Source organism: Dromiciops gliroides, chromosome 2 (genome assembly GCF_019393635.1).
Source record: "Dromiciops gliroides isolate mDroGli1 chromosome 2, mDroGli1.pri, whole genome shotgun sequence".
NCBI classification, from domain to species: Eukaryota; Metazoa; Chordata; class Mammalia; order Microbiotheria; family Microbiotheriidae; genus Dromiciops; species Dromiciops gliroides.
The window spans coordinates 665,511,452-665,582,969 of record NC_057862.1 but is presented as its reverse complement, the minus strand read 5'-3'; the positions used below and the strand labels follow the sequence as shown (position 1 = coordinate 665,582,969).

Sequence of the window (71,518 nt, the reverse complement as noted above, 5' to 3'; positions counted from 1 at the left end):
AGCAAGCTACCCTCGGGGAGCTTATATTTACCATGTTCATGATTCAGTAATTTGTAATTTGCTCATGTTCAGTAATTCTTCAGTTGTGCTGGACTCGTTGTGACCCCATTTGGGTTTGTTTTTTTTTTTAGTGAGGCAATTGGGGTTAAGTGACTTGCCCAGGGTCACACAGCTAGTAAGTGTCAAGTGTCTGAGGCCAGATTTGTTGTTTTGTTTTTTGGGTTTTTTTGCAGGGCAATGGGGGTTAAGTGACTTGCCCAGGATCACACAGCTAGTGTCAAGTGTCTGAGGCCAGATTTGAACTCAGGTACTCCTGAATCCAGGGCCAGTGCTCTATCCACTATGCCACCTAGCTGTCCCTGAGGTTTTCTTGACAAAGATACCAGTGCGGTTTGCCATTTCCTTCTCCAGCTCATTTTACAGATGAAGAAATCAAGACAAACAGGGTTAAGTGACTTGCCCAGAATCACACAGCTAGTAGGTGTCTAAGGACAGATTTGAACTCAGGAAGGTGAATCTTCCTGACTCCAGGCTGGGCACTCTATCCACTGAGCCGCCAGCTGCCCTCCATTTGAATAGGGGAAGACCATACATAACAGGGTGCTGTTAAGCAGAAGTGGGGGACACCCACCCAGGGACACCATGAGAAGAATGGTAGGGAAGTCTGGTTCTGGGTAAAATAAAGCAAAAGATTCAATTGAGGGGTGAATCCCTCTCATGACTGAACTCCTCAAAAGGTTTAGAGGTTTGCTTTTTCAGGGGAAGGGGTCTATTTCCTGCCTGGGGAGTCAGGCTGCTGTTCTTGAAGGTAGTATGGGTGGAGAGCCCTTGGAGATTTCAGGAACGGGGACCAAAGCATTGCCCTATTAGATACCCAAAGGATTTTTCCACATTCGGTCAGTTCCGTCAAATAGCCAGGCAAAGTTTGAGGAATATACTCCATTCAAAGTGCTTTTGGATTGGCTCGATAGAGTAGGTTAGTCCACATAGTTCTGGTGGCTCTGGCAGAGGTCTAGAAACATCCATTACTTAGAATCACAGTTTGGTGATTTGTATATGAGGAAAGAAATACAAAACAGAAGCAGTAACCATCAGGGACTTAAGGTCCAGTCTCAGGCTCACTTACCTACACACATATTCTTGCTACCATGTGTGCAATCATCATTGCTGCTGCGGTAGGGAGAGGAGGGGAGTGAACTGCCCCCTACCTCCACCCCTAGCTTTGTTGGGAGTCCAAAGGCAAACAGTTACAGGCAGCTCTTCCTGGCTCAGACATCAATGATCCTTAGTACAGTCTCTCCTCGTGGGGACACCTTAGGATCAGCTAGAAGCTGCTGGTTGCACATGACATCCCCCCAGAGCTACAGTACACATGCTTTGGTCCATGGGTGGTGAAGCCCCAAACAGGAGATCAGAAGGTTCCTCTAATCTCCCTCGATACCAGAATTTCTTCCTACAAAGGTTGCTCTCCTCTACCAATTTCTTGCCTTCGTAAGGGGTACTACAGAACTATACCACGATAAGAATCAGGAAACTTGTGTTCTGTTAAAACAAACAACTTTCAAAGACTTACGAACTCTGATCAGTTCTGAAGCCCAGCCAGGATTCCAGAAAACTCAGCGATGAAACATGCAGCCCACCCCCTGGCAGAGAGGGAATGGACTCAGGAAGCAGAGTGAGACGTATATATTGGTTGGACATGGCCAAAGCAGGTATTAGTTTTACCTGACTCTGTATATTGTTTTACAAAGGTCTGGGTTTGTTTGTTTTTTTGGGGGGGGGGCGGGGTTAGGTGGCTTAAGGAGAGAGTGAAAGCAGATTTTTGTTAAATGGAAAAAAGAAACCTTTGTTCTTGTTCCACTTCCTCTAGAGAGCATCTGTGAGATTGAAAAAAAACAAAAAACAACAACACAAAAAACCCAACCTATTTCACTTCTCTCTGGACCTCAGATTCCTTACCTGTGCTTTGGGAGGAGTGTTAGACTACAATGTCCCTAATATCCCTTCCCAGTTCTAACATTCTATGATTCTGACACCTTGGGGTTAAATGCACTGTCTCCAGAAGCTTCCTGTTAAAATGTGTTACCCGAGAGAGAAGGTTATTATTAACAGCTCTGAGCACATTCCCACGTCTTCTAATTTTCCTTGTCTATATCTTGTATATAAAAGTCATCTGCACATTGCTGTCTCCATTGGACTGTAATTTACCTGAGTCAGAGCCAGTTTTTGCCTTTTTTTGTATCTGTTAGTGCTTAGCACAGTTCTGGACACATAGTGGATATTTGTTGGTTTTCTGGTCACTTCCTAGCCTTGACCAAAGTTTTGCAGGAATGAAGGAAGATAGGAGGAATGTATTTTGCTATGGGCAGACAGGTGGCAAAGTCTGGGAGCACAAGAGACTGATTTGAGGGTACCAGAGGGTGGGGCCCAGAGCTAGCTGACGGCCACACGTGGGCTCTGAGCATCCCTAACCGACTCTGGAAAACTTGATCTTTTTGCCACCAAAGAGCTGTATTCTCCAGCCATGATTTCCCATCTATTCCACTATATGCCTCAAATTCTCACCCCTCTTGACACCTAATTAGTCTTTTTAACCCAATGGTCAGGTTTAGAAAAAAGAACAAGTTATTTTCCTTGAATTCAGCAGTGGCTTGACCAAGGCTGTGATTGCTCAGTGACAGAGGCCAAAAGAAGTCATTTCATCATTTCATTGAAAACAAGCAGTCGAACAGATTGATTGCTTATGGAATTGACTGATTTCATTCAATTGACCTGTCTGGGCTGGCAAATCCTGTGTTGTTGTAAATGGCAAAGCTGGTTTGTTTCAGTGTCTGGCCCCTCTCCATCTCCTGGGCTCACCATCCTCCTGCTTCTGGAGGGCATATACCCCCATGGAGTTCTTCACTTCCAGCTCCTTTCCCTTCTACTCCCTCTCCCTATCAAACCAACTTGCCCCATATTCCATGATTTCAGTCCTCTGCCTTCTTGCAAAGGCTAACTGGAGAAGCATACTTCTAGGAAGATGTTAATGACTGATAATTAATCAATGAGCTGAGACAGTGGTGGCACAATAGAAAGTGCCCTGGACTTGGAGCCTGAAGTCCCTGAAGTCCACAATAAAGACTGACATTTTGGGGCAGCTAGATGGTGCAGTGAATAGAGCACCAGCCCTGGAGATAGGAGTACCTGAGTTCAAATCTAGCCTCAGACACTTAACACTTACTAGCTGTGTGACCCTGGGCAAGTCACTTAACCCCAATTGCCTCACTAAAAAAAAAGACTGACATTTACAAAGTACTTTAAGGTTTGCAAAGCAATATCTGATTGCATCTTCACAATAACTTTGTGAGGTAAGGAGGTGATGTAGCAATTATCATCTCAGTTTTAGAAATAAGCAAACTGAAGCTAAGAGGAATTAAGTGGTTTGCCCTTGGATCATAGCCAGCAAGTTTTAGAGGTGGGATTTGAACCTGGGTCTTCCTGTTGTCAAGTGTAGCACATGACTCACTATACCATGGGGCAGTGAGGTGGATAGAGTGGATAGAGCCCAGGCCTGGAGACAGGAGCACTCATCTTCCTGAATTAAAATCTGGCCTCAGACATTTACTAGCTTTGTGACCCTGGGCAAGTCACTTAACCCCATATGCCTCAGTTTCTTCATCTGTGAAATGAGCCGGAGAAGGAAACAGCAAACCACTGCAGTATCTTTGCCAAGAAAACCCCAAGTGGGTTCACAGAGAGTTAGGTATGACTGAACATCAACACTACACTATGCCATCCTGCTTCTCCATCAGCACTGTATAAAATATAAATTATTATTACTGCTGCTTAGGCCTCATTCCAGTTCTGGCACTGTTACTGAGAGGGAGAGAAGTCAACCAAGGAACAAAACAGTCAGAGCCAGCTACAAACATAGCTCTTCCTTCCTGTCTGTCTGTGGGCTCTATCACAACTTTCTAGAGATAATCAATCAATCAGTTATTTCTTAGTCATCTATTAATGTCTCTTAATACAAAGTATCAACTCCGATGTAGGGATTTAAGGAACTGAGGGAGGTGCATTGGGGAGGGATTTCTGGGCCTTGGAACATCCATCCTGTTGCAAAAGCTGTTGCCTATTCTGCTTAACCGGGGCGGGGACCATCCATGAATCCCTGAGTTGTGACAACTTGCCTCTTTTGAAGCTCACCCTCCTATAGAATCACAGCATTTGGGGGCTAGAAGCCTCAAAGGCCTAGCAAAGGGAGAGACCTTACACATCACCCAGCCCAACCCCTCATTTTACAGAGGAGCAAACTGAGGGACCCAGAAGGATAAGTGACTTGCTCAAGGTTACAAAGGAAGTAAAAGGAAGGACTGGGATCCACATTCAGGTCCTCTGGCTCCCAACCCAGATTGATTTAAACAGCTGGAGCAAGCATGGCTTTCCAGAACAGCCCTGAGGAGGAACCATCCTTCTCCCTACCACGTGGACCTGAACACATGACAACTGAAGGTCATGCCCTGCCTTGGCAAGCCTGAGCCTCGATTTTGAGCTGCCTCTTCTATGTCTGTTCCTGTGTATTCTTTTCTCTCTCCCTCTCTTTCCAGTTCCCTTCATGTGTTGTCTTTCCCCATCAGAATGTAAGCTCCTTGGAGGCAGGGATTTTCTTGCTTGCTTGTATCTGCCATACAGTAAGTGCTTGATGAATGATCTCTCTGTCTCTCCTCCCCCTCCCCCTCCTCCTCCTCCTCCTCCTCCTCCTCCTCCTCCTCCTCCTCCTCCTTCTTCTTCTTCTTCTTCTTCTTCTTCTTCTTCTTCTTCTTCTTCTTCTTCTTCTTCTTCTTCTTCTTCTTCTTCTTCTTCTCCTCCTTCTCCTCTTCCTCTCTCTCTCTCTCTCTCTCTCTCTCTCTCTCTCTCTCTCTCTCTCTCTCTCTCTCTCTCTCTCTCCTTTCTCCTCATCTCCCCTCCCCCACTTTTGGTGACCAAGGAACAATCCCCAAATTAACCCATTTAGGCTTAGAAGCCACCTTGAGAGCATAAAAGGGTTGTACACCCTTGCAATTACTCTAGTGCTCTTACAGAAGATGATCTTTGGCCAGAGGATGAGCCTAATCCCTGACCTGATTTATCAGAAGACGTGGACTTTGAGGGACATAGTGCAAAGTCAAGCTGAAATGTAATAGTGATTATTCAGCTGGTCTTCAAGTTGCTTTATTGTTCTGACTTCTATGACACAACCTCCCTGAAGACTGTAACAGTAGTTATTAGTCACACTGATTGTTTAAGTTTTGACAATGTGAATTATAAATCTTTTGTGCCTTTTAGTTAACATTTCTTTGGTGTGTAGGAAATAATACTTATTCCATACTTCATCCCCTTAATGGAGAGGTCCTTGATGTGATCAATACACTCAACACACTGATTAAGTCATAGATCCTTGAATTTATTTTGTGTATTATTTTAAACTTATGTACTGTGTGCATATTGTCTCCCTCCCATCCAATAGATTGCAAGTTTCTTGAGGACAGGGATGGTTTTATTTTTGTCTCTATCATCAGAATGTAGTACATAGTCTTGTTTAGTAAATGGTTATTAAATTGAATTTAATTTGGTAGGCAAGGCAGGCACAATTAATTTTTCTGAATAAAAGATGGGAAATGAGTCCCACTGGTTAGATGACAACTCAAAAGACAGAGCCTTGTACTAAATGCATCAGAGGATAAAAAAGAGACCCTTTAAAAAGGCGGTCTCTGCTTTCTGACTTCCCCCTTTCCCACTGGAAAAAAGGGGGAGTCAGGAGGCTCTAGTCAGGCATCTCTGAATAAGCACGTTCTGGTCATAGCTTTTGTGTTTCTGGACTTCATTGGTCCCATATGTTCCCAGGGCAAGGGCTTTTCCTTTCCAATTATTTCAGGCTAAAATATTGAGCTCCTGATAACGTTAAGACTCACATCAAGCCAGTTCTCAGTATAGTGAAAAGAGCTCTGGCTTTGGAATTAGAAGCCTGGGTTCAACTCAAGCCTCTGTTGCTTTTTTTTTTTAAGTGAGGCAATTGGGGTTAAGTGACTTGCCCAGGGTCACACAGCTAGTAAGTGTTAAGTGTTTGAGGCTGGATTTGAACTCAGGTACTCCTGACTCCAGGGCCAGTGCTCTATCCACTGTGCCACCTAGCTGCCCCGCTCTGCTGCTTTTTGAGCTAGTGACCTTGGGCAAGTCACTCACCATCTCTGAGATTCCTATTCCTCATATATAAAATGGGAAGGTTGATTGGCTGCTGGCAATCCAATGACCCGATTGTCCCCTCTCCAGTTTCTGTATTATCCAAGCCTGTTGCTTAGAGTTGGCTTTAGCTCCTTGCTGAGTGACAGTGCTTCCAGCAGAGGGCCACCGGGGCCAATAATAGTAACCAAGATGACCATGGGGGTAGGGGTTATCTCAATTCACTTTTACAGAGTGCTTAAATGAGAGATAGATGATCTTATGTGAAGCACCGATCAGTCAATCAACGAACATTTATGAAGGGTCCACTAGGTACCAGACCATTCACTGGCCTCAAAGAGTTGTTCTGTTGGGGTAGACAAGCTTGCAGATAAATAGAAGCTTTATGACAAGTCTGTGAAGAAAACAGTTCAATTTTACTTTCTAATTTACAGGTAAAAACAACCACCACCACCAAAAAACCCCAGAAGGGAAAATCAGATCATAGACTTAGAGCCAGAAGGCATGGTAGAGGTCACCTAATCCCACCCCCTCATTTTATAGCTGAGGGAAAGGAAGCTCAGAGAGGGGAGGTAGGGGACTGGCCCGGGGTCACACAGCTGGTGGAGCCCACATCTTGTGTCTCGGAGTCTGGCGCTCATTCTACCACACCAGGCTGAGAAGGGAACCTTTAAATGATTCCATCTGTTAACACATCTCATTCCAGCTTTGCAGGCTGAGGAGATTGTAAGGGGGAGCCCAAATGCTGCCTGCAGGTTATCTGCGCTCCCCGCTGCCCCAGTCAGCACAGATCATGGTGAGCTGGTCACTTCGCTGAGCATTGTGTAAGAAAGATTGGGTTTCCCTCTTATCCAGGCAGGAGGTGCAGTGACCACCAATGGCTGGATATCCTACTGCTGATCATCATGGGGGCAGTGACTTTCTTATTTTCCGAACCAGGTCCGTTCAACCCCTGGCCGGTATTGGTGCCAGATTTCATTCAGACACCGATGAGCTTTAGCTCTACTGCTGCTCAGAACTCCTGAACCCAACACTAATAAGCCTCATCCTCCTTAGTAGCCTGGAGCCGCCGTAGGCATCGGCCATCACGTTCAGCAAGAGCATTTCCCAAAGCAAGAGGTTTTAGATCAGGGGTTCAGAACCCTTTCCTCATCCACGTCACGAACCCCTTTGGCAGGCTAGAGAAGCCTACAAAAACCTCTCCCAAACCGTGTTTCTAAATGCATAAAATAAAATGCACAGGATTATAAAGAAAACCAATTAGATTGAAATACAGTTGTCAAAATACTTAAAATGAAAACAATTTCACCAAGCCCAGGTGAAGAATTCCTGCTTTAGAGGAAAATCCAGCTCTGGGGATTTCTCAAGCTGAGGAAGCACTGAGTGTTCAGAGTGGAGGGGAATTCTTCTTAAGGTAGCTCAGAGAGACCTCGGTGGTCTCCCAAGGAACAGGGACAGAGCTGAGTAATGAAAAGTCCTTCTCTTGGAGATCAGGAATGCTTACTCTGCTATTCAACTGTCCCATTTCTGGTAAGCTGCTTCCCTTTGCTCAGCCTCAGTTTCCTCTTTTGTTTATAAAGGGTGAGATGATCTTCAGGGTTCTTTCCAGCACCACATTTTATGAACAGCAGCAGAGACATTGCTACCCTTCCCCCCTACCCCCCAGGAGTCACTAGTAGAATGTTGAGCCCTGTTACTTCTCTCTAGAAGTACATCCTGGACCGCTAGGGCTCCTATAGGCTCTCCTTGAGAACAGGGACCAGGTTGTTTTTGTTTTCCCCTTTCTTTGTATCTTCAGTGCTTTGCACTACTACTGGTATGCAGTAGGAACTTAATAAATGCTAGTTGACTGACAGCTCAGATCTCCCATGGTGCTATGTAATGCATCCCTCTTGTAATATTGTATTTTATCGTAATCTGTTTACGTCTTATTTCTGAGATTGTAAACTCCAAAAGGGCAGGGGCATTGACTTTTCTAAAGTTCGTATCTCTGCCAGTGTCTTTTTGTTTTGGTTTGGTTTTTGGTGAGGCAATTAGGGTTAAGTGACTTGCCCAGAGTCACACAGCTGGTAAGTGTCAAGTATCTGAGGTCTGATTTGAACTCAGGTTCTCCTGAATCCAGAGCCAGTGCTCTATCCACTGGGCCACCTACTTGCCCCCAGTGTTTTTGGTTTTTTATTTCCTCACTAAACCTAGACCAGGGCTTCTTAAACCTTTTCCACCCCTTTTTTGCCCCATGAAATGTTTACAGAACCCTGGGTATATAGGTATATCAAATAGGCATACATAACCTTTAGCTGTTGCCAGATTTTTGAGACCCCCCATATTTAGTTATTTGACCCCATATGGGGTTGAGACCCATAGCTAGACAGTCTAGCACAGTAACCTACATGCAACATGCCCTTAATGAGTGTTCAGTGAATGAATGACTTCTCTGGGCCTCAGTTTCTTCAGCTGTAAAATGGTCCAGCTCTGACCTTCTATGACTACACATCCCCTAACCATGCTGTGCCTCAGTTTCCTTATCTGTGAAGTGAAGGGCTTGGACAAAATGGCCCCTAATATTCTAGCTTTAACTCTGTGATCCTGAGACCTTTCCAGTAGGTAAAATGGGTATTTGGGGCAGAATAAAAAGGAATAAGGAGGGACTCCTCGTGTCACTTTTTGGAGGGGTGAAGAGGGAGAGGTCTCTGGGTGTGACAGGAGGAACAAGGCTTGCACAAATATCTGTATGTGAATTTGAACTTAAGGGCTTCTGGGGGAAATGGGGTGATGGAGGATGGGAGAAGATACTTGTTTTACTCTCCTTCCAGGAAGTGGGCTGGAGGGAAGGCTGTGTTGTCAACCCCTCCCTACCCTGCTCCCCAGTTATCCCCCATGTAACTTGTTTGTGCAGATCTGTTTGGAGGTTGTCTCTGCTAATATGTTATGGGTTCCTTCAAAGCCTTTCTTTTTATGCCCAGTGCTTAGCACAGTGCTTGGACCACAGTAGGTGCTTAACAAATGCCTTGTGACTTGCTGACTCCACTTTCCCTTTCTATTGCTTGAGAACTACCTCATATCAGGCTTTTCTTCCTGAGAGGGGGTTGTGCTAGATAAACTCCCAAATCCCTTCCACTTCTACCATTCTGTAGTTATTATCGTCTCTCATCGCTAAGGCCCAGAGTCTAGGCATTAAGGACCTCCATTTTCTGACTCCTGAATTTTGCATTCTCCTGGAATACTATTGGAATACCACTGAACTATTGGATATTGAAAGGGAGTCTTGAGCCCAGAGCTGGAAGCTGGAAATAGTTGGGTTCACCTTAAGTCCCTTTTGGGATTCATTGGCCCATAGTCCTAGACCTGCAAGGGTCTTCAGAAGCTATGGATCATACCACGTCTAGCTTAGTTGGATCAACACCTGCTGGGATCATAGAGTGGAAAGGGCCTTAAGAGACCAACAGGGATTGGGGCAACTAGGTGGCGCCATAGTGGAAGAGTCCCAGGTCTGGAGTCAGGAAGACTCATCTTCCTGAGTTCAAATCTGGCTTCAGACACTTAGTAGCTGTGTGACTCTGGGCAAGTAATTCAACTCTGTTTGCCTCAGTTTCCTCATCTGTAAAATGAGCTGGAGAAGGAAATGGCTAATTACTCAGGTATTATTGGCAAGAAAACTCCAAATGGGGTCACAAAAAGTGGGACACGGCTGAACAAGTTGCGGGACCATATATTTGGAGTGGAAAGTGACTTTAGAGACCACCCAGTCCATCTTTTTTATTTTAGATTATAGGACTGTCTCTGAGATTCAACCCAGGGCTCTGAAAAGTGGCCATTAAGTGACTTGTTCAAGGTCATATCAGTAGTGACAGAGGGGTGTTTGAAGCCAGATTCCCCTGACTACAAACCCAGTGCTTTCTCCACAATTCCCAGCTGCCTCTAAAGTAACCTTGCATGTAGGAAAGAGTGCTGGGCTGGCTTGGAAGACCTGGCTCTGAATTCTAGTTTTGCCACTGACTACTATGACCTGTGTGGCCATGGGGAAGTCACCTCACACTTCAGGAAAACGGAGAAGATCCCTAGAGTTCCTCCCAGGTCCCATCTCTTCCTTCTGATTTCTGCAACTTTCTGTCTTTGCTTCACTCAGGATGATACTGGTCCAGAAAAGGCAAGGCTATGTCTGACAGCCAAAACAAGGCAGTGTTTTCTCCTCCCTCCTACCGCTCCCTCTAAAATCATAGCCTTGAGACACAGAAGGGAGAGAAATGTCAATAAACCATATGCAGGTGATGAGTATTCTGAAAGGACATGGAAAACTCTAAGCAATAAAAGGCACATAAAAATCACAAACTTTTTGGGGGGCAATAAGTGTCTAAGAGTATGTGAGCAGAGAGAGTGGGAGAGAGGAAAGAGAGAGGGAGGGAGGGAGGGAGAGAGAGAGAGAGAGAGAGAGAGAGAGAGAGAGAGAGAGAGAGAGAGAGAGAGAGAGAGAGAGAGAGAGGACAAAGGAGATTGGCAGCACAGCTGTTTTGAAAAATGCTTCCTGTTTCTTTAAAGGAGCTCATCTGGACGGCTGGAGGCTGGAAAGTCTCCTGGCTGTGGGAGCAGTCTCCCCTAACAGGCGGCCTGCTGACTGATCTCACTAACAGGGCTTCTGTGTAAACTGAGGCTAAACAAACACAGATGGATCTCAGCGTGCATTCTCCAAAAATGCTGGCAATGCGGCAGCGACTTCAGATGACACCGTGAGCGCTCCAGGGAGAGACAGCCTCACATCGCTCCTGAGGAGCCCCGGCGGTGCAGCTGCTCCGGGGAGAGAGAGAGTGGGAGGGAGGGAGGCAGAGACTGAGAGACTGAGAGCGAGAGAGGGAGAGGGAAGGAGGGAGGGAGGGAGGGGGAGAGAGAGAGAGAGAGAGAGAGAGAGAGAGAGAGAGAGAGAGAGAGAGAGAGAGAGAGAGAGAGAGAGAGAGAGAGAGAGAGAGAGAGAGAGGAGAGCGCGCAAGAGACAGAGAGACTCGCAGAGAGGGACAGAAAGAAGAGACAGAGGAAAAAGAGAAAGTGAAGAAGGGAGGCGAAAAGTCAGGGGGAAAGAGAGCGGGAAAGAGGAGAAGGTAAGAGAGAGAGAGAGAGAGAGAGAGAGAGAGAGAGAGAGAGAGAGAGAGAGAGAGAGAGAGAGAGAGAGAGAGAGAGCCGTAGATCCGGGGGGACAGCGCGGGAGAGACGTCCCCCTATCCCCGCACGGGGTCCCGCTCCCCCCTCCTCCGGCCCTCACCTTGTCCCTGGCAGGAGCCTAACATGAAAAGCCTCCCGACCCTGGAGGGGGGGCCGTGGCCGAGCCTATGCATCAAGGAGGTGAGCTGCCCCAAAAGGCTCAAGAGGAAGACCCTGGAGGGGCCAAGGCGCGTGAACGGCTACAAAAGTTTCAGGGCGGACTTGAAAGTACCGGAGCCCGCGGCCAATGGACTAAGGGAGCGCACCGAGCGGCTGATCCCGGCCAAGGGAGCGGCGGTGGCGGCTGCTCCGCCCGAGGAGAGCCCGGAGCTGCTGTTGCTACCGGGGGACCGTAGTGGCCGAGGCTGCGGCGGGGGGGCCCGGGGCGGCGAGGTCTTGGACATGCGGAAACGCTGCTTCCCCCCGGGGCCTGGCCGAGGTCTGCCCCCATCGCCCCCGCCGCTGCCCCCGGGCCTGGCGGCTCCGGCCGGTAGCCGGGACGGGCGAGAGGCTCCGCAGACTTTCGGGGACCAGAGCGTGCGTTCCCGGATCGTGCTGTGCCCTCCGCCCCCTCGCCAGCCCGCGCCGCAACCCCCGCCGCCCCCAGCGCCCCAGCCGCAGCCCCAGCCGCAGCGTCCAGCGGGAAGTTCCTTCTCGTCCATTTCACACGTAATTTACAATAACAATCCCGAGTCTTCAGCGTCTTCGCCTCGGAAACGACTGGGCGAAACTGCCGGCGTCTCTTCGGAGATCAAAGCCATCCAGCAGACTAGGAGGCTGCTGGCGAACGCTCGGGAGAGGACCCGGGTGCATACCATCAGTGCCGCCTTCGAGGCGCTGAGGAAGCAGGTACGGCATGCTCGCTCACATCTTCGCGCACACGCTCAGCTCACCCCCTGCTTGGTAGCCGCATCCCCGCGGAGGCTGGGGGCTGGGGGCGGCGGGACTGGGGACCTTGCTCCTCTGCCCCTCACAGCCTCCAGCTCCCTTCTGGGGCATGAGTTTGGGAGGTGGGGATAGGGAGACGGCTAGTCCCGGGAGGAAACATGGTCCTTGAGAGAGTGTCACCACGAAGGTGAGGAGTGGATCGACCTGGGTTCCCATCCTGCCTCTCTGATGCTTACTGCTTGCGTGTCCTTAGAAAAATTATCTAACGACAGCTATCATTTACTTCGCGATTTTAGGTTCACAAAAACCGTTATCTCATTCGATTTCTCCGAGCCTCAGTTTCCCTCTTCTGCCAAATGCGAGGGTTGAACTCCATGGCCCCTGAGATACCGTCCCGTTCTAGCTAGATGCTAGGACTCAATGCTCTGCCTCCCGTAGCCACCACCCCCCCGCCCCAGCCCCCAAGCGCGCCCAGACTGCTTAGAGGCTTCTTGGAGTGGGGGAGGAGTGGTTTTTACTTACTATCTGTCCCCCCCCACCCCACTGGGGGGAAGCTACGCTTCCTCTCCCCCTAGAGTTCCCCACCATCTCGTAAACAGCCTGTCAGAGTTCCGACCCTTCCCTCCCACCATCCCTGGGCTTAGTCTTCCCTTGTGAAGAGGTGCCTGCTTATCTGCCTAGAGATGGGGATGGGGATGGGAAGAAAGAGGGCCGGGGATGAGAAGTGACCTTTGCCCCCGCAAGTTGGAGGAAGGGCTTGCAAGCTTTGATGGTGGTGGTGATGGTGATTTGCCTGGAGTTCCTGCCTCTTAGCTCCCTTCGGGGTTCTGATCAAGCAACAACTCCTACAGAAGTGCCTTCCTGAGTCCCCTTTACTTGCTACTGTTCCCCCACTCCCACATTATTCCGAATTTAATTTTTGATTGTACATAGACATGTTCTTCCTCCTTCCCCCAAACAGAATGTAAGTTTCTTGAGGACAGGGGCTTTGATTTTTGTCTCTGGCTCTCTAGCTCTTATTTCAGTCTCTGGGCACATAGTAGGTGCTTTATAAATCTGTGCTGCATGAATGAATGATGTGGATGTTGACGGTAATGGCAATGCCGATGAGTCATAACTCCTGGGGCTAAGGGCTGCCATTGTCTAGTGAATTGCTTTGCAGCTGGAGAGAAAGACAGATTCCCATGACTGGGCAGTTTGGTGCCTTCTGACTTTAGACCTCATATTTCACTTTCCTGGCAGCTGAAAATTCCTGTCTTCAAAAGGGCTCCCTTGGGTTGGAGGTGGAGGAGGTGGGGGAGGAGTAGAAGGAGTCTAGATCCTCTCTCGGGGTCTGAATGGACACAGACCCCTCAGCTCCAAGCTGGGGAGCGTGGACTGGTTGGTGTTGGAACTAGAGGGTTAGGAAGAAGCCGAGCAATGAGGAGCTAGGGCATCTGGAGAAGGAGGGAAAATGGCTCTTTACTTGCTTGAAAAGTACATGCTCTTGGGGGCAGCTAGGTGGTACAGTGATAAAGCACCAGCCCTGGAGTCAGGAGGACCTGAGTAACACTTAACACTAGCTGTGTGACCCCGGGAAAGTCACTTAACCCCCATTGCTGCCCCCCACACAAATTGTAGAAAAAAGTACATGCTCTTGTCTGCTTATGGAAATATTGCTGGATTAGAGTGAGTCTACTGGGGAAGGACTATTCAAAGCAATCCTCCTTCTCCTTCTCCTTCTCCACCCCCCCCCCCCATGGCAGGGCCAAGAAATCATCAAAGTCTCCAACTTCCTCTCTTCCCCCAGGCTCTCTGAAGGGACTCTCCTCTATCCAGAGACATCTTGGCTACCACTGGCTACATCTGGGCCACTTACTATCTTGAATGACAGTATTCTTTGGGATACTCAGGATTCAGGAAGAAGTCAGGGAAGAACCTACCAGAGACACCGTCCCCTGCCCTTTTCACACACCGCCAGGCAAGTAGGGTGAGCCCAGAGCAGTTTCCAGCTGAGGTGCAGGGGTTACTTGGGCTCTCTTCCATCCTTCACTAGTGAGTGGTTCCCTACTACCAACTTAATAGTGGCTCTGCCCTTGAGGCCATCATTACTATTATCATTAGTATTACTAATCCATGCTCTGACTCTAGGTGGCCCTGCTCCCAAATAGACAGCTACTTTGTCTATTTTAAACAGGCATTTCCTAACTACTCCCTTGCTGTGCATCAATAAGATCCCTGATAATTAGTTAGCTAGCATTTATATAGCACTTTAGGCTTTGCAAAGCGCCTTACAAATGTTACCTTGGCTGATCCCCACAACAACCCTGTGAGTTAAGTGCTCATCTCATTTTACAGATGAGAAAACTGAGGCAGACAGCAATTGATTGACTTTCCCAGGGTCACATGGCTAGCAAGTGTCTGAGGTAGGATTTGAACTCAGGTCTATCCTGTCTGTAGGTCCAACACTATCCACTGATCCACCTAGTGGCTAACGTTCCGCTGATACTCTTCCTCTTTTTCACACTTTGCTTTCTGCCCTGATGGGAGGGTAAAGCTGGGAGGGTGGGGTAAGAGGTACCTTCAAGGCATCATACTGTAGGAGAGCTAGGAAACCTGGGTTCTTTTTTCCCCCTCTGGTATTGAGTGGCTGCATGTTTTCAGTAAGCAAGCCTCTTCACCTCTCAGCCTCAGTTTTCCTGTCTGTGGAAGAAGGGACCTCTCAGCCCCCTTCCAGCTCAAGCCCCTGGGATCTCCTGGATCAATAAAGACTCCTTGAGTAGAAAGGTCCTGGGATGACTATATTTTGGAGCTAAATTATCATTTTAAGGGTAGGGGCAGTGGGGGGGGGTGTTAAAAAAACAAGACATGGGACCATATTTAGAAAATAACTTTTTCTTCCTGGGGAAGGTGAGCCAGGGTAAGATCACTGCTGAGCAGCTCCCCTGTGATGACTATGCCAGCCATCAGGCAGTGTTCTCTTTGGCACTGTTCTGCCGTGGGGCAGAATGGCCTTTCCGTCTGTGGCTCCGTGGAGAGGGGATCCTGCAGTCTGCTGCCAGGCTGATGGGAATGAACCCTCACGGGTTTGGACTATAGCCGGCACTTATATCGCTACTTTGTCTGCATGAAATCCTTTGCTTTGGAAACATTTTGTCTTATTTTTATTGATGCCTCTTATTTTTGACATCTCGTCCAATTCTGAATATATCCCGCCCCTACCCAGTGTGCCATCCTTTGGAACGACTTTAAAAATCAGGTCAGTGAAAATAGCCAACACATCATCTGGATTTGACTGCATATGTAGTGTTCCACACCCACAGCCCCTCCGCTTCTGAAAGGAAGCAAGAGGTGCATTTTTTGATATTGTATAAAATGCTTTTAACTCAATTCAACTAACACTTATACAAAACCTAGTATGTTCAATGCACTGAGATAGGTGCTAGGAATAAATAAAACAGGGTCCACTGCCCTCAGAGAGGAAGGAGATAGAGGAAACCTAGCTGATTTATATTTGAATTCTGCCTTTGACACATATTGATTGTGCAGCCCTGAGAAAGTAACAACTTCTTTGTGTGCCAGGCCAGTAGGGTCAAACTCAAATAGAAATGGAGGCTACTAAACCACCATACAGAAGGCTCCTTGTGTGCATATTGACTTAGAAAACCACATACTAACATTATCTATGTCCTACAATTTTATCATTTTACTTTGCTAAATATTTCCCCCTTCCATTTTAATTTGGGAGAGTTTACTGGCGGCTGTGCCACTGGCTAGCCACGTGTTAGACACCCCTATGCTAGGCACGGCTCTAAGACCAGGAGGTACAGAGCTGCATTGGGAAATGGGGTTCACTATCCCAATGAGATCTCAGGTCAAGTTCCTTTGCCTTCCCTTGACTAAGGCGCATACATGAATATAATACATGGCAGAATGGAACAAATGGGTAAGAGAGGGGGAGGGAATCAGGGACAGGCTTCCTAGATGAGGTGGAAGCTCAGTGGGGTCTCAAAGACAGAGTGGGATTTCAGCAGCTGGAGACATAGGGATGTATCCTAGATTAAGGGAATAGGCTTTATACAGCACCTACTATGTGCCCTTTGCAAGTATTATCTCCCTTGATCCTTGTAGCAACTCTCTCGTCATCCCCATTTAACGGTTGAAGGAACTGCGGCAAATAGGTTAAGTAACTTTCCCAGGGAAACACAGCTAGTAAGCGTCTGAGGCCCAGTTTGAACTCAGGTCTTCCTGACTCCAGGCCCAGTACTCTATCCATCATGCCTCTAGTTCCTTGTTCCAGGGAACAGCATGTGCAAAGACATGAAGGCGAGAAAAGGTGGTACGTGAGGGGTAGCAGTGAGAGGAGACAGAGACCAGCTCCACTTACCTGGAATGTAGACAGAAGAACCTGGGCTTCTTCTTCAGGAGGCAATAGGTTAAATTACACACACACATATATGTGTATTATCTATATATTATATAATCTCTATATATTATATATATATATGCATACATACATCCATGTGTGCATATGTACATATATTTATTAGCAGTGGAGTGATGCAATCAGATCTGTGTGCCAGAAACATGAACCTGACAGCTTCCCAAGTAAGATAGATAGGAAAGGGGAGAGACTAGAGTCTGTGGGGCTAGGGAGAGTTCTTGTCAAGGGGCTGTTGCCTGGGCTTGGCAAACCTTAAAGCTGTTTATACAAATGACAGTTATTATTATTAGTAATAATTTTATTAACTTCAATCCAACCAGCATTTATTAAGCACCTACTATATGCCAGGAACTATGCTAGCCACAGAGGACACAGTGACAAAAATTAAATAGTCCTTGCCCTTAAGAAGCTTCTATTCTATTCCATTATTATTGGAGGAATTAATATTATGTGAAATATATACACATATATATCATACATACACACATATATAATATCATATATTATAAACAGAAGGGATAGATAGGAAAGAGGTTTCAGAGGTAGAGTCCACAGAACATGGTGACTGATTTAAATCTTTTAAAAGCTCTTTCCATCCCATTTATTCCTTCCACTGTGTCTGTGAGGTCATTCAAAGCAAGGAGAATTAAGTCCATTTTACTGAATGGAAAAATTGAGCCTCAGGAAACAAAGCGGGTTGTTCAAGGTCGTGAGTTAATTCAGCAGTGGAGCTAGGTTTGGAACCCAGGTCTTTAGAATCCTGGCCCGTGCTCTTTCCACACCCCCAACATTAACAGCTTCATCAGGCTTCCTCCAGACCTAGGGGATGTACTAACAATCCATGTTTGGAAATGAAATTGGCAGGCTCAGGGTTTCTTTCTCTGCAAAGGAGCAGAGCACCTCTCATCCCCTTCCCACTCTATCCTCCCATCCACATTCAGGCTTTAGTAAAGGAAAAGTTCTATTTTTTCCAACCTGAAGGGGATCCCCAAGTCCTCCCAGCCAAGAGGAGGCGCGGTGGGAGCCAGAGCATCATACGATGTTACAGTTGGCCAGGTCTTTGGGATTGTCCACATTTTACAGATAAGGAAAGGGAGGTCAGTGATTTTCCTAGGCTAAGGTTAAACAGGAAGTGATGGAATTGGGATTACAATTTAGGTCTTCAGCCTACAAAGCCAGCACGCTTTCCAAAGCACCAGGCTACCCGTCAGATCTCTGTTTTAAAGATGAGGAAGGAGCCTGAATCCCAGAGAGAAGTGCCCCCAAAATGCACACCCATAGTCATACAGTGAGTGAATCAGTGGAAAAGCCAAGACTAATAATAATGAGGTGATGATGATAACTAATATTCTTACAGGACCTTAAGAGTTACAAATACAAAGGTTACAAAGATATATATATATATATATTATATATACACATGCACACACATACACACATGTACAGGCACACATACACACGTGAACACACACATGCACAATATACACATATCCATATATACACATATGCATACACACACATATATACCATCGCGTTGGAGATCACAACCATGAAGGAGGTAGCTGTATTCCTGTGTCCGTGTGGCAGAGAAGTTAGGGCACTGTAAAACCTGGGGTCACACAGCTAGGGAGTGTTGGAGGCAGAGTCTGACCCCACGTTTTCTTGACTCAGAGTCTTCAGGTACCCTGACTGCCAACCTCAGACTTTCTCCGTGATCCCAACCCTCTTCTACACATGCTTTGTGTTGGAGTCCAGTTGGGTTTGTGGTTCCTACCCAGATGACCTGAGGGACACACACACACACACACACACAGTGGCCAGCTCTAGTCTTTTCTTCCTTGTCATCATGTGGCCATCCCTTCATCACTAGGAGTTTTCCCTCCACTCTGAAGGCCTAGCAAGCCAAGGACACTAAGTGGCTGGAAAGAAATGCCCTTTGGACCCCTTGACCTGGGCTCTCCTTCTCTTTGGTCCCTCCCCTGCCCTGGATTAGGCTTCCAGGATACCCTGGCTTCTGGCGCTCATGGCTGGTGACGATGGTGGCCATTCCCCAGCCCCTGCACTTGGACTGATCACAAGATCAGAGAATTTAGAGCTAAAGGGAGCTTAGAAGGCCAACCCCCTCATTTTACAGATGAGGAAACTGAGGCCAAGAGAGGGGAAGTGACTAGTGGGGGTTCCAATTTGAGGCTAAGTTCAGATCCAGGGTTCTGTGACATCAACCAGCTTCCTTTCCTAGCCTGGCTTTCCTAAGTCTTTTGGTTCCCTTCTTCCTGTCTCAGCCACAGTTATCTGAGAACAGCTCCCCCTTCCACTCATGGGACCATGGCTTTAGGGCTGAATGGAACCTTGGAGGTCTTTGGACCCAAACTGTTCATTGTACAGATGTAGAAACTGAGGCCCAGGGACATTGTCTAACACATAGTGGGTACTTGATAAATGCTTGGGTTTTGTTTTGTTGTTTTTTTTTTTTGTGGGGCAATGGGGGTTAAGTGACTTGCCCAGGGTCACACAGCTAGTAAGTGTCTAGTGTTTGAGGTCAGATTTGAACTCAGGTCCTCCTGAATCCAGGGCCAGTGCTTTATCCACTGCACCACCTAGCTGTCCCCTCCCTCATATATTTCAAAGCTCTCACCCTTACATTTTTTTGGGGGGTGAGGCAATTGGGGTTAAGTGACTTGCCCAGGGTCACACAGCTAGTAAGTGTTAAGTGTCTGAGGACGGATTTGAACTCAGGTCCTCCTGAATCCAGGGCCGGTGCTCTATCTACTGCGCCACCTAGCTGTCCCTCACCCTTACATTTTGATCCTAATAAGAAGAGTTGTCCCAAAGTGGAATCAGCTGCTATGTAGAGGTAGGGCGTCCCCCCTGGCTGGATGATTATTGGCCTGAGATGTTGTAGGCAATTCTTGCTCCAGTCTGGGTTGGACTAGATACCATTGAAGGCCCTCTCCATCTCTGTGGTTCTGTGACGACCAACCACCCTTGCTCTGGTGTGTTTTCGTAGGGCAAGGATCATTTCTCAATTCACACCCATTTGTCACTAGCCCCCCTTAAAGATCCAAGGGATCTCCCGCCCTCCCCCCTCCCCAGGAGGGTGAGAAGTTGGATGTTAACTTGGAACCCATGGGTGACTTCTAGCCCCAAGCCCAAGACAACCTGAGTCTGGCTCTTTGTGCAGTCAAATTGAGAGATGAGAATAAGGAAAGTCTCTGAGCAACAGGGCCTCCATCCTTGAATGTGTCTTTAAACCAGGCTGTATGGCCTCTCCTATACCCTCATGGGGTGTGTGTGTGTGTGTGTGCGCGCGCGCGCGCGTGCACACAACCTTTTTTTGTATCCTGGACCCCGTTATCTAAGGAAGCCAATGGACCCCCTCTGAGAATAGTGTTTTTAATGCATGAAATACATAGGATTACAAAGGAAACTAGTGATATTGAAATATAGTTATCTTCAAAAGAAAGAAAACACCTCTGGGAACCCTGGTTATGAACTCCTGCCTTAGAGAATTGCTGAATCTCAGAATTGGAAAGAATCTCCAAGATCATCTTCTCCAATCCAATTTGGACTTGCAAAAGATCCCCCTTTAAGATATCCCAGGCAAGTGGTTGTTATGTCTTTGCTTGAAGTCATCCAATGACAGGAAACTCACTACCTTCCAAGTCAGCCCATTCTGCTAAATACTTTCCAACCTTATGTTAGCTTTATTTGTGTTCATGTCTTATCCTGTTCTCCAATAGGATTGGAGGGACAAGCCTCTTGAGGACAGGAGTTGCAATTCTTTTTACCTGTTTCTCGCTTGGGACCAACAGGGCTTTGTACAAAATAGCTGCTCAAACATGTTTATAGAATTAAATTACAAATTGTAATTTAAAAAGCCATGAGAGCTCTCTTCCTTTTTCCAAGTATCTCCTTGTCCAGAGCCCCTACTATTTTTTTTTCAGGGAAATGAGGGTTAAGTGACTTGCCTAAGGTCATACAGCTAGTAAGTGTCAAGTGTCTGAGGTTGGATTTGAACTCAGGTCCTCCTGAATCCAAGGACAGTGCTTTATCTACTGTGCCACTTAGCTTCCCCCCGGAGCCCCTACTATTAAGAAAATTATATTGCCTCAGAGTAGTACTATCAATTTATCATTATTGATCATTGCCATCATTAATGATAACTATTATTAATATTATTGTTAATCACAACTGTTAACTCTTAAAAATTAAAAATGATCATTAATAGAGATAAATGTAAACTTTTACATGGGTTCAAATCATCAACTTCTCAAGTATAATCACAAAGAGACAGATCTCAACCTTGGTTTGTCCTCAAAATGTCTAGGGGTTTTCCAGTAATAAGAGCCTCAAATGAGCCAACAGTGTGATGTGGCATTCACAGAAGCTAAGGTGATATTAGGCCAAATTAAGAAAGCTACAGTTTGCAGAGCTAGGGGGAGAATAGTACTGCTGTACTCTGCCCTAGAGAATTGTGTACAGTTCTGGGACATTGATAAGCTAGCTGGAGATAAGGAAAGGAGCGAAGCAGATTGAAGGGCCTTGGTACCATGTCATTTGAGGTTGGGTCGAAGGATCTGTGGATGGTTAGCCAGGAGAAGGGAAGATTGGGGGGTGGTCACCATGGTCCACATGTTCATTTAATTGAAAGGCTCTTATGCAGAAGAGGGGGTTAGATTTGTTGAGCTCCAGTAGACAAAGAACTCAGAGCAACAGGTGTGAGTTGAAGAAAGGCAGGTTTAAGTATAAATTTAGGGGGAAAGCCTTCCTAACAATTGTTTTTCAGTCATGTCCACCTCTCTGTGACCCCATTTGGGGTTCTCTTGACTAAGATACTGGAGTGGTTTGCCATTTTGTTCCCCAGCTCATTTTACACAGTAGAAAACTGAGGCAAACAGGGTTAAGTGACTTTTTCCTGGTTCACACAGCAAGGAAGTGTCTGAAGTCAAATTTGAACTCAGGAAGATGAGTCTTCCTGATTCTAAGCCCAGAGCTTTGTCCACTCCACCATCTAGTTACCTTCCTAACAGTTAGAGCCATTTGTAAGTGGAATGAGCCATAAGAGGGAGGGAGTTCCCTGTCCTTGGAGGTATTCAAGGCTTGGAGGTTGGATGACCACTTGTCAGGGGCAGAGGAGAACCTCTTTCTAGCACAAGTTGAATTAGGTGGTCTTTGAAGTCCATTCCAAGACCTGAGACAGTGAGATAGTGAGACAGAGAGACAGAGACAGAAAGACAGACAGACAGACAGACAGAGACAGAGACAGAGACAGAAAGAGACAGAGAGAGAGAGAGGAGAAAGAGGGGGTTTTTTACATGTACACATGAGCTCTCTCATTTCTAGCCTCTGTCCATGCAGACTCTACAGTGTCAAACCACCAGTGGGGCAGGGCAAAGGGTGGGGGTGGGGTGGGGAAGAGGGGGCAGATGGAAGAACAGCCGTGCACACTTACCAACCCAGCTGCCCAGCCAACAGCCTTCATGGTTGTCAGATTAAGACCATGTATGCCCAGCTGGACCCATTCCATGCATGTGTCTGCTTGGGCTACAGACCGTGCTGGGAAAGAGTGTGTTGGAGGGAAGGGGACCCAGAGGGAGGAGGGACAAGTTAAAGAACTGAGAAGTGATAAAGAAAGGAGGGGGCTCATGGGATGGGAGCCTTCTCTCCTTTCCCCTCCGTTGTCCTCTCTTCTCTTCTCCCTTCCCTCCTCTTCCCCTTCCCCTCAAACGTCCCCTTATTTCTCCCTTCCATCCCCCACCTATCATTCTGTTACCTGAGAAATATTTTTCAGTCCCAGTGATGCATGTAGCTGTTTGTTCTATCTCCCCCAATAACTTGTGAGGTACTTGGAGAGAACACTGGATTTGGAATCAACAACCTCAGTTCTAATCCTGTTTCTGCTACTTCCAGCCTGTGTGATCTTAGACAAGTCACTTTGCCTCTGCTCATCGTCTTCTTGGTTGGTTGATTGTAAAACATGAGGGTAGAACTTGGAGATGTTTATGTATCCTTCTGCCATAAGTCCTATGGCCTCCTCCCTGGAATGGCCTATATCTGTGGTTCCTTTGTAGCCCCTGGTGGAGTCTAGTCAGGCAGAGGTCATGTAGATTCTATCCCCACAGTTTTCTTCCTTGATCTTTTCCCTCTTCATGCAACTTTCTTCCAGGCTGCCCCGGAATCCTGACCAGCTATCTCACAAAGGGCCACCATTGGTTATAAAGGGGGATCAGAGAAAGAAATATGGATGAGCATCACCCAACCACATCCAACTTTCATACAGAGGTCAGGAGTGTCTGACTCTGCCCATCGGCCTCTTCTCCTTGCAACATTCTTCTCTCAGTTTTTGTGACCTTTCTCTCAAGGCTCCCATCCCATTTATATAACTTCTCTGAAGTGTCCTTTGCTGGTTTGTCATACATGTCATGATCACTAAATATGGCTGTCTCTCCACACTATGGCCCGGACCCTCTTCTTCCTCTCTACTCTCTTACTTGATGACCTCATCAGCTCCCATAGGTTCAGTGATCATCTCTGTGCAGCTGATTCCCATATCTATCTATCTATCTATCTATCTATCTATCTATCTATCTATCTATCTATCTATCTATCTATCATCTATCCATCCATCCACCCATCTATCTATCATCTATCCACCCACCCATCTATCTATCTATCTATCTATCTATCTATCTATCTATCTATCTATCTATCATCTATCCATCCATCCATCCACCTACCCATCCATCCTTCCATCCATCCATCCATCCATCTATCTATCTATCTATCTATCTATCTATCTATCTATCTATCTATCTATCTATCTATCTATCTATCTATCTATCTATCTATCTATCTATCTATCTATCTATCTATCTATCATCTATCTATCCAACCCTTTTCTCTCTACTGACCTCCAGCCTCCCATCTCCAACTGGATGTACCATAGGTATATCACACTTGATGTGTCCAAAACTGAACTGGTTTTCTTTCCCTCAAGCCCTCTCTTCTCCCCAATTTTCCTATTCTTTTTGAAGTCTCTCCCTTCCTCCCAGGTACCCAAGCTTGTAACCTCAGTTACATCTGGGAATCCTCACTTTCTCTCCCCCCTCATAGCAAATCTCTAGTCAAGTCTTGTTATTTCTGATTTCACAACATCTGTCACCCACATCCCCTTCTGTCCATTCACAGAGCCCCCCCCCCATCCCATCCCCCAGTTTAGCTACTCACCACCTGTTGCCTGGACAATTCAATAGCCTCTAATCAGTCTCCCTGCCTAAGCAGCCCTCCCCGCCCCCCACCTCACTCCATTCCATTCTTTACTCAGCTGACAAGGGATTCCCCTAACGCAAAGATGAGGCCATGCCCATTCCAACATGTGTCAGTAGCCCTAGTTCTTCCAGAATCAAATATAAAATCTCCTCTTCAACATTTAAAGTAATCATCACAATCTGGCACCTTCTCACTTTGTTCCCCTGTATACATACTGTAATTCACAGACCCTGTGCCTTTCCTCGAGCTGTGCCCCATGCCCGGGATGCTCTTCCTCCTCACCTCAGCCTCCTGGCTGCCTTCAGGACTCAGTTCAGATCCTATGTTCTTCAAGAGGCCTTTCCTCAGGCCTCCTCTGCCCCCTCCCCATTGCCGGTGCCTTCCCTCAGAGATTGGCTTTGATGTATCCCATGGGTCATGTGTCATGTGTTCGTGTTGTCTTCCCCATTAGACCCCGTGAGCTTCCTGAGGGCAGGATGGTGGTTCTGCCTTCTTTTTTATCCTCAGTGCTTAACACGATGTCTGGCACATGACAAATGCTTAATAATTGCTTGTTGGTTAAGTGTCCCTGGCCCACTGATCTCTCCACTAGAGAAGACTGATCTTAAAGCATGCACAGACACAGACATATAGACGCACAAATAGTAAGGAAACTTAGCAAGGTTTTAAATAGTTACCAAGCAGTTATTTTCCAAATGGGCAGAAAAGACCCACATGCAGCTCATCATGCAGGGAGAAGCCCCTGATCCCAGACCCCAGATCCCCACTAGGAGATAATCCTAGGCTCCTCAGCCTGCCAGACAGGCTCCTCTTTAGCCCACTCCTCAATTTAGGGATGGTCAAAGCCAGACCGTCAGAGTAGGAAGGGTCCTTGGAGATCTCATCTGAGATGAGAAAGTCTTACCTATGGGGAAACTGAGGCACCAACAGGCCAACTTGCCTAAAGATGTGCGATAGCCCCGAAGCCAGAGAGCCAAGAACCTTGTCCAGTTGTTTTCTAGTCCCAAACCTTCATTGCAAAGATGAGGAGACCAAGGTCAAGTCCCTTGCCCTGGGTTACACAGGCAGTCTGAAGAAGGATTGGGAGTTAAGCCAATTGTTTTGCCTTTAAACTCAGGCTACTTTTTTTTTTTGTGGGGCAGTGAGGGTTAAGTGACTTGCCCAGGGTCACACAGCTAGTCAAGTGTCTGAGGTCGGATTTGAACTCAGGTCCTCCTGAATTCAGGGCCGGTGCTTTATCCACTGCGCCACCTAGTTGCCCAAACCCAGGCTTCTTTTCACTCTGCCATGCTGTTCCATAGAACTTGAGGGCAAGGGCTGTTTATGTTGGTTTTTGTATAATGTGCATGATTAATAATGATGATGGTGACAGCATATTTCTGTAGGGCTTTGTGATTGGCAAAGCATTCGACAGATAGTATTTCATTTGACCTTCCTCAGAACCCTGAGAGGCAGGTTGTGTTATTATCTTCATTTTACAGATGAGGAAACTGAAGCTGAGAGAGGTGATATGACTTGGCCAGGGTCTCACAGTGTCTGAGGCAGGATTTGGAACCAGGTCTTCCTGACTCCAAGTCCAGTGCACTATCCATTGTGCCCCCAGCTCCTTCACAATAATGGAATCATGCTTGTCCAATCAATTGGCCCACTCCTGGGCCCTTCACTCCCCATTAAGGATGAGTTCCCCAAGCAGCTGGGTTTCCTTTACCCAGAATGCTGCTGGCCAGGCTCCGGCAGACAGTCTGTCCCTCCTGTTGAGGTCACTGCTTTTCCAGGAGGTATTTCTCGGTACTACAGCTGCTGGGTGGGGGAGGGACCAGCAAGGATTCAGAACTGGTCAGGCATCCAAAGGAATCTCCCTCATCCTCCCCCCCCAGAGCCTGAGAGACTGGATGCCTCTGGGGGTGGGGTGGAAGGATGGAGGGGGGAATAAAAGGGACCAGATATTTTTCAGATAGGAGCAATGCTCTTGTAAAGTCTGCTCTTCCACAGCCAGGCAGAAGCCGTGGGAGCAAACGGCAAGCCGGAGTTTCCTGATGTGGCCCATGGCGGGGCATTCCTAGCCCCCTCTCCACCTCGGGCAGTCAGCTGGCCCAGCCTGGGCCATCACCTGATGCACCAGACCCCCTTATTGCCCCCCACCATCACCACTGGGCACTAGCCAACCCAGACCCCCAGCCTCAGAGCATCTGACTTGTCTTGCCCCAGGGAACATTGCTGTCACGGAGCCAAGGGCTAATAAAAAAAGCTGCGTGTTTAAATGAACCTTCTGGAAATTCTTTGGGCCGAGCCTCCCAGAGAAAACAATGAAGCAGGGCCAGATCTCACGCTGACTGCCCTTGCTATCACCACCTTCCAGTCAGCCTTGGGGAGCTGTCCTCCTGCTTCTCTCCGTTCTCACCTCTTGTCTGTGCCTGTGTGGACACAGGGCTGGGCCCTGAGGAACCCAGAGGCTTTTCATCTACTCCCTGAGGCCTTTCTCTCCCGGAGGCCTGACCTGGCCTAGGGAACTTGGAGTGGGGCGGGGGAAACAGCAGGGGACTGAAGCACTGTGGCTACTCACCCCCAGCCCCAGGGCCTGATACCTTTCCTGTGCAGCAAGCCTTGTTTATTTGTCCGAGTTGATAAAGGAGTTTGGAGCAGGGAGGGAGGGGGGAAGCACTGTGTTCCCCTGGATGCTTGCTGGGAACAACCTCAACTCATTGTTCTGCCAACTTTTCTTGGATGGGCCTGGGTGGGAGGGGGTAGCGGGACCTTGGAATGTCCTGGAGTTGCCTTTTACTTCTGGTGGGGTCTCCTTCAAAGAGGTTGTGTGGTGTAAGGAGATAAGGTGTTGGCCCCAGAGGCAGGAAGACCTGCACTCCCTTCCCACCGGTGACATTTCCTGCCTGGGAGACCTGGCATGGGGGACCAAAGCTCACCTCTCTGAGCTTTGGCTCTTTCATCTCTACAATGGGGATGAGAATTATCCTAGCACCACCTTCTCAGAGGAGGCTTGTGAGGCTCAAATGCAATCAGCCTCCTAGAGCCTTCAAGGCCCTTCCTGTGCTTGATGTTAACTCAATTTAGGAATCGTAATCAATCACCTACCAAAGGGCAGCAAGCACTGTGGTAGGTTCTGGGGACTCAGAGATAAAAGTGCCAGTTGTCTCTGCCCTCAAGATGTTTCCATTCTACTGGAGGGAGATAGTGCATAAATAGTTATGAGCTTGAATTCCCATTCTACTGCTTACTAGTTAGTGAGACCTTGAGCAAGTCTTCTTCCTGAGGAAACAGTTTCACCTCCCCTGTAAAAGGAGCCAGTTGGACTAGGTAATCTATGAGGCCCCCTCCAACTCCAACTGCAAATTTATGATACTTTGAACTCTGGGAATCTCTAAGAGGCAGTGTGGTATAGTGGGAAAGCATGTTGAATTTGCACTTAGAAGACCAGCCAGCATTCAGATCCCACTGACTGTGTATGATCTTGGGCAATTCGCATAACATTTCTGGGCCTCAGTTTCCTTATCTGTAAAATGAAGGGTTAGACTTGATGGCATTTAAGGGTCCCCTCCAGCTCAAAAGTGATGATTCTATGGCTTATTTGAGGTAAAAAAAAAACCCAGCAAAACTATGTGTAGTTATGAAGTGTGTGTGTGTATGTACTTGGTAAGCTAGCTCTAAAGGCCAGTCCCAAAGGAGAATTTGCTCCAGTAATGTTTGGATTTCCTTTAGGAACCTCCTGTACCAAACTCTTTATATCAAAGAGTACTCTGAGCATGGGTGAAAGGGAACAGGCCCTGCTGACTTGGGCAGAGAAGAATTACTCAACTAGGAATGTCACAGGGACACTGGGGTTGACTCAGACACCATTTGGGTATTCTGAAAGACCCTTTCCTCATTTGCCAATCTCAGCCCTTCATTAGAATAGTCTGTCTTCCCAGCATTCTCCTTCCTAAATTATACTACAGGAATCTACAACTGTCTGGACACCTGTGACCTTGACAAGGGACCTCACATCTTTTTCATAGGTATTTTTTCTCTCTTATCATCTTCCCCTCCCCAACACATACACACTAGATGAGTATATTTAAAGTACAAACTAATATTCCCTGGAAGTTTTCTCTCAAATATTTGTAGGACACTTGTGAGTCAGTTGGGTGAGACTGAGGCATAATTGCAATGGGTATAAAATTTAACTTCTCTCTCCAGCCTTTTCAACCCTTTCACTCAAGGAAGCCTTAAATGGGGAAGTATTGGTAGGAGGAAAGGACAGGGAATAGGGAATGGGGACAGGGAGGGAGACAACAGAGTATTGAACTGTTTCATGGAATGCATTCTCCTAAGGTGAAATTCAGGACCAGTAAATGTCAAATCTTACCCTTGGGCTCAAAAAGTCATCTTCCCAAGTATAGTATGGGAGAAGCATGGTTAGACAGCAACTGTTCTGAAAAAGAGCTGGGGCCTCTAGTGGACTGAAAGCTCAAAAAGTCAGCAGGGTCATGTGGCCACCAAAAAAGCTAATATAATTTGGTGATGCATTAAAAGAGACCTAGATTCCAGGAACAAAAAAGTGGTAGACTGACATTGTACTTTGCCCTCATTTGGAGTATTATGTCCATTCCCTACAGAAGTGTTTAAAAAGGACATTGATTAGCTGGATAGTGTCCAGTGGGGAGCAACCCCGGAGCATCAGTTGAGGGAACCAGACATGTTTATCCTGGAGAAGATAAGCCCAGGAGAGGCATGATAACTGTCTTCAGGTATCTGAAAGGCTAACACGGAGGAAGGATTAGTCTATGTTTGGCCCCAAAGGGCAGAACCAGGAATAGTGGGAAAACTTGCAAAAAGACCAATTTGGACTTGATGTCAGGATGGAATTTCTACTGATTAGAGCCTTCTAAAGGTAGAATCTATTGACCTCAGAGGTGGGCATTTTTTTTTCTCCTTAAAGGACATCAAGCAAAAGCTGGGTGACTCCTTACTGGGTATGTGAGTGGGGATTCCTTTTGTCTATGGGTTGGACTAAAGGACCTTTGAGGTTCTTTCCAACTCTGGGATTCTGGGATTTGATGAGACCCCCAGTTCTGAAGTTCTTGGGAAGTTTGAACTGGGTGGGGTATTGAGCTTTTAATTCATATGTCAGTCAGTGGGTACGATGATAATAAATAGTATATGTTATCAGGGAAAACTCCCCATGTTAATATTGTTTGTAGTCACAGAGTAATTTAAAAAGTGGAAAACATAGGGAAAAAGCCCACTTTGGTCTTATTGTTCTCTGAGCCTCAGTTTCCTCATTTGTAAAATAAATGGTAGAGCACCAGCCCTGGATTCAGGAGGACCTGAGTTCAAATCCAGCCTCAGATACTTGACACTTACTAGCTGTGTAACCTTCAGCAAGTCACTTAACCCCAATTGCCTCACTTAATAGATAGATAGAGAGATAGAGAGATAGAGATAGAGATAGATATAGATATATAGATATATATAAATGGGTTAGTCTTCACAATCTCTAAACTCCCTTCCATCTCCAACACTTTCCATTCCTAAATCATGGGGATTGTGGTCATTTATGTGGCCTGCTTTTTTTTAATGCTGAATTACCATATAACAGTAACAATTATGGCTAATCCTTTTATGTGTCTGGTTGACTTTGTTGTAAATTCTATTTGATTACAGGAAACCCTCTTCATCCATTCATCCATCCATCCATCTATTCATTCAGCAAATATCTGAGCACTTACTCTTTTGTTGTTTTTCTTCTTTTTCAGTCATTTCAGTTGTAGTTAATTCTTTCTGAGTCCACTTGGGGTTTTCTTGGCAAAGATACTGGAGTGATTTGCCACTTCCTTCTGTAGCTCATCTTGCAGGTGATGAAACTGAGGCAAACAGGGTTAAGTGACTCATCCAGGGTTGCACAGCTAGTAACTATCTGAGGCTGGATTTGAATTCATGAAGAGGAGTCAGGAAGACCTGAGTTCAAATTTGGCCTTAGACACTAGCTGTATGACCCTGGGTAAGTCACTTCACTTCTGTTTGTCTCCATTTCCTCATATGTAAAATGGTAGTATCTACCTTCTGTGGTTTTTGTGAGGATCAAATGAGATAATATTTATAAAAAGCTCTTAGTACAGTGTCTGACACATAGTAAGTACTATATAAATGTTAACTATCATTGCCTAGAGCAGTGGTGGCAAACTCTAAAATTAAAGAGCAAGCTGACTAATTGATGTTCAGCTAGCATACTTCCACTCCCAGTAAACTGAGGGGTGGAGTTCAAATGCTACTCTATGGCACTCTCTAGTATAGCTTAATTAATGGGATTAATGGGAATAAAAAAATCCCCTGAAATGGCTGCATTATTCAGATTCATACTGCATATTTCCATTGGGCTGGAACCAGTGACCTTATTTTACATAATTATAAGTTTGAATGGTGTGAGGTTGAATACATTGAATCACTTCAGGGGATTCCTTATTCGAACTAATTGGGACCTAGCTGTATTACAAATGTCCCTTGTTAACTTGCCAGGATCTCTGTGGAGCTAGGCTAGACTCAGGCCAGTTCCTGTGCTCTGAGTCCTGGGTTAGTCCTTAAAGGGCCCCAGGGATTTCTCATATGTAGTATACCTTCAGACTCTTCTGTGTGCCTCTTCAGGGAAGAAATATTTTGTGTGGAAAATTCAAAGTCCTGACTGTTCTTGCCTAGGACGACCTTGCTTATCCCATAACCCCTTATTGTGTTAGAGTGAGAGATGACTAGGCCTCTCTTTTAATAATGATGATAATGATGATAATAACTACCATTTATATAGGCTATCGAGGATTGCTTTACACTTGTTATCTCATTTGTGAAGTTAGTCATTCAGTCAATAAGCAATTATTAAGCACCTACTATGTGCCAAGCAGTATACTTTTTTTTTTTTTTTAGTGAGGCAATTGGGGTTAAGTGACTTGCCCAGGGTCACACAGCTAGTAAGTGTTAAGTGTCTGAGGCCGGATTTGAACTCAGGTACTCCTGACTCCAGGGCCGGTGCTCTATCCACTGCACCACCTAGCTGCCCCCCAAGCAGTATACTTTTACAGTGGGGTCTCAGAGAAAATTAAGGTATGATCCAGTGTCATCCCACTAGACCTGGAGAGCCTCTGGCTTCCTTCTCTGCCTTGCATTTTCTTCATCCACTGTGCTCAATTTTATCCGGCTTCATGGAAAAGGGCAATGGATTAGAATTGGATGGTCTGGGTTCAAATCCCCAGCTCTGCCCCAGGTGTGATGTTAGACAAGTCACTTATGTTTCCTGGGATCCAGTTTCCTCAAAATAAGATGGCAGGACCACATGACCTCTACCTGCTAATCCCAAATCTATGACTCTAAGTTGTTTGTTTGTTTTTTGTGGGGCAATGAGGGTTAAATGACTTGCCCAGGGTCACACAGATAGTAAGTGTCAAGTGTTTGAGGCTGGATTTGAACTCAGGTCCTCCTGAATCCAGGGTTGGTGCTTTATCCAACTCATCCACCCAGCTGCCCCCTGTGATTCTAAGTTGTAACCAATGGAAAGACATCATCTCCATCTTCCCGTGACCCCCCTCGATTACTGCAATTCACCACTTTTGCCTGAGCTGCATCTCTCAGCCATGCATCTGTCACCAGCCCTGGCCCTAAATGTTTTCTGTTGTCCTTTCTAGGTTCCCTGCTATTCTTACGGTCAAAAGTTGTCCAAACTGGCCATCCTGAGGATAGCCTGTAACTATATCCTTTCCCTGGCCAGGCTGGCTGACCTGGACTACAGCGCTGACCACAGTAACATGAGCTTCTCTGAATGTGTGGAACGGTGTACCCGGACCCTGCAAGCCGAAGGCAGGTCCAAGAAGAGGAAGGTAGGTTCTGGGTGATGCCACAGGGAGGATTTCACCGTGGCCTTGTTGGGGAGAAGAGGGGAGAGGGGCTTCGTGATTTTCAAGGATCTGTTTGATGGAGGTCTTCTCTAACCCTATTATGGGAGGGTGTGCCCACAGTGCCAATGATCTGGGGAAGAAAGGGTTAAGTCCTCCAGGGCCTGGCCATTGGGTTGTGGGAGAAGAGCACAGGTACATGGAGTAAAGAGACTTCAGCCATCCACATACAGCATCTCATGAGGTACTGGCCAATGAGGACAGCAGTGAGCAGACTTTTTTTTTTTTTAAGTGAGGCAATTGGGGTTAAGTGCCTTGCCCAGGCTCACACAGCTATTAAGCATCACGTGTCTGAGGCCAGATTTAGGGGCCCAGTTTTTTCATCTGCAGAATGGGGTTGCACTTTCTAGATCTTTAGGGTCTCTTCTGGCTAGAGACATTTTACAATTCTTCCCCAATGGGACCTGTTTGGAACAAGGCTGGCAGACAGAGGGATGCCAACTTCCCTTCTCAAGGGCAGGACTGAAGAGAGCGTATGGGATCTCCTGCCATTCACTTAGGTCAGGGACCCTTAGGAAACTGGGGCCAGAATCACAGGATTTCAGAAGTGGAAGTGGCCTCAGAGGGCATCCGGTCCAAGCAAGAATCTTCTCTAAGTTCTCTAGACTTTGCCTGAAGCCTCCAGTAAGAGGGGAAACCACTCATTCTTTCCTTGGGCAGCTCGTTCCACTTTGGGGCACCCATCATCTTTGGAAGATTTTCTATCTTTCGACCTCAATCTGCCCCTTTCTAATTCCCACCATTCATTGCTCTGGGACCCGAGGCAACCCTTGAAAAGCCTTCCGCCTCACGCATGAGCAACCTTTCCCCCATCCTGGGCCGAGGGAGAGGGGGAGGAGGCTGTGTGGATGATCAGTTACCAAGTGGTTATGAAGTACCTACTATGTGCTGGGCACTGTGCTAAGTGCTGGGCTACAAAGAAAGGCACAAGACAGGCCCTGCTCTCCAGAAGCTCTCGATTTCCTGGCTCCCCACTGGGACCCCCAAGAAACAGCTCTTCAGGGGGCTAATCCAGCCCAAGTCATGTGGGCGAGTTAAGATGGGCAGCCAGACCACTCACTAATTGCCAAGAGCATTCCTGCCACTTATTTACCTCGGGACCAATTAGATGAAATCACCATCAAGCTGGGGGTGAGAGAGGAAGCCTAGCCCCGGCTGGCTTTCCTCTGGCCGTGTGACATGGGCAAATTAGGACCGTGATTGATGGCTCCGCACTGCCGCTGATGCTAGCAGTCCTCGGTGACAAAGGGAGTGTTGTAAACTCCGAGTGAGCTGCCCCTGGGGTCAGGCAGTCGGGAGGGCAGTGGAGAAGACAGGGCTGAGGGGGTTAGGAGCCCAAGGTGACCCTAGAAGCTCCCCCCACCATTTTACAGAGAAAGGAAATGGAGGCCCAGACAGTACAAGGGACTGGTCTAGGGTCACAGAGGTGGCAGAGCTGAGATCTGAATGCAGGACATCTGGTTTCTCCATTAGAAGGAGAACTCTTTGAGGGCAGGCTTCATGGTTTGCCTTCTTTACAGCCATTCTACTCAGCATGGTAGTAAAGACTGACTCCAACCCTGTTATTATTTCCATCTCAACAAGCAAACATACAGATGGATGGATAGATGGATGGATGGATGGATGGATGGATGGATGGATGGATGGATGGATGGATGGATGGATGGATGGATGGATGGATGGATAGATAGATAGACAGACAAACCGAGAGATGGATGGATAGATAAATAAAGTTAAGGAAAGTTGGACACAACAGAATTGACTGAACAACAAAGGGTAAGAGAAACCTAGCTTTGAGTTAAGATCTGTGAAAGACAACACCTGGTGTATAATCATTTTAAAGCAGATAAAGACTACAGACCCAGAAATGTCACATTCCAGGGTCCCAGAAGAATTTTCAGGTGTGATCACAGAACTACTATCAGTATACTGAGAAATCTCTGAGAACAGAAACAGTTTGAAAAGCCTGCAGGGAGACTAGAAAAAATGTACCCATTTTCCAAAGCATGGAAGGGGTGGGGTTCCAGAGACTATAGGCAAATAAGCTTGATTTTATTCCCTGGGGGAAAAAGTTGAAAACAGATTGATGATTAAGCAGATGGCTCACCAGAACTTTGAAAGCAAAGCAGTGATCACTAGGAACCAGCATCAGTTTTAAATTTTTTTTTTTTTTAGTGAGGCAATTGGGGTTAGGTGACTTGCCCAGGGCCACACAGCTAGTAAGTGTTAAGTGTCTGAGGCCGGATTTGAACTCAGGTACTCCTGACTCCAAGGCCGTGCTCTATCCACTGTGCCACCTAGCTGCCCCTCAGCATCAGTTTTAAAAAAACACACAAACGTCATGTCAACTCAACCCAGTTCATTTTTCTGCTGTGTCTGACTCTTTGTGACCTCTTTTGAGGTTTTCTTGGGACAGATACTGGAGTGGTTGGCCATTTCCTTCTCCAGCTCATTTTATAGATGAGGAAACTGAGGCAAACAGGGTTAAGTGACTGGCCCAGGATCACAGAGCTAGTAAGTGTCTAAGACTGGATTTGAACTGTGATGTTTAAAATCTATATTGTGTGATCGCCTTAAATTAGAAGATTCAGCACAAGTCTTTGGGCATTAAACATTTATTAAAGCATACAGATGTTCACAAGGAGTTCAGAAAGTTAAGAAAAAGCCTATCTAGCCTAGAGTTCCAGCATGGATTATTTTATCACAGAACTCAGGGTCCTCCTGATTCCAGGTCTAGAGACCTATCCACTGTGCCACCCACCTGCCCCTAGACGTAGGATCTTTTAATCCTCTGAACCTAAACGATCTTGACAGGCTGGACTGATAGGAAGAAGCCAGATGATAGAAGGCAGCAGGAATACAATAAGTTCTCTACTTAGGGTTCAGAAAAAAACCCAGTAGGGGCAGCTGGGTGGCACAGTGGATAGAGTACCAGTCCTGGATTCAGGAGGACCTGAGTTCAAATCCAACCTCAGACACTTGACAGGTACTAGCTGTGCGACCCTGGGCACGTCACTTAACCCCAATTGCCTCACCAAAAAAAAAAAAGAAAGAAAGAAAGAAAGGAAGGAAGGAAGGAAGGAAGGAAGGAAGAAAAAACAGTTTCATAAGATCAGGCTTGAAAAAGAACTGCTCTGACCGTAGTTCACTTGAAAGGGACTTGACTTTCTTTGTTTTTGACTATAAGACTGTTGTGGGCCAAGAGTGTGGTCCAGCTATTTAAAAACCTAAATAAAGCGAGCTCAAGTTGTATTCATTGTATCTATTCCTATGGAGGCAACATTGTATCAGTCAGACCTCATCTGATGTATCATCCTTAAACTGGAACATCACATCTTCAAAGAAAAATAAAATCCTCTATTGAAAACCACACTGAGCACCAGTACAAGCACCTCAATTTGTTTAATACCTATTTATAGTTAATGAATCCCAATGAATAAATTACACATTTGTTGCTTTGTTTATCTCCTGTGTCTATTGAGACCCATCTACCCATCTTTCCTTTCCCCCTCTCTCCAACCAGTGAACAAATATGTATAATCAGAAAAAGAAAACAGCCCCTGGTGGGCAGTGGGGAGAGGAGCCGGGGCTTCCCAGAGCTCCTGCTCTCTTTGGAATGGCTCCCATCTTCCAGGAGGAATTTCCCTAGGAAGCCAGACCCTGAGGCAGAGTTTCCAAGGGCTCAGGTCCCCGCTGATCCTTCCCTACCCCCACAACGCCAAATAAACGTGCCCCATGAGCTGGTACCCTCCCAGGACTCTGGGCACACGTCCATCTGCCCCCTGGGGGACTCTGATTCTGGGAACTCTTCCACAACTTACATTGAGGGCCAGAGGGCTGAAAGTCAGAAAGGGGTCCAAGAGATCTTTTGGTCCTCTGAATCCTAAGTGTGTGCTCTTGTCAGTAGCCATTCCAGTTTCACCATTAGGCAACACTGCCTCTCCACTTGAAGAGATGTTTGCTTTGGGGCAGTAGAAAGAGTGCTGAACCTTCCTATTGAGCTAGGAGTCTGGAGACTGGAGTTTAGATCTAGGCTTTGCAACTTAGCTGTGTGACCTTGGACAAGTCACTTCACCTCTGGGCCTCAATCTTCTGTGAAGTGAAAAGTGTGTCTAGTTGAGCTCAGATAAATGATGTTATCTGAATGAAAGGGGAATAGAAAGAGGCCTGAAGTCATGGGACTCCCTGATTTAGAAGTCAGGAAGGAGTCAGCTGGCCACAGGATCAGATGGATCTTAGAGGCATTAGAGTCCGGTGCTCTTATTTTACAGATAAGGAAACTGAGGCACAGAGCAGGTGGGCCATTTTGCCCAAGGCAAATGTTTAAGGTCGGGTCTGAACCCAGGTCTTCGACTCAAAGTTCCTCACCCTCACTCTTTAGGTTCAGCCCTTCTCTCTCCCCTCCCCCCAACAGCTTGTACAGTTAGACAGATGAGAGGGGAAAGGGTCATACTTTCATCATATCTTTCTACAATCTAGGACTGCTCTCCCTTTCCAGCCTCCTCCTCTTTGTGCCCGCCAGACTGGACTTTCTCATCTTCACATCTTAGCCTCTGCCTGCCATGCCTTTTCCCCTGGTCTTTGCCTTTAAAACCCCTCAGAGCCTTTCTTTCTTTCTTTCTTTTTTTTGCAGGGCAATGAGGGTTAAGTGACTTGCCCAGGGTCACACAGCTAGTAAGTGTCAAGTGTCTGAGGCCGGATTTGAACTCAGGTCCTCCTGAATCCAGGACTAGTGCTTTACCACTGCTCCATCTAGCTGCCCCCCAGAGCCTTTCTTGGTCCCTGGTTTTGGTTACAATCTCTGCCTCCACCTCCCTCAGTAGAACTCTTCTGCCTCCCCAGAGCAGTTTTTCTGTGGTTTTGCATCCTACTGATTGATTATAGTTATCTGTGGATGCGTGCTATCTTCTGCTATTAGATTACAAACTCTGTGAGGCCAGGGACCATTTCCCCAGTGCCTGGCACTGCACCCTACACACAGGAGGGATAGGGAAGAGACTAGACTAGAACTTTACTGGTAGAGAGGATCCTTGAGTGAGGAAACCCCTTCTACCTATACAGACTGACATATCTGTAGCCACTGTCTTAGAGAGTTGCCCAGAACATTGAGAGAGGTACTTGCCCAAGATCACATAGCCTTTATGTTTCAGAGACTGGATTTGAACTCATGACTTCCTGGTTGCAAAGCCAGCTCTCTCTACACACAGCCTCTGTACACACAGTAGGAGAAGGAGAAGGGAACAGACATTTATAAAACACCTACTGTGTTCTGGGCACTTTAGTAGGTTCTGAAAGTTCAAATACAAAGGGGAGATAGTCCCCACCCTCAAGGATTTTCATTCTATAGGTAGATACAAAATAAGCGTCAGGTAATTTTGTCGAGGAGGGGAGGGAGAAAAGTTGTAGAAGGTGGTGCTGCTTCAACAGAGCCTTAAAAATAGAGGAGGCAATGAGAAGGGAGGGAGCTGGAGGCTTGCAGGACGGCCATTGCAAAGTGGGAGTTGAAGCATAGTGTTTAAGGAACAGAAAAAAGGCCTGTCGGGTTGGACCAGAGAGTGTGTGAAGGGGCACAGTGGGTAATGAAGGTATTGTACTGACAGCAAGGTGGAAGGGATAGAGGATGGGACTGGGGAGGTTCAGAAGACACCATGTCTTAGGACTGGCTTTGCTGTATGACCCTGGGCAAGTCCCTTCTTCTCCCTGGGTCTTTGTACAAGGAGGAGACTTTGGACTAGGTACTTTCTAAACTCTTTTCTGACTTCGGCATCCACTGACCCCATTCCATAATCATGCTGGGAAGACTGTGCCGTATAACAGAGCCCGGGCCTCCCCCCCCCCCCCCCCCCCCCCCCGCAGAGCAGGTCAGGCCCTGAGCGGGAAGGCTTCGCTCCATTCTCCATAACCCTTTTCTTCTAATCCTACCCCCTCCAATTTCTGCCTGAATGATTCAGATCAGTGCCCTGACCCCATTCTTCCCCCTGCCTCTCATCGGAGACCCAGATTTGGAGGATTACAGGGTGGGCAGGGCCGGTGGGAACAGACACTTGCTTGGGTGGTTAAGGATCCTCGCTGCCTGGGAACGGTTAGATTCCCAAATGGATGGAAGAGCAATCTCCCCCCCACACACTTTTCTTGCCCCACCTCCACCTCTCCCTCCCCCCTTTTCTCTTCCTCTCCCACTCCTTCCCTCCCATCTTTCTTCCCCCCTCCCTCTTCCTTTCTTCCTCTCCCTCTCCCTCTCTCCCAGACAACTTCTCTTAGATGTCCAAGTCTGTGAAGTCTGTCCATATTGGGGGAGTGAGAACAAACAAATACCAAATTATCTTCTGAGCATAACAATAGATGAAATTTCTCTTTCCTGGCAATTGATGACATCGCCATTTGCCCCCAGCTGTTTGTCTGAAGGCTAGTGCTTCAGCTGCCGTCTCTCCTTTCATATGTGACGCTGTTCACTGGAGACTTTGGGATCATAAGAACAGCTTGAATTTCTAGGGCACTTTTATGGCTTACAAATTACTCTCCTCATCACAGCCTGGGGGTAAGTATTATTTTCCCCTATTTTGCTGATAACAGTTAAAGAAGATTGCAGTTGAGGTTTTGCGAGTTTGAGGAACTGGCCCACAAGAGGCAGGGAGTGTGGTACAATGGGAAACCCATTGGATTTGGGGTCAGAGCCTCTCACTCTTACTTTCTTTGTGACATTAAAGGAGTCTTCATCTCTCTGGCCTCAGTTTCCTTATCTGTAAAACAAGGAAGGGGTTAGACTAGATGGTCTCTGAGGACCCTGGCAAATTTAGATTTTACCATCTTAAGATTAGGTGACCTCCCAGTTCCTTTTTGCTGGAAATCCATGGAAGTCACACAAGAAGTAAGTGGTAGGGGGCAGCTAGGTGGTGCAGTGGATAGAACACTTGCCCTGGATTCAGGAGGATCTGAGTTCAAATCCGACCTCAGACACTTAACACTTACTAGCTGTGTGACTCTGGGCAAGTCACTTAACCCCAAATGCCGCACCGAAAAAAAAAAGGGAGGGGGCAGCTAGGTGGCGCAGTGGATAGAGCACTGGCCCTGGAGTCAGGAGGACCTGAGTTCAAATCTGACCTCAGACACCTGGACAAGTCACTTAACCCCAATTGCCTCACCAAAGAAGAAGAAGAAGTAAGTGGTAGAACTTGGGTCTATGGGATTTAGAGTTGAAACTTTATCTATCATCTGATTCAGGCCCCTAGTACAGATAAAGAAACAGAGGCCCAGAGAGGGCAAGTGACTTGCTTCAGGTCACAAAGCTAATGAGTGGCATAACTGAGATTTGAACTCGGGGCTTCGGACTTCAAAAATAATGCTTTTCTATGTCATGATCTCTCAGGTTTTCATTGTACACTTCTGTTCTGTTCCAGTGTGCATATTCATCAATTTTTAGGGAAATTTGGGTTTAAGGGGAAGTTGTCCCTTTTCTTTTCTTCTACCTAAAACCCCTCCTGCCTGTTCTTCCTACCATATGGATGGATATGCCTAATTAAGAAAGACAGACAGAGACTGAAGGGAGTGTGTGTGTGTGTGTGTGTGTGTGTGTGTGAGAGAGAGAGAGAGAGAGAGAGAGAGAGAGAGAGAGAGAGAGAGAGAGAGAGAGAGAGAGAGAGAAAGAGAGAGAGAGAGAGAGAGAGAGAGAGAGAGAGAGAGAGAGAGAGAGAGAGAGAGAGAGAGAGAGACACGTGCTGAGGAGTTCCCACTCAGGAAAAAAAAAACAACATTGCAACAAACCACCCGATACACACAGTGATTAACTGACACAAGTAATCCAAGAAACACAGACATCTTTGGTGAAATGCACACCCATGGCTTTGAAATGTACATGATCCCCACAGTTTCAGAGCCACATGTGCAAATCAAGACAGCAGGCTGAAGATTGAACAGATCTAACTTTAAAAGGATACACAAATATAAAGGGAGGCAAACACTCTATCAGGCCCTCAGCAACATTGTTCCATCTGCCTCCAGAGCCTTTGCCTCCTGTTTCAATGCTCCCCCATCTCCCCCCCCCCGCCCCCCATAGCCTATGACCCCCTTTTAGAAATGTGTAGGAACCAAAGAACCTGAGAGATCATCCCATCTGGGACCCTCATTATACGGAGGAGGGAATTATGGTCCAAGGGAACTTGGTTTACCAGTCACTCACTTTGGTTTTGTGCCTCTCTAATGTATTTATCATGTAATAGTGTATGTTAATGACACTGAGGCAGCAAGGAAACCTGGACTTCAGTTCTGCCTCTAACTCAAACTGTCTGTGTGACCCTGGGCAAGTCACTTAAAACCTCTCAGTGAGCCAAGAGACTCTCTAAGACTAACCTAATGTAAAAATGGGTTGCCCTCTCTTGGCAGAGATCTGGGCATTAGTGTCGTTTCTGTGTCTCTGTGAGGGCTGGGACTGTCTTTATCAAGATGATGCAGCTCCCCTAATGTGTCTTGTCTAAACTGTGTAGCTCCCTCAACAGGAGTGTGATTTCATCAGTGTAGGGAACTCTCTGTGTGGGCAATCCCTTCACAGATATGCAACTTAAGTCTTAAAGGGTTGCCTTGGGCCCTGAACAATCTGACCAACAGGACTTGAACTTGGATCTTCCTGAATCCATCCTGTCTCCTTGCTCTGCTCAGAGCGGTACCACATCCTTCTCTGTATTTTTATGGATGTCCTGGGGGGCATCCCAAACTCAGCCAGTGAAGAAAGGAACTCGTCATCTCTCCCTCCCTCCAACTTCCCCTTTTCTCTTGAGAGCATCACTTTCTAAAATTCTTTGGGCCTCAGTTTCCTTTGATCTCTGAGGCCCTTCAAGCTCTAAATCTATAGTTGCTTAGCACAGTGCCTGCCCTATTGTAACTGCTTAATATAATACAGTTTCTCCCTTTAATTCTCTATTGCCTCTCTCTCTCACCCCTCCCATCTTATTCTCTTTTCTCTCCCCTCCCCCTCCCTCCTTTCCCTCTTTCCCTGTCTCCTCTCCTCCCCTCCCCTCTCCTCTCCTCTCCTCTCCTCTCCTCTCCTCTCCTCTCCTCTCCTCTCCTCTCCTCTCCTCTCCTCTCCTCTCCTCTCCTCTCCTCTCCTCTCCTCTCCTCTCCTCTCCTCTTCTCTTCTCTCTCTCTCTCTCTCTCCCACCTCCCATCCTATCTCTCTCGTTCTGTCTCTTTTCTCTCCCCTCCCCCTCTCCTTCCCCCTCTTTTCCTCCCTGTCTTCCTTCCCTCCCTCTCTCCATTCATCTGTGCTAGGATTCTTCCAGTTCGCCACATTTGAAACCTTGGCCTCATCCTTTCCTTCACCCTGACCAAGTCCCATAACCAATCAGTTGTCAAGTCTTCCAGTAGAGTGTAAACTCCTTGAAGGCAGGGACTTTTTGCTTCTGCCTCTTCTTTCCTAGTAAGAAATAAATAAGCTTAATGAATGCTTATTGAATTGAATCTTCTGGATCAGATTGAAGTAAGCAGAACTGGCATCAGTATTCAGGCCTGCCCAGTGGCCTTTTCCCATCTACCCCTTTGGCTTTCCTTTCCTGGGTCCCCTAAGCTCTCCCTATGGGCAACTCCTCTATTATCCCGACTCTGCTGAGCTGCCCCAACATTGAAGCCCCCCCCCCCCGGGGTTGCACTATGGAGAGAACACGAAAGCTTTGATGAAAGGCGTTCCACCCCGAGCTTGTGGGGGGGACCCCACCAGAGCCGGAGCCATCCCTGACTGGGGGGGGAGCGGAGGGAGACAATAGGGCGGGTGTCTTAAAGCCCCCAGCAAACCCCTCCCCATGACTCCCGAGCAGCCCTGCTAGAAGCAGCCTTGCATCTGGCGGCAGCTGGGGCGCCGGCCTGCTTCTCATTTGGGCCCCTTTTGGTTTCGATTAGTTGTTCTGTTAGTCAGTAACGCCGTGGAGTACATAGAAGCTGAGCTGGAGAGCCGGGCTCCCCCCCCCCCCTTTCCCTCCCCCTCCCCTCCGCCTCTCTCCCCCTCCCGCTCCCCCCCCCCCCCCCCCCCCCCCCCCCCCCCGCTCCTGGCAGTCGCAGACTCCAGATGTTCAGAACGCTGGTTGGGAAGTTCTCCTGGCGCCACTGAGGGCAGAGGGCAGGGGAAAGGCACGCGAGCTGGAAGCAAAAGCACTCAGTCACTGAAGGATTTGGCCGCCTGCCCCGGCCCTCTGCTGGCACATTCCCCAGCTCTCCCCTGGCCATCTGTTCCCCCAAAACACTTTCAGAGCCTCATCATCACTCAGGATACAACATTGAGAGCAGCTGTTTTTGGGGCAGGAGGAAAAACCATGCAAAAGGTCCTTTGTGAGGGAGGAAACTGGCTTATGAATAACAGCCCCGCTGTCGGATCGGAGCCGGAGCCCTAGAAGGGGCGGCTGGGGCTCGGGGCCGAGGCCTCAGCTTTTCTCCACCTTATCTTTTTTTTTTTCATCTTATATTCGCCCTCTCCCCCAGCTTTGTTCCTCCAGGTGTGTAGAAAGGCCTCTTCTTAGGGCTCCCCGTGGCTCCAGAGGCCCTTTCATTCCCTTGGACACTCTCTCGGGCCGGGGACGGTTGGAAGGGCCAGAGGCCAGTCTGGAGGAGTTAGCAGAAGAGGCGGCGCCATTGGGGAGGGCAGAGTGTGGAGAGGGAGCCTGATTGATTTTTAGATTTTTAAAAAGAACGACACGGCAGCAGAAAGTAATTATATCCGTCACCCTAAATAAACCCAGAGCATAAAGCTGTTACAGTGCAGAAGGGGTGGGGAGAGGCAGGGAGGGGCTGAAGGGGAGAATGATATAGAGACCTTGTCAGTTCATCAGAAAGGGCCTGAGACCAAATTCTCGTTAATAGCCCCCCCCCTCCGCCCCCCTCCCATCCACCCACCAGCTCTGTGGGCTGCTTAGGTCTTAAGTCTATTGCATCATACCAAGCTGTGGCGTCTTTCTCGAGACTTGCCTAATGGCAAAGCCCTCTGGGGTCTGTTTGTTGGTGTGAGGAATTGGGGCGCTCTGGGGATCGTCCGTCGCCTTCTTCATTAAGTGAAGTCTCTTTGGGGTCAAGTCTGCCGCCTGGGAGAGTGGAAGGCCAGAGGGGGTGAAGGAACAGAGCAAAGAAGGAGTAATTGAGTAACTGGCCCAACCTCAATCCCCCTCCTACCCCCAGCCCGCCCCAATTCTCCGGGGCTGTCTAGAGCGCAGTAACCCTGGGGGTCACGTCGTCCTTTCCCCACCTTATTTAACATCTGAAATGGACAGAAACTCCTTTCTGGAGCTGGGATTGCTTTTGCGTGTGATGGCTGACAGTGAGAAGGATCTCGGGCCCCCTGGGGCTGGGGGTGCAGGGGGAAGAGAGGAAGGAAGGAATGTTTTCATTCGTTAGATATAATGGCAGGAGACCCTGAATGTCACATTGAGTTTTTGCTGTTTTCCTCTTTCAGTCCTTCCTCTTCCCCACCTTTTCTCCCGATTCCCCTCTCCCTCCCTCCATTACAGGGCAGTCACTCCACTCCAGCAGTGGAAAAAGTCGATCATAAAGTTTGCCGGTGGGTGGTCAGCTTTTTACAGCCCCAAAGCATGGGGATTTGGAGGACCTATTTGCATTTCATCTGTACTTTGCTCGGCCTCCAACACTTCATTTTTCCTTCTTTCCTCTCTTCTGTTTTGCTTTTGGGTTCCAGTTGGAATGAGCAACAGCCCGAGAAAGGCTAAATATTTATAATTATCCAAATATCGGGGGCATCCATCTCATCTGTCCAATGTGTCTGGGTTCCCCTGAAGGATCCGGACAAGTGTTCATTGGCTAGCCTTCCTCTGGGGGATGTGGGGAGGGGGGAGGGAGCAGGACCAGTGTGGGGAGCTGAGTTCGAGAAGGGTCCCGGTCATTTGACATACTGAGCCCAGTGCTGAGAATCTGAACGCGGGAAGGACATTGACAAACTGGAGAGAATCCAGAGGCACCCGAATCATCTTCCACACGGCCGCTATAGGTATATTCCTAAAGGGCAGGTCTGAGCGTGTCCCTCCCCTGCTCCATAAACTGAGTTAGAATGTAAGCTCCCGGAGTACAGGGGCTGTTGTGGTTCTTGTTGCCGGCTTTTGTTTTGACTTTGTGTCTCCGGAGATGAGCGCGTTGTCAGGCAGGGGCTTAATAGATGCTTGCTGATTATTATTTCTAGGATCAAATACGAGCGTTGCTTCACCTCCCAGGGCTCTATGCAACCCTCTATGACTCTATGTTGTAAAAAAAAAATGCCCCCCAACATTGGTAGAGGGAGCTTCCTCAACTGGAGTTCCTTACACCAATGAAGCACAGATCCAGTCCCTTGCCTCTCTAATATTAGCTCTTTTATGTTATCTAAGGGACCGCTAGGGGGAGGCATAGTGCACGAAGAAACAGGCCTGGAGTCAGGGAAGACTCATCTTCCTGAGTTCAAATCTGGCCTCAGATACTAACTAACTAGCTGTGTGACCCTGAGCAAGTCACTTCACCCTGTTTGCATCAGTTTCCTCATCTGTAAAATGGGCTGGAGAAAGGAAATGGCAAACCACTCCAGCATCTTTGCCAAGAAAACCCCAAATGGAGTCAGGAAGAGTCAGACAAGACCAAACTACTGAACAACAACAACAAAATGTTATCTGAAGCCCCTTTATGACCTAGCTCGGACCTCCCTTTTTGGACTCATTGTAAATTAGTCTTCTTGTTATTTGTCATATGTGTTCTGTCTCTCTTCTACATGATTTTGTACAGATTGTCCCCCATGCTTGGAAATTAGTACTTCCTCCCCTTTACCTCCTGAAATGCCTAATTTCTCTCAAAGCTCATACTAGGTATGTACGTATACATACATAATACACATATATGCATATATTTACACATGTACATGTTGTCTTCCCCTGACAGAATGTGAGCTTCTTGAGGTCAAGGGTAAGGGTCTGTTTCATTTTTGTCTTTGTAATCCCAGTGCTGGCCCTTAAAATGCTTGCTTGTTTGAACCAGGAGGGTTCATTCTATATGAGAAGAAGGTGAAGACAATGGAGACATTTAACCTGGGAAAGAAGACTCAGGGAACATGATAACCGTCGTCAAGTACTATAAAGGCTGGTCTGTGTGAGAGGGATTAACTTTGTTGTGTTTGGCCCTAGAGGGTAGGTGGAAATTGCAGAGAGGCAGTTGTTAAAAGAAAGGCTGGGGTAGGGGCAGCTACGTGGTGCAGTGAATAGAGCACTGGCCCTGGAATCCAGAGGACCTGAGTTCAAATCTGGCCTCAGACACTTAACACTTACTAGCTGTGTGACCCTGGGCAAGTCACTTAACCCCAATTGCCTCACCAAAAAAAAAAAAAAAAGAAAGAAAGAAAGAAAGACTGGGCTATAAATGATTTGCCCAGGATCATCACTCAGCTAGTAAGTGTCTGAGGTCAGCAGGAAGAAGAGTCTTCCAGATTCCAGGCATGGCACTCTATCCACTTCACCCCCTAGCTGCCTTTGGAATCAAGAGAACCTGAGTTCAGATCTGCCTCAAATGCTTAGCTGTGTGACCTTGGGCAAGTCATTTAACCTCTGCCAATTTCCTCAACTGGAAAATGGGGATCATAATACCAGTTAACTCACAGGTTTGTTGTGAAGATCAAATGAGATAATATTTGTAAAGCACTTAGCAAAGAGCCCAGCAAATAGGGTACACTTAATAATGCTTTCTTCTCTCCTTCCTCCATGATTTCTTGCTTCCTTCCTTTCTCCCTACCTTCCTTCCTTCCTTCCATCCATCTGTTCTCCCTCCCTCCCTCCCTCCCTTCTTTTCTTCCTTCCTTCTTTTTTTTTGAGGGGCAGTGAGGGTTAAGTGACTTGCCCAGGGTCACACAGTTAGTAAGTGTCAAGTGTCTGAGGCCAGATTTGAACTCAGGTCCTCCTGAATCCAGAGTAAGTGCTTTATCCACTGCTCCACCTAGCTGCCCCCTTCTTCCTTCCTTCTTGAAGAACTGAACCCCAAAGAGGACCAGGGTCTTTTCTCTCATTCATTGGCTCTCCATGCTCCCACTCAGTATTCCTGGGGAAAATCACCTGGTGTAGGATGCCCTAAAAGAGCCTAAATCTACAATGTAGATTGGTAAAGGACAGCTATCTGTTTCTCCAGGTATCAAAAAATGCTTAGAACACAAGACAGTCACAAGTTTGCATTGACCAATACACAGTAACTTAGAAGTACTCTTAAGCTCTCCCAAGAGATTGATACTAAGACACCAAAACATAAAGCAGTTTGCAAGACTGCCGAATGGGCATTTCACCTTCCACTCAGCTCAGCATAATCTCCTTCAAGTTCTGTGTCTTGTGGCAAACTGTGCCAGGGGCTGGGCACCTCCCTCTGTCTGTGATTGTCTTCTCCTCCAAGAGGCATTGTCATAGCTGTAGGGGGCACCTCCCATAGTGCAGCTGGCACTGACCGAGTGAGCATGGCTCCTGACCTCTTGGACTCACACAGCTGCCTCCGAGGCTAGAAACACCCATCCCAGGATTATTGTTTAGCTACTTTTGCTCAGGGAAAGATACATAAAGCAGAAGAGACAGCCAGAAACCCAAGGCCAGAGGTCAAGCTTACCTAGCTAAACACCTGCGTGGCTGTCACATATGAACAGTGATCATTTACATCCTACCCATCGAGGGAAGTGTGTGTGTGTGTGTGTGTGTGTGTGTGTGTGTGTGTGTATGTGAGAGTGAGAGAGAGAGAGAGAGAGAGAGAGAGAGTGCATAAATGTTCCAGAGGCAAAAAAGGAAGAAAGAAGGATAACAAAAGCAGCTCCCCATTCTACAGAGCTGTAGAGCTCACATCCGTCTTCCACCTCCATTACCAAGATGTAACCCAGGGCACACCCAGAGTTTGCTCCATTATCCTGAATCACCAAGTGTTTTAACAAAAGAAGTGGCCCAGGCTTCCAGCAAAAGTGGGGCTCACCTGGTCATTTCCTTATATTTACATGTGAATACATCATCTGTGGTGGCTAGATGGCTCAGCGTTTAGAGTGTTGGGCCTGGAATCAGGAAGAAGACTCCTTTTCTTGAGTTCAAATCCAGCCTCAGATTATTAGCTGTGTGATTCCGGGCAGATTAGAATTAAAAATTTAGGCAAGGCCAGCTAGAACAAAGGTTTTGGTTTTGGTTTTTTTGTTTTGGTTTGGTTTTTGGTGAGGAAATTGGGTTCAAGTGACTTGCCCAAGGTCACACAGCCAGTAAGTGTCAAGTGTCTGAGGCCAGATTTGAACTCAGGTCCTCCTGACTCCAGGGCCAGTGCTCTATCCACTGCACCACTTAGCTGCCCCCTAGAACAAAGGTTTTTAACCATATTGTGCATGTCCTGAACCCCTTTTCAGTCTATCGAAACCTATGGGTCCTTTCTCAAAAGTTTTTTTGTTTGTTTTTTGCAGAGCAATGAGAGTTAAGTGACTTGCCCAGGGTCACACAACTAGTAAGTGTCAAGTGTCTGAGGCCAGATTTGAACTCATATACTTCTGAATCCAGGGCTGGTGCTTTATCCACTGTGTCACCTAGAAGATGCCCCCTCTCAAAATGTTTTTAAATGCATAAGTAAATAGGATTAGAAAAGTGACTGATTACAGCATATAGTTAAAACAATTTTTTTTTAAGTTCATGGACCTCAGTTTAAGATCCCTTTGCTAGAGGATGGCCCACTAATCTCAAGAAGAAGTAAAAACTAAAAAGAAGACACCAAAACTCAAAAAAATTAGCAATCTGGGACCATTTAGTAGAATGACGCTGCCGATGGTGATAATGGTGATAACGATAATAACAACAGACATTTTTATAGCACTTTAAGGTTTTCAAAGTACTTTTTACATACATATGTTATTTCATTTGATACTCACAACAACCCCGGGGAGCAAATGCTACGATTATTTCCATTTTACAGATGAGGAAACTGAGTCAGAGAGCAGTTACTTGCCTTGCCTAGGTTCACATAGCTAAGTTTCTGAGGCCCAGCACTGTATCTACTTCAGCCCATATCGGCTGATTTATTAGTCCTTAATATAATAATTGAAATTCCTAATTTGGGAAAAAGATTAAATGATATTCAAGGCTTCTATTTGAGAAAGCCTGAAGGTATGTCCTGTTACTGAAAGATCTCTATCTGAAAAGGTTAATTTTTTTTTTTAAGGTTGGCTGATGAAGGTACCAGACTTAGTCTCTCTCCCCCTCTTCTCTGTCACTGGCTCCCTCTTCTTCACTGGGCAGCACCTCTCCCTGCCTGGGTGTCAGTTAAAGTGTGAGTGAATGTGTATCCCAGTCGATCCAAGTGGTGCAGGTGTTGCTTTTAAAGAAACTCTCTTATTGCAAATGTAGTTAGTCATCTGGAAAGCATCAAAGAGGTCGGCCAGCCTTAGAGAGTCAGCCCCAGGGGCTGTGGGAGATCTCAGGTGCCTCAGACCCAGTGACTCAGCCCTGGCTCCGGAGGAGTGAGGGTGAGCTCGAGATGTGGGAAGGAGCCTCAGCGGGGAAAGGCCCTTGTCCCACACAGCTCTCCCCCACCCGAACCAATCAAGGCTACCTTGTAATCCCTCCTGCTCCAGACCCATCCAGTTTCACAGCTGGTTTAGGGGCTGCCTCCAGCCTTCTCCAAGGATGCTCATAAGTTCACTTCCAGCCTCAGAACAGGCTACTTTGAGAGGGAGCTGTGGAAGGGGTAATCTTGGGAAAGTGGCATGATGGAGGGGCGGGAGTGCAGGGCTCAGAATCAGGATAACGGCATTCAAAGCCCACCATAGCTGGGGGGACACCGCATATGCTGTCAGACTCAATTGCTATCTTGGTTAGTTTTGTGGAAGTGCTTTTCTTTCTCCTCCCTCCCTCCCTTCTTTCCTTCCCTCCCTTCCTCCTGTCTTCCTTTGCCCATTCCTCCCTGCCTCCTTTCCTCCTTCCTTCCCTCCCTCCCCACCTCCCTCTTTCCTTCCTACCTTGTCTTTCTCTCTTCCCATCCCTCTTCCTTCCTTTTTTTCCTTCCTTCCTTCCCTTTCTCTTTCTATCCTCTCCTCCCTCCCTCCCCTTCCTTCCCCCTTCCTCCTTTCTCTCTCCCTCCCTCTCACTTCTTCCCTCCTCTCTCTCCCTCTCCCTCCCCCTCCCCCTCCATCTCTCTTTCTTGCTTGTTTTCTTGCTTTCTAGTTTAAATTTAAAAGCAAAGGTTCTGACAAGAGATAGCATTTTTTGCAGAAACATTTTTAATGTTATTGTACATATATAACCTATATCAGATTACTTGCTGTCTTGGGGAGGGAAAAAATTTGAAACTATAAATCTTATAAAAACAAATGTTGAAAACTATTTCTACATGTAACTGGAAAATAATAAAATATTTTCACAATTAAAAAAATACTTAAATAGACATGGAAAAAAAGAGATAGCATTTAAAAAAAATCCTACCCCTGGCACTTCCTACCTACAAGATGGATCCTGGTCAAGACACTGTAACTGCTCTGTGCCTCAGTTTCCCCTTCTGTAAAATGGGGATAATCATCTGTAGCTCCCTGGCTTCCTTCAGGACTCACCTCTATCTAACCTTCCACTTCCAGCCTCCCTGGCTGCTAGTGCCTTCCCCTCTGAGGCTGGCCAATAGCAATAACACTAATATGAACAATGGATATCAATGATTAGCTGAGACCAATTAATTAGCAAGGAGAGAGACTTGAAGCAATTTCAAAGACCAGTCAGGAGGCTTTTGCAATAGTCCAGACAAGAAGTGATAAGGGCCCACTTCCCTTTGGTCTTCATAGGCCTAGGGCCTACCATAGTGCCAGGCAATACTTAAGGACTTAATGAATATCATGAACTAAATTGATGCCCAAAGTAAGATGCCAAGGGAGTGGGGCAGATGATACCTTTTGACTAGACTGAGCCAGCACCCAGAACATCCTTCTACCCCGAGATTTCCAATTATAGGTTGAGGGTTAGCCTTTTGACATCCCTGCAGGGCTGGTGGGAAGGCTGAGAATACCACGTGCTAGCCCAAGCCCCTCTCAGCATCCATGGAGATGCTCCCTCCCCCTCCCCCAATTGGTGGCAATGTTTGCTATTTCCAGGGTGTCAAAGCTCATACTAAAAATTTAACAACTGGACCTCAAGAACCAGTCTGAGAACATCCTTGGTTATGACTCTCAGGGGGGGGAACAGTCCCTCTCCTCACCCACCCCACCCCCACTCTCTTCTGGTGAATTTCCTGCCACCTTTGGAGAGGGGAAGAGTGGCTCTGCCCATGCTGTGTCTGATCCTGGGCCCTGATTCATGAGGCTCTTTGAGTTATGTGAGTTAAACTCCAAGTGTAGGTGAGGACAGCACACCAGGTGGGAAGTCTGTCCTCAGGACCCTGTTCGCTTCTGCCCCCTGCTGGGAAATGGCCAAAGGTGCAGGAAGGACCATCCCATAGACCCAGTAGGTGGCTGCCTGTCTTACAAGAAATATGATTTATGCAGCATTAGGAAAGCCGGCCCTTGGTTTAAAAAACAAAACAGAACCTGCCACAGTGCCTGAAATACCATTATTAATCATTAAGGCATTGAAGTCCATTGTTCAATTCAACAGTTATTAATGCCTACTCTGCAAACTTGAGAGAGGGGGTGTGATATAGAGAGGACAGAATTGGAGAGACATGATTTCAAAACCTGCCTCTGGCACAGATTGGCTATATGTTATTGCTATTTTATGACACTGTTTGGGTTTTTGTGAGCAGAGATACCGGAGCGGTTTGTCATTTTCTTCTCCAGCTCATTTTACAGACGAGGAAACTGAGGCAAACAGGGTGAAGTGACTTACTCAGGATCGCATGGCTAGGAAGTATTGGAGGCTATATTTGAATTCAGATCTTCTTGGTGATATGTTCACTTGGTGCTCCACCTGCCTCACACTAAGCACAAAATAAGTCCTTATTGGGGGCGGGGGAGAGGTTGAGATTTGTGCTTTTATCTTTGTAGGATAGCCCAGCAGCAGCAGCAGCACTGGTAACAGTAGTGGTGGTGGTGGTGGTGAGCCACTACACTCTAATGAGTAGAGGAGTGGCACAGTAATACCTGTGCTATAGAAAAATCACTTTGGCAGTGGTGTGGAGAATAACTTGATGACCTCCGAGGTCTGGTCTAGCCCTAAATCTGTGACCCTGTGAGAGGGAAGGGCCAAGGTATGGGCCCATTTTCTCAAAGTCTTCTTCCCTGTGTGCCCAGGTATCAGCCTCCAGCTGACCCCCTCTTTCCCCACAGGACTGGCAGGCTTCTGGAGGAGTCAGCTCCTATAGCTTGACCACCAGGAGAGATGAGGGCAGTAAATTACTCCCCTGCTGACTCCCCTCCCCCTCTTATCCCAGTGGACTTGCTTTCCGTTCCTAAATCCTCCATCAGACTCTAACAAAAAGCAGATTCCTAGAGGGTCCCAGAGGGCACTGTGGGCTCTGAAAATGAGAGAACCATATTTCCCACATCAAGCCTCTTTCTTTCCCCTTTCCATTTTAGCCACTATTCATTGGAGAAAACTTTCCCCTCTCTGCCAAGACGCATTTTTTTCTCTTTGGACACTCCTTACCCCCATCTCATCCCAGGCACAAACCCCAGCTATTTGCAAACTCCCAAGCTCCATTTCAGCTTCGTGGAAGGGGGTTGTTTTGCCCGGCAAGTCTGGCGCTTCCCAAAGTCTTCCCATGAAAATCCTGAGTCTAGATCCTAGACCTCTCTCTCCCCCATTTCAGAAAAGATGCCCTTGCCCTTCCTTACTTGCAAAATCAATGGATAACCAGCCCCAGCCTGAGCTTCTCAGATGATTTTGTACTTCCATGTGAAATCAAAAAAGGAGTATTAGAGCTGGAAGCCAGTGTTGTAACTAGAGTGGGGCCTCTGGGCCTTTGCCCTGCAGCGCTGAAATTTAGAGCATATACACAGTGCTTGTATTCCTTTAACAACCTAGAAGCAATTGAGCTCAGCCCCTAGTTATCAAGAATAATTAGTTAAAATAGGAAGCAGCCGGATGGACCAGCCACCCTTCCTCTAATAATGGTCCACACCCCAGGTGACTTCCTTCCTGGCTAGATGACCAATCTCCTTTGTGCTACTTGCCTCTGGTGGAAAAATGTCTAGTTATGGCTCTGCTCAAAAAGCTCTTAAGCAGCAAGCGATGTGTGCTAGGGTCTTAGGGCTCTTTGGGGCCTGGTTCCCCTTAGCTCATGGTCCCAGTCAGGTCATGGTCATGGGTTTGCTTCTGAATGAGTCACTTGGCTAAGTTTCAGAATCAGAGGATTAACCCATACCTCAGAATTCCAGAACCTCTAAGACATTCTAACCCTGAGCTGATTCTCCCTTCAGCATCCCAAGCAAAGGGTCATTTCACTTCTGCTTAAAGCCCTCCAGTGATGGGGAAACATATTACTTCCCGCAACCCAATCCACTTCCATTCCGCTCTAATGATTAGAAAGTTGTTTTTTTCCTGACAAGCCTACATTTGCCTCTTTGTAACATGCATCCTTTGTTCCTAGTTCTATCCTCTGGGTCCAAGCACACACACACACAAAAATCAAATTCCTTTTCTACACAACAGTCCCTCAAACACTTGGGGACAGTTTTCCCTTCTCCAGGCTAAATGCTCCTCTCTGGTTTTTCTTACTCTTTTTTCGGGGGGGGGGACCACAATGAGGGTTCAGTGACTTGCCTAGGGTCACACAGCTAGTAAGTGTCAAGTGTCTGAGGCCGGATTTGAACTCAGGTCCTCCTGAATCCAGGGCCAGTGCTCTATCCACCATTCATTTATTCTTTCAGAATTAATTATTAAATCCTTCCTGGGTAGAAAATCCTGGCCCTCTGCACCTATCTTGCCCCTCTAGCACTGAGAAACTGCCCTATTTGGCTGCTCTAATGAATTGCTTGTGTTTTCTTGCAGGAGTGATGAAGGCATTCTGAGTGGATTCTCCGCCCCTCCCTCCTAAGGAGCCTCTCCAGCCTAGGCCAAGGGCAGAGATGACCCTGACCCGGTGCCACCCACCTGTAGTTCGCAGCCTCCAAACAGCCTCTGCTCCTCTGGGATGACCATCCGTGCTTAAACTGTCAATCAACTGCACAGAGAGAGATCATGGAACGATCTCACTTTGCCCTCTTTTCTCTTCCTTCCCTGACTTCATCCAAGCCCCACTGGTCCTGTTCGATGCGATTGAATGTGTTCCCTTCTCCCTTCCCTTTCTGGGGGGTGGGGGGTGGGGGGTGGGACAGAGGACAGTAGGGGGTTTCCCTCTGTCCAGCGTCCCTTTGCCATTGCCAAAGATTTGACCGGCTTTTATCTGTTTGAATGTCACTTGGCTAGTTTTTGTTTGGAAACATCCCCACCCCACAGCCCACCTCAAGTCAAAGAAAAGTGAGGCATTCCATCTGGATCCCACAGAAAGAGCCAGCTCCTGGGAACGGACAGATTCTGAGCTCAAGATGCTCCTCCTCTGGGTCCTCTTTGGCTCCCAAGTTCCCAGCACCCTGGCTGGGCTACAAACAAGCATTCCCAAATGGAGACCCACAGAGTTGGGTGTGACCAGGACAGTCAGAAGGTGGAGGATTTGATCCTGTCCTCTGCCACACACACACACACACACACACACACACACACACACACACACACACACACACACACACACACCCTCCAATTTACCCTAAGCTCAGTCTTATAGCTCAGTGAGCAGTCCCCTATACCTCTATGGGGTTGGGAAGCTGTGGCTTGAGTTTCTTTACCCACTTGGGGGGAGTAGGAGACTGAGGGCTTGGAAGAGGGGATTTTTTTACTTTCTTTTAGTCAAACTAAGACATGTGGAATGCCTCCTAGGATCTTCTTGTGGCCAACAAGAGAGGAGCAAAAGTATTGTTTTTTTATTTTCAGGGAGGTGGGGATGGGTGTGTGTGGGGGGGGAGACAGGGGGCTCATTCATTCCAGATCCTACAAGCAGAAAGACAGACTGAATGCCTGACTTGGGGAAAAGATGTGGGGGAAGTAGGCTAGCCTGGAGAATAGGGCTAGCCTGGGGAGAGGGGCTAGCCTGGGGAGGAGCTCCTGTGGCTTCTTCCAGACCTCCTCCTGCTCTAATGGCCAAAGCATTTTATTTCTGTGCTTTACTGTTTGCTTCAAATTGAAGTCAAAACCAAAACCAAACAAACAAAACTATATGGAGAAACACACTTGCCTAGACCGAGTGGATTTTGTGGTGGATGCAGATTTGTATTGTTGAAATGATAACAATTAACGAAAATATAGCATTTGAAAATAAAAAAGTACATCACTCACAGTGGTGTGGCATAGAGTGGTGGTTACCATTCGGCAGGTTTTCCCATTGGGATTTGCACCAATTATCCAAGGGATTCAGTGGCACCTTACGCGGTAAATAATTGCAAAATATTCTGAGTGGTATATTAAATCACCAGGAAGTTTTATAACACATTTTAGAGGTAGAGCGGAGGGCTTAAAGTCAGAAGATCTGAGTTCAAATCCAGCCTCAGACACTTACTAGCTGTGGGGCTCTGAGCAAGTCACTTAACCTTTACTTGCCTTGGTTTCCTCATCTGTAAAATGGTGAGAATCAAATGAGATGATGACTCAAGTTCTTAGCACAGCACCTGGCGTGCAGCTGTGGGGACCAATGTTTAATTAGCTAAGCGGCTCGCCGCAATATCAGGGCAAGGAAGGAGACCGGCAGCCTCCCTCAAAACCGAACAGGATTCATTTAACAAGAATGAACTTAAAAAAACACAAACAGGATCAGTAGGATTAAGGGAAAGGAAATAAAATGGGGAAAGGGAAATTATACAACCTGAACAACACCACCGCCCAGGAATCAGCTGAGAACACACAGCAGCGCTCCTCTCGCCTTCCAGCTTCCAGCTAGAATGCCGAAAAACCCTTCCTTCTTCCCAGCAGACCCCAGGCTGATCACACACAGCACCCAGCCAATGGGCTGGTTGCTCTGACAGTCACATGACTGCCCTCACTGAGCTTCCAATCATTATAATTTTGCCAGGCCCATGAAGGCGACGACAAGTGGTGATGATGTAACATGCCAGCACCATGGCAAATGTCTGAGATTGGATTTGAACTCAAGTCTTCTTGACTCCAGGCTCAGCACTCTATCCACTGTGCCACTTAAGCAAGTATATACAGGAAATAACCAACAGAGAGAAGGCACTGGAATTAAGAGAGGTTGGGGAAGGCTTCTTGTAGGAGGTGGGATTTTAGTTGGGACTTAGAGGAAGTGACTTGCCCAAGGTCAAACAATTATAAAGTATTAGGAGGCAAGATTCACACTCAAGTTTTCCAGATGCCCAAGTCCAGCCCTCTAGTTATGATGCCTTTTGATAAGGTCAGGAATGGAAAGTAAGTGCCTCCTATGGACCAGGGGTATTCCTGGGGGTGCAAAGACAAAAGAAATAATCCTTACCCTCAAGGGGTTATGTTCTACTAGTGTGGGGGAGATAATCAGTACCTGGATCAATGCACAAAACAAAAAGTCTTTTTGTGGGGGCAGAGCCCTTAAAAGCTGGAGAATTTGAGAAGGGTCTCATGTCAAGAGCCCTTTGGGTGGTTCTTGAGTTAAGGCTCAAAGTGGGGGGGCTCTTAGAGATAGAGGTGGGAGGGATAGCATTCCAGGCCTGGGTGAAAACCTGAGCAAAGTTCCAGAAGGAGGAGATGGAATGGAATATAGTAGCTAGCCTAGGGCCAGAACAAAATAAAGTTTAGTTAGAGAATTGGAGGTGAGGGTAAGGAGATGGTGACCTTGTTCATAGCCCTAGGGATTCAGGAATAGGATGGGAAGCATAGGTCACCAGGTCCACCCAAACAAACTTCTCTCTGAGCAGTTCCTAAATCCTATTTTTCATGGAAGTAAGAAGTGTGGGCACACCAGGGAACTGATAATACTTTGTGGATTTCTCACCATGAAGGGGATGCAAAGGTCTCACACCCAAACTGCAGCTGAAGCCCAATTTCAGATTGAGTACCCCCATTCCATTCCAGGCTCAAAGAATGTAGGAGGGGGTAGCTGGTAGAACAGTGACTCTGGGCTATGAGGATCTGGTTCAAATCCCAAATCTGACAGTAGCTATGGAACCTTGGGCATAACCACTTAACCACCACAGGTCTCAGTTTCCTCATTTGTAAAAACAAAAGGATTGTATGAGACGGTCTCTGAGGTATCCTATGGTTCTCAATCTATGATTTTAGGAATACATCCTACCTTTCATATATCCCTTGCAAGCCATTGAACGGGGGCTCTTTTCTGGAGAGTGATCTCAGTGGGTAAGTACTTGTCCAGTAACTTTAAGCTGAATCTGACCACAGCTTTCGTTATCCATTTATGCCAGTTCTTGTTCAAAACTCAAGCCATGGGGCAGCTAGGTGGCGCAGTGGATAGAGCACCGGCCCTGGATTCAGGAGTACCTGAGTTCAAATCCAGTCTCAGACACTTAACACTTACTAGCTGTTTGACCCTGGGCAAGTCACTTAACCCCAATTGCCTCACTAAAAACCAAACAAAAAAAAAAAAACAAACAAAATTCAAGCCATGATTTCCCCAACCAACAGAGATAACTACGCAGAGACTTACAATGATAATAGCTTATATGCATATATGCATATATGGAGGATATTATGTATATAAGCAAACATTTAATCAAAAAGTATTTATGAAGTGACTACTATATGCCAAGGCACTGTGTTAAGTGCTGAGGATACAAAGAAAGACAAAACCAAAACCAATCAAACAAAACAAACAAAAAATCTAGATAGGAATGTAAGCAGTTTAACTTTATTGAGTTCTTTATGATTGCTTTTTCATGTTTACCTTTTTATGCTTCTCTTGAATCTTCTGTTTGAGTGTCAAATTTTCCACTCAGTTCTGGTCTTTTTATCAGTAATGTTTGAAAATCCTCGATATCATTAAATATCCATTTTCCCCCCTGAAGTATTATACTCAATTTTGCTGGGTAGGTGATTCTTGGTTGTAATCCTAACTCCCTTGCCCTCCAGAATAGCATATTCCAAGCCCTCTGTTCCTTTAATGTGGAAAATGCTAAATCTTGTGTGATCCTGACTGTGGATCCACAATATCTGAATCGTATCTTTCTATCTGCTTGTAATATTTTCTCCTTGACCAGGGAGCTTTAGAATTTGGCTATACTATTCCTGGGAGTTTTCATTTTGAGATCACTTTCACGAGGTGGTTGTTGCATTTTTTTGGTTTCTATTTTACCCCCTGGCTCTAAGATATCCTTGCAGTTTTTCTTGATAACTTCAGGTAGTCCAATAAGTCTTAAATTGTCTCTCCTGGATCTATTTTCCAGGTTAGTCATTTTTTTTTCCAATGAGATATTCCCATTTTCTTCTGTTTTTCATTCTTTTGACTTTGTTAGCAATAGAGTTGTTTCTTGAAGTCTCATAGAGTCATTAACTTCTACTTGCCCTGGGCCCACCCCAGGGTTACAGATCTCTCCTGCAGACCTCCTATGTTGTCTCAGACTGGAAAAATGTCTCCTTCTAACCCTTTGTTAGCTTGACTGTTCCAACACTTGATTTGAGGCATTATTTTAAAGTCATTTGGAAGGAAATGCTGGGAGAATTCAGTTGGGTCCCAGTCTATACTCCACCATCTTGGCCCCACCTCCAGGACACATTATTTCTGAGGTGAGATTCAAACCTAGATCTTTCTGACTATAAGCCCAGCACTCTAGCCAATATGCCATACTTTTCCTCAGGGCTTTCCTCCTCATTATGTCATTTTAAAGAGAGGCATGCTGGGTTGGGTAGAATGCTAGGCTGTCAGTCAAGAAGGGCAGGGTTCAAATGGTTCCTTGGAACTCTCACCAGCTGCCTGGCTCCAGACAAATTGCCTTAGTTTCCTCATTTATAAAATAGACTCTGTAATCAGTAAGCACTTAATAAATGCAGTATCTGCATAGCTCATCTCAGCTTCAGTGTATTTCTCTGCTGTACTCACATCAACCATGCTCATCAGATACCTCAATGCTTTCTTGTTATCAGCCTCTTTAAGTTTCAAAGAGCCTGTTCATCAGTCACCACTTGGTTTAGCTGTTAGAAGGTGACGTCAACAGGGGAGTATGGTCCCAAGGAAATTGCTTAAGAGACTACATGGCCACTCTCACCTCATGGCCCATCTCTTTAATTAAAAGAATAAAAAAAAATTATACTATTCTATGGTCAGCAAGGGCCTAGCACTAGGGAAACAAGGAAAGGCAAAAGGCAATCCCTACCCTGGGAGCAAATCGCTATGTACAAACAAGCTACCAACAAGATAAATTGGAGATAATCCACAGAGGGCAACATGGTTTAGATAATGCTTCGAAATAGGTTCCAGAATGTTTGCCTGGTTATCACATCAGCTGCTTACAGTGCCCCTGGGGAAGACTGTGTGTTTCTTCTGTTTGTCAAAAGTAGCTAAAAAAACAGGGTAAGCGACTTGTCCAAGGCCATGAAGCAGATCCTTGACAGAGGAGGACTCCCCCAAGGTACTTCTCCCAAGCTGTGTCAATCCCTTATACCTTGGCTTCTGATGACAGGAGGTGAACACCTACCTACTGTGTGCAAAATATGAGGGATACAAGAGAGGCTCTCTGGGAAGTTTGCAATCAGTGTAATGCAGTGAAAATAGCCCTGATTTTGGATTTGTAAGCCCTAGGTTCAAATCTTGGCTCTCCAGAATAATGTCTGTGTGGCCTTGGGCAAGTCAACCATAGTTTGAAAGCTGTTAGAGAGCTCAGAGGCATGAAATTTCCAGTGGGAAAACGGAGGTCTAAAGGGGTGAAGGGATTTCCCCAGGGTCACACACTGAGGGACAGAGGCAGGATAGGAACTCTAGGTCTTTGGCCCCGAAAGTCAGAGCTCTTTCCACTGAACCACACTGCCTGTCTCAGACATCTCCTTTGATCTGGAATCAAATTAGAGACCCAGGGATGAAGGAAAGGGAAGGGCATTGCGGAGCTTAACATGAGTAAGGCAAATTTGGGGGCCAATCTGGGCAGAGCACCGCCAAGACGCTTGTTGAGAAGGGGAATGGTGGGCTGGGGAGCCTTGCCTGCTGAGCTAAGTAGGGAGTATGAACTTTATCATAATAATAACAATGATTAATAATAATTAATAGTTAACAATAGCTAAATAGAACATTTACCCAGCAGTTAAGGTTTGCAAAATCTTTTACATATTATATTTCATCTCATAGAGACATCAAAGCGTCTCAGTGGACAGGGTTCTGATTTCTAATTCAGCTTCAGATACCTACTGTGTGACTCTGGGCAAGTCACTTAACCACTGTCTGCCTCAGTTTCCTCAACTATAAAATGGAGATGATAGTGGCACCTACCTCCCAGGGTTGTTGTGAGGATCAAATGAAGTATTTAGCACAGTACCTGGCACATAGTAAATGCTTAATAAAATGCTTGTTCCCTCCCTTTGATCCTCAAAATGCCTCTAAGAGATAGCTGCTATTATCACTTCTACTTTACAGATAAGGAAACTGAAGCTGAGAGAGTTTAAATGACAGGAAGTAACACACAAGGACCAATAGGAACTCCAATCTACCTGACACTAAGTCAGGGGTTCTTAACCTGTTTTGTGTCCTGGATCCCTTTGGGAGTCAATCTGTGGACCTCTTTCCAGAATAAGGTTTTATTGTTGTTGTTTTGTGGGGCAATGAGGGTTAAGTGGCTTGCCCAGCATCACATAACTACTAAGTGTCAAGTGTCTGAGGCTAGATTTGAACTCAGGTCCTCCTGAATCCAGGGCCAATGCTTTATCCACTTCAAATTCCACTTGGAATAAGGTTTTAAATTATTGAAGGAAATGATACATTTCAGAGGACAGTGGAAATAAATATGCATATATTTTTTCTATTCAAGTTCTCAGGGCCCCTGAATTCTATTCTGCTTTCCCTTGGGCAGTGGGGAGCCACTTCATGATTTTTAAGATGACCCAGTAATCTGCTGCTTAGCTTTTTTTTTTCCCCTCAGGGCAATGGGGGTTAAATGACTTGCCCAAGGTCACACAGTTAGTAAGTGTCAAGTGTCTGAGGCCGGATTTGAACTCAGGAACTCCTGAATCCAGGGCTGCTGCTCTATCCACTGCGCCACCTAGTCGCCCTGACCCAGTAATCTGATCAAAGTTTAGCTTTAGGAAGCTTAATTACGGGGAGGGGGCGGGATGAATTAGAGAGACTGCATGCAGGAGACCTTGAGAAGCTATTGCAACAGGCCAAGTGTAAGATGAAGAGCCCAGCCTGTGACAGTGGGAGAGGAAGGTACTCATTCACAAGCACTATGAATCTCTTCACAGCTTTTAAGAGGAAGATAGAGAAGGAACTTCCAATTCCAAGGCAGGCAGAAACTCCCCTTCAAGGGCCAAAGTCAGTGTTTGATGGAGAAGTGGGGGGAGAGAAGGGGTACGGGGAGGGGGGTGATCGCCAGGTGGAGGAAGGAGAGCTTAGGTGAGGTTCCAGCTCTCTTTGGAGACACCACCAGAATATAGCCAGAGATGGTGTTCCGGGGCATTTTAACTGAAGCCAGCTGTCAAGCCCATGATACTCCTGTGAGTTCTCCAGCTTCAGATGACCCTGTAGGCCATTAATCCAACCTTCTCATTTTACAGATGAGAAAACTGAGGCCCAGAAAAGTGAAATGACTGGCTTCAGGTCACACAGGTGATAGAATGGTAACAGGTATTCTCTGCCATACTTTCCCAAAGCTAGGCTGCGAGATCCCTCTCTCAGAGTTCTAGAGGTACCCAGAAGGATTTGTGTCCTCTCTTGCCATCAGTTGGACCCCCTCTATTAGATCTCTCAACAAATTTACCTTCAAATGTAACATTGCAGCCAGATGTAACCTTGTCTCAGCTATTGCCAAATGGGTCCTGGAGGTCACTCCCTAAGGTCTCTCTGCTTGCTCCCCAGGGCGTCTACTGGGATCTACTGGGGCTCACTATCCTGACGTTTTGAAATGACAAGGTTATATTCTCCAACCCCTTCTCCTAAAATGGAAAGGAGCAAAGGATTCTAAGTATTGTCTGTTACTTGTTTTTAGCTTATCCCTTAACCTACGGAGTCCTTAGAAGTAATATGAAACTATAAACCTCGTGAGGACAGAGACCATGTTTTACATTTCTCTTCTCTATCTCCCTCCATGTCCAGTATAGTTCTGCAAAGGGATGGGGAGGTGGCACGTCCTCATATCTATTCTTTCGAGTCATAATTGTTCTTTATTAATTCTGCAACTTTTACTTTTGATTTTTAAAAATTGTTCTCTCTCTTTACTTTGCTATAGTCCTTGTATATATTGTTTTCTTGGCTCTCTTATTTCACTATGCATCAGTTCATGTAGATCTTCCCACCCTTCTTTGTGTTCATATTTGTCATTTATTATAGCACAGTCACATTCTATTACATTCATGTATCCCAAATGGTTTAGCCATTCCCCCATCAATGGGCATTGACTTTCTAATTCTTTGCCATCACAAAAAGTGCTGCAATAAATACTTTGCAAATCCCTCTACAAAAGACCCAACAAGTGGCTATCTGGATTTTGCTTAAGGATTTCCAGTTGAGAGGAATGATTATGAATAACCAATGATTTGAGGAGATCCAGAGTTCCCCCTTTTTTCTACAATCCTCATTTCAAAGTTCGATCTCTTGAAGGGAAATACTTAACTGATAATGAGATTGAATTAACTCTCCTCAGTCTTCCTTTGTTTAGGTAAGATTTCCAATTTCAAATTTTTTCTCCCTCCCTTCCCTCCCTGCCCCCCTCCCCTAGACAGCAGGTAATCTGATATATAACATTAAACATATTTCTGCATTAGTCATGTTATACAAGAAGAATCAGAGCAAGAAGGAAAAACCGCAAAAAAGAAAAACAGCAGCACCAAAACCAAAAGTGATAGTATGGTCCAATCAGCATCCATATTCCACAGTTTCTTTTCTTTCTTTTTTTTTTTTTCTGGATTTGGAGAGCCTTTTTCATCATGAGTCCTTTGGAACTTTCTTGTACCATTGGATTGGTGAGAAGAGTCTAGTCTATTACAATTGATCAACACACAATGTTGATGATACTGTGCACAATGTTCTCCTGGTTCTGCTCATCTCACTCATCATCAGACCATGCAAGACTCTCCAGGTTTCTCTGAACTCCTGCTCATCGTTTCTTATAGCACAGTAGTATTCTATTACATTCATATACCACAACTTGTCCAGCCATTCCCCAATTGATGGGCATCCCCTCAACTTCCAATTCCTTGCCACCACAAAAAGAGCAGCTACAAATATTTTTGTACATGTAGGTCCTTTTCCCCTTTCCATGATCTCTTTGGGGAAAAGACCCAAAAGTGGTATTGCTGGGTCAAAGGGTACACACAGCTTTATAGCCCTTTGGGCATAATTCCAAATTGTTCTCCAGAATGGTTGGATCAGTTCACAGCTCCACCAACAATGCATTAGTGTTCCAATTTTTCCATAGCTTCTCCAACATTTATTATTTTCCTTTTTTGTCATATTAGCCAATCTGATAGGTGTCAGGTGGTACCTCAGAGTGCCTTGAATTCTTTAAATGTTACACAGTGAGGAGAAACCCACCACTCTCTAAGGCAGCCTTCTCCTGTTGGACTGTTCTCATTTATTACAGAGTATTTCTTTGCATTCAGTATGCCTTTGCCCCTTTTTGACTTCTGCCCTTTGCTTTTAAATCTTTCCTCTGGAGCCGAACAGAACAAGTAGGGTTCCCAAGTCTTCCTATTGTCTGATCTCCAGGCCCTTCCCCACAAGTTCCTTCACTCTCAGAGTAAGCTTGACTTGGGGGGGAAGGGCAGTGTTCCTCACCTGCCCACGTGCCTCACAAACTGTCATTAGAACCTTTGACCAAGGGGACAGGATAGGTATTTGTTCTCTAATATTTCTTGTTACACCATTGACTTTTAGAATCCCTATTCTTTTTCCCAGGGGGTCCACTATTTTGCTAATGTTTGCCAATTTCTATGCCAAACCAGGGGTTCCTCTTTTGTGAGTTGCCCCCCTTCCCCACAAAGTCCCTAATTTCCCTCCTTTATCTCTCCCTCCAGACCTCCTATCTGCCCTCCTAAGCACCTTTAGGATTCTTGTGACCATTCTATCCTCACTTCTGGGGTTCTGGCCCCATTGATCACATTGATCTCTCCTTCAGGCCTATCTGATGTTTCTCTCACACCTTGGAGTGTCTTCATCATTTTGGGAGTGTTTCCATGCTTATTCATTTTCTCAGTCTCCCTGCTATCCCACCCCCCACCCCTATGAGCTTCCTTATGGGGATGCGTCTCCTTCCAGCACTTCTGTTGTTACTTCATTTCTCTAAGTCTGAAGTCAGATAATGGGGCTGGCGGAGCCAGGCTGATCCCTTGCGTCTTCCGGCTCAGCCATCTTTGCTGGAAGTGCCGCGACATCTCTAAAGCATTGCCCTGCTAGCTGTGATTTTTATAAAAAGGGTTTTCCTCCAGTAATCCCGCTCCATGGGACCACCCTAGCCCACAGCCACCCTTGCTCACACCCCGATGCACCCACACTCTGACACGCTCGCACGCCCAAATGCCCCACAGAGGGGAGCTCATTTCATACCCAGTCTCGGGTTACGTTGACAAGCGTCCAAAGGGTTTTCTGTAAACAGCCGTGCGTGACACACAGCGAAATCTAACAGGAGGAAGAAGGACGTGACCACGGCCGTGCCTTGTTAGAATGTAGCTTCCCTGCCCGGGAGAGGCTTTATGGTTATAGACCCTGCCTTCAAATCGGCTCCAGGCTCCTTCTCTGCCAGAAAGATTGACATGGTGTGGCTGCCTGGGTGGGCATTTAGGAGAAAGAAAAGCCGTTCTCCATTGGAAGCAGGGGCACCTTGGGCGTAGTCTTGCCCAGGGGTAGGGGCAGGGGCCAGGTGATTCCACTCTCAGGGGTTTGGGGAGTTCTAGGATTATAGGCATGCACATTTGTGTGGCCAGCACAGGTCTTCATGTGTGTACACGCATGCACACACATGCACGCTTGTATGCATTTTGTTAATGCCCAGGGCTCAGGGCTCAGGCGTCCAGCCCTTATCCAAAATGCAAAGCTCCCAAGCGCAGCTGGAAGCCATAGGAGACTTGCCGGGCTTTGGAAGCTGAGTTTTATGAGGACCTTCATGCAAACTGGGTGAGCACACAGCTGACAGCTTCTTTCCTTTCTGATGACCTTGGGTGGGCAGGAGAGCTGAGAGAGAGGGTGGCTGCAGGCTCATTGCAACTGAATCTCTTCACCCAGCACCTGTTTCCCCAGGACACGCAGGGGTAGCCCCTCCTCCAGGATTAAACCCCCTGGTTAGACTCCAACACAGATTAACTCTAGCATCGTCTCATGGCCTCCCCGATCAAACTCCTCCGCTTAGCTTTTACAATCTGGCTCTGACCTATCTTTCCAGGCACATCTCACTCCCCCTTCTTATGTTCCTTGGGCCAACTACCTCCCATATCAATCCATGCCTTCCCCCCACACACCCCGAACCCCCCACCCCCTGCCCCTGCAGGGCAATGAGGGTTAAGTGACTTGCCCAGGGTCACACAGCTAGTAAGTGTAAAGCGTCTGAGGCCGGATTTGAACTCAGGTCCTCCTGAATCCAGGGCTGGTGCTTTATCCACTGAGCTCCCTAGCTGCCCCCATCTGTGCCTTTTTACATGCTTACCCTATCCCTCCACCTCCATTCCTGGACTACAGTTCCCTCCCCACATCTGCCTCTTAGAATCTTTTTTTCCCCCAAAGCTCTGCCGAAGTGTTAATTCCTTCCATAGGAGGTCTTTTTTTTTTTTTTTTTGGTGAGGCAATGAGTGGTTAAGTGACTTGCCCAGGGTCACATAGCTAGTAAGTATCAAGTGTCTGAGGCAGGATTTGAACTCAGTTCCTCCTGAATCTAGGGCTGGTGCTTTATCCACTGTGCCACCTAGCTGTCCCCTATGAGGCCTCTCTTGATCTACCCAGCTGTTAGTGACTCCCTGTCCCCCAAATCATCTTATGTCAACTTTGATAGTATACCATCTCCAGGGCTACTCCCTCAAGGGGGCAAAAGAGATTTGCTGAGAAAAGTGGTTAAAAAACAATACCCCCTAAAACAAGAGGCCACTCTCCCTCACACACACAAAGTCCTTGAGGACAATGAGTAAGATGGTAGTGAGGTTAAGAACATGGCTTTGGAAGTTGTTTTCTCTCTTTATGGAATCCTCCCTAGGTTCCCCTTGGGTAGAGTTCCTGGCTGGGTGTCTTTCACAGAATCCATAGCTAAGACTTCTACCCATCCCAAGGAGCCACGATCTCTGAAGCCATTGCCATCCTTGGACCAGTGCCTCTCCACATCCTTCTTTTAGGCACTTGCTGTAATCAGTTGTTTACCACATTGGCAGCCGCTGCCTTTGGCTCCGGGGGGACTCTGCTACCAACTCTGGTTGCCTTTTGGACTTCTGAATGACATTTGGATCTTTCAAATTCAAAATCCTTAGACGTGTATGTCTGCCTTGGAGTGATCATCTACCTGCTATTGGGAAAGGATAACCACAATCAAAACAAAGGCGCCATGTGCCCAGGAACAGATGGAAGTTGGGTTGGAGAACATGGCTTACTTCCAGTCCCCTCCCCAGCCATTCACAGAGGCTCTTACTTTGCTAGAGAAACTGAAATGTTGGTGGGTCTTCCCTTTTTTGTGGGCATTCAGTTCTGTCCAAGCACATCCGAAGTCATTGCTTCCATTTTCTGCATCCACTTCAGAGACCACTCATCATTACACCAGCACCAGCCCCTCGGGCATGCATGGCTGGAAATAGCCTCCCAAGGTACACATCAGATGGGAACAAGGCAGGTGATAGCTGGGCATGCTCTTTATAAGCCACTAGGAAGGGAGCCAGCCGGACCCCATATCACACTTTGTATATATGTTACCCTTGTATCCTGTTGTCATCGCCTCTTACCTGGACTATTGCTCCGGCCTCCTAACTGATCTCCCTTCCTCAATTCTCTTCTCTCTCCATCCCACCCTCCACACAGCGATATTCTTCATGCACAGGTCTGACCATGTCACTCTGTGGGTCAACCAACCTCAGTGGCTCCCTATGACTTTGAGGATGAGATATAACTCCTCTCTTTAGAACAGTATTTAAAGTAGGCTCCTTGAAGGCAGGGAGGGACTAGTTCATTTTGTCTCTTCACCTCCTAGCAAAGTGCCTAACTCATAGGGGTCCTTCAGAAATGTTTATTGACTACTTGAGAGAGGGGGGTGGGGGTGGGGGCAGGGAGTGAGAGGATCAGGGAGGCCATGATTTGGCCTCCATCCCCTCTGCGGTTTCAAAGCGGGGGCGGGGGGGGGGGCAGGGAGGTTGGGGGAGGGGGGACTATCCCTTTTTCAAATTCCTCTCCTGGAAATGTGAAAGTGGAGGATTAAGACAAGAATAAGGGGGATACTGTGGGTGGAAATATGGTCACGTGAATGGAGGGTAGTGTGTAAGAAGCCAGAGACTAAGGCAGCACCTGGTGATCAGAGGGGGTCTGAGGTTCCTGAGTAAGGATGATAGGGAAAAGATAGGCTCCCACCCAGTGGGTCTGGCTTGAGGCAATGCTGAAGATCCAATCTCCAGATTCCTTGGCTAGTGTCCTATCCATGAAATTGTTGCAAAGAGAAGGGAAAAGAGGCAGCAGCAGAGTAGTGGGCAGATGAGGATCTCAGGGCATCTGCAGGAGACAAGTATATGATTGGGGGTGCGGGAGGTGGGGCGGGGGGGGGAATGGAGGAGTGAGAAGATCAGGGTGTCCCAGGTTCTTTGGGACTTTCCCTGGCAGCTGGCTGAGTCCTGCCACCCTACAGAGGAGAGATAATGAAAGCCCAAGGAAGGGCGGAGGGAGAAGAGCTCAGAGACAAAACAACTCGGCTAAGAGGGATTTCAATCCCGCCCTGGGACTGGGCATACACAGAGTCTCTGAACATCAGAGATGGGAGGGGCCGGGAGCTCATCTTGGCCAGCTGGCTCCACTGAAGGAGGAGGAAGCTGGTGCCCAGAGAGGTCAGGTTATCTGTCCAAGGTCACACAGCTGGTTGGGAGCAGAGCATGAACTGGCACCCAGGATTCTGATCCGAGTCTCATCTACTGGTTCTCTTCAAAAACAAGACAGACGGTGGGTGGGTGGGTGGAGTGAATTTCTGAACATTAATTACACTAGAAGGTTTGGTGCCAACCAAGCCCTCCTCACCAGGGAATAGTAAAAAGACAGTGACCTTGAAGGGAAAGCCTGTGCCTTGAGGTTTTAAGACAGCCTAGAAGTTAGCTAGCAAGTTAGCCCTATATGACTCTTCTTAGCTTCTGTCATCTTTTCCTTATACAGAACTGAAGCTAGGTGGTGCACTGGATAGCATCCTAGGCTTAGAATCAGAAAGACTCAGCTTCACAAGTTCAAATCTGGCCCCAGATAGTTACAAGTTGTGTGACCCTGAGCAAGCCATTTTACTCAGTTTCTTCAAATGAGTTGGATAAGGAAATGGCAAACCATTCTAGGATCTTTGCCAAGAATACCCAAATGGGGTGCTGGAGTGCCGGACACAACTGAACAGTAGTATGGGTATGTCTTTTGAGGTGCTGTTGTTTTTTCCCCCTAGAAGCTCCTTGACTGTAATTGTAATTTGCTTTGATTGTAAACTCCTTGAGGGCAGACACTGCCTTTTGCTTCTTTTTGTATCCCCTGCACTTGGCACAATGCCTGGAACACAGAACGAATTTAATACATGTTGATTGATTGATGGCAGGTTTAGATTGTGGTTCTCCATTCACACTCTTGCTGGCATGTTGGAGATCTGTAAGTAGCCTTATTAGGGTTAGGGATAGTTCATGATGGAGGAAGAAATCACACTACTTGGGAAGCAAACCCGGAACATTAGTCTCATGGGAGAAAGTGAGCCAACTGAGCCAATCGATTCCAGCCCTTCCATGCCAGCTTGGGCATCATTATACGCCATATTAATAAGAATGGATATTGACACAGTGCTTCAGAGTTTCACCAAACACTCTACTTGGATCAGGAGTTCTTAACCTGAGGTTCCTGAACAGAATTTATTTTATTTTGTTTTTATACTGAACTCATGTTAAATGGTATTTTGATAACTGTAATTTAACATAATTGGTTTCTTTTGTAATCTTTTGTATTTTATTTTATGCATTTAAAACATTATTCGGGGGCAGCTAGGTGGCACAGTTGAGAGAGCACTGGCCCTAGAGTCAGGAGGACCTGAGTTCAAATCCAGCCTCAGACCCTTGACACTTACTAGCTGTGTGACCTTGGGAAGTCACTTAACCCTCACTGCCCTGCAAAACAAAACAAAACAAAAAAAGCAACATTATTCTGGGACAGCTAGGTGGCACAATGGAGAGAGCATCGGCCCTAGAATCAGGAGGACCCAAGTTCAAATCTAGTCTCAGACACTTACTGGCTGTATGACACTGGACAAGTCACTAAACCCTGATTGCCTTAAAGCAACAGCAACAACAAAACAATATTTTTCTGAGGAGAGTCCATGGGCTTCAACAGACTTCCAGCAAGGCCCATGACACAAACCCCTGACTTAGATTATATCATTCAATCTTCACAACAATGCTATAAGCTAGGGACCACCGGTATTTTTATCCCCATTTTAGAAATGAAGAAATGGAATCAGAGAGAAGGGAAATGATTTGTCTAAGATCCTACTGCTAGTATCTCAAACAGAGATTTGAACTCATCTTCCTGTTCAGTAGTCCCCCATTTTACCTGCTGAACCATGCTGCCTCCTTATCAGATCACAATAATTTAATACCTACAGTATTCACTTTCCCCATATCACCCAATTCCCCTTTATCATTTTTCATGCTGTTCCATCACCAAGATAAACAAATTCCAATTCTGGTTGATTTAATTTATGCCTGGATTTCTTATAATCCTCCAGTTTTTGGAGAGAAGGGATAGGATCTGAGAGCAAGCCTTCTGTAGAACTCTAAGGGGGCAGCTAGGTGGCTCAGTGGATAAAGCACCAACCCTGGATTCAGGAGGACCTGAGTTCAAATCCAGCCTCAGACATTTGACACTTACTAGCTGCATGGTCCTGGACAAGTCATTTAACCCTCATTGCCCCACAAAATTAAAAAAAATTAATGAAGGACAAACAACGATGACAACGACCATGACAATAGCAATGTAACTAAATGCTAAACTGATTTCTTTTATGTGGTTGAAGAATATCTAATTTTGGTGCCCTAGGGCAAAGCACTGGTCACTACACCCATTATCACACTGCTAGTACTCTTCAGTGATTAAATCTGAATCCAGGTCTTCTGACTTTAGAACCATTATTTTTTTTTCTACTTGTCACAGAGGGAGAGTTATGTCCCTCCATAGCTCCAGAGGATATGTGGGTGTGCCTAGTGTTGTATAGACTGGGAAGGGGAAAGAGAATATGGTTGATGAAACTGAGCAAGATCTTTTTGGAGGGCCCTTCAGGAAAGGGTTGGCTTAATGCCAAACTGTGAAATAGGATGTCTTTGAGGCTCTCCATCCCATGCCATCTGCCCAGAGCTCACCCCCTGCCCCGGGACTGTTCAGATAATCCCACTTTGGCATCCCACCAAAGATGGACCAGCCTTTGCTCCTCTCTCCTCTTTCCCAACATCTTCATCCCTCAGAGTTCTACTCTCTGGTGGATGACACTAGGAAATAGTACAAGCTCCATTGGAATACACGCTCCTTGAAGGCAAGAACCATTTTGGTTTTTATTTGTTTATTTATCTTTGAATACCTAGAGCCAACCACAGTGCCTGGTACCCTGTAGGCAGTTACTGAATGTTTACTGAATTTAATTGGATGCCTTAATTTGCTCAATGAGATTCAATTCAAGGAACATTTATTGAGGTCCTACTATATGCCAGATAATATGCTTGGGGAATACAAAGACAAAGAGGAAAACTGCCCCTGCCCTGTAGGACCATCACATCTAGTTAGTAGAGGAGATAAGACAGGCATAAGAATGACTCTTATTGGAGGTTGAATGTCCTGAGGGCATAGGAGAGACGGGAGGAGAGAGATGCCAATCTACACTAGTGTGGGTTCAAGTATCAGGAATCACACAACCAGGATCACCCAGTACCTGACACATTCTTCGATGGCCTCAGTTTCCCAATCTGTAAAATCAAAGGGTTGGACTTGTTGGCTTCTGAGGACCCTTTCAGCTCTAGCTCTGGGATATTTACTTGTATGATTTGCCTCCACTGGTAGCATCCCCTCAGTTTTATGAACAAGTTCCACCGTTCCACTTAATAATTTAACATCAGACGGCTTTTACAAAGGAATAATCACTTGAAAAATACAATCAGAACAAAGCTTGAACACTACAGAGGGCATAATTCTGGCTATGCCACCTCATTTTGGGGGGAGGGGGAACAGGTTCACAAACTAGCTCAGGTCATACATAGTATTGCTCTTTTGGGGGTGTTTAAGTTCACAATAAAAACTTAAAAGCAGAAAGGGAGGGGTCAGGGAGAGGGTGGGAAGTTTCTGGGAAGTGATATGATTGCCAGGTTTTTGGAAAGACAAGGGAAAAACTTGCTTGTTTGAGCCTAGGGTCAAGGGGACCTGGGTTCAAGTAAATCTTCTGATATAAACCGACTTTGTGACTCTGGCAGAGTCACAACCTGAGAGTGCCTCAAAGCAAGACTGTAATTTGCAGAGTTGGTGCTTATCTGCATTGGTAGAGGGTATTTCTTCACTTGAAAATCCCTAGACTGATGACCAGAGTATGAATTCCAGTGGTTTAGATATGGATGGGAAACTAGTCATGGGCAAGGTAAGATGTATAAGGCATATTTATACAAGCATACATACATATATGTGTATAACACACACACACATATATGTGTGTGTATATATACACATGCATACGAAATCAATACGAGTTTGGGGGGAAGAGAATGGAACAAGCAGTCAGGAACATCAAGGAAGACTCCATCAGGGTGGTACTTGAGTCTTGAAAAAAGTCATGTGATCAGAGAAATATATATTAAAGCAACTCTGAGGTATCATTTCACACCTATCAGAGTGGCTAATATGACAAAAAAGGAAAATGTTGGATGCTGGAAGGGATATGGGAAAATTGGAACACTAATCCACTGTTGGTGGAGTTGTGAACCAATCCAACCATTCTGGAGAGCAATTTGGAACTATGCTCAAAGGGCTATAAAACTGTGCACACCCTTTGATCCAGCAATACTACTGCTAGGTTTATATCCCAAAGACATCCCAAAAAAGGGGAAATGAAAAAACAAAACAAAAAAAAAATAAAATTTAAAAAAAGGAGAAATGACCTATTTGTACAACAATGTTTATAGCAGCCCTTTTTGTGGTGGCAAAGAATTGGAAATCAAAGGGATGCTGATCAGTTGGGGAATGGCTAAACAATCTATGATTGTAATGGAATATTATTGTGCAATAAGAAATGACAAGCAAGATGATTTCAGAGAAACCTGGAAAGACTCATATGAACTAATGTATAGTGAAGTGAGCAGAACAAGGAGAACATTGT

General features: G+C 46.5%; 1 protein-coding gene across 3 annotated transcripts; it reads left to right on the top strand.

The window, feature by feature from the left end:
* The first annotated feature begins 11,327 nt into the window (after nt 1-11,327).
* ATOH8 (atonal bHLH transcription factor 8) lies at nt 11,328-54,186 on the top strand. Of its 3 annotated transcripts, XM_043981311.1 has the most exons (3): nt 11,328-12,240; nt 31,636-31,827; nt 52,806-54,186. In XM_043981311.1, the coding sequence occupies exons 1-3, from the start codon at nt 11,476-11,478 to the stop codon at nt 52,809-52,811; spliced, it is 963 nt and encodes a 320-aa protein (XP_043837246.1). In that variant the 5' UTR covers nt 11,328-11,475; the 3' UTR covers nt 52,812-54,186. The 3 variants fall into 3 exon arrangements, with proteins under 3 accessions (XP_043837246.1, XP_043837245.1, XP_043837247.1); XM_043981310.1 differs by lacking the exon at nt 52,806-54,186 and having other exon boundaries at nt 31,636-31,842; XM_043981312.1 differs by lacking the exon at nt 52,806-54,186 and having other exon boundaries at nt 31,719-31,793.
* The last annotated feature ends 17,332 nt before the right edge of the window (nt 54,187-71,518 follow it).

Excerpts from the sequence above, each read along its gene's own strand:
- ATOH8 (XM_043981310.1), top strand. The coding sequence starts at position 11,476 with ATGAAAAGCCTCCCGACCCTGGAGGGGGGGCCGTGGCCGAGCCTATGC. Across the intron at positions 12,241-31,635 it reads TCGAGGCGCTGAGGAAGCAG|GTTCCCTGCTATTCTTACGG; the intron begins GTACGGCATGCT and ends TGTCCTTTCTAG.